General features: G+C 48.1%; 2 protein-coding genes across 3 annotated transcripts; one reads left to right on the top strand and one right to left on the bottom strand.

The window, feature by feature from the left end:
• Nucleotides 1-24,093: 24,093 nt before the first annotated feature.
• Pfdn4 (prefoldin subunit 4) lies at nt 24,094-32,189 on the bottom strand. Of its 2 annotated transcripts, none has more exons than NM_001399732.2 (4): nt 32,133-32,189; nt 26,853-26,960; nt 25,835-25,975; nt 24,094-24,488 (listed from the first exon to the last, which is right to left on the bottom strand). In NM_001399732.2, the coding sequence occupies exons 1-4, from the start codon at nt 32,169-32,171 to the stop codon at nt 24,357-24,359; spliced, it is 420 nt and encodes a 139-aa protein (NP_001386661.2). In that variant the 5' UTR covers nt 32,172-32,189; the 3' UTR covers nt 24,094-24,356. The 2 variants fall into 2 exon arrangements, with proteins under 2 accessions (NP_001386661.2, NP_001386662.2); NM_001399733.2 differs by having other exon boundaries at nt 25,835-25,963.
• Nucleotides 32,190-44,962: 12,773 nt separating this feature from the next.
• Nucleotides 44,963-59,414, top strand: Cyp24a1 (cytochrome P450, family 24, subfamily a, polypeptide 1). Its single transcript, NM_201635.3, is given in 12 exon segments — nt 44,963-45,571; nt 45,730-45,920; nt 46,674-46,767; nt 48,829-48,925; nt 50,449-50,540; nt 51,443-51,554; nt 52,769-52,914; nt 54,616-54,782; nt 55,820-55,898; nt 56,587-56,784; nt 56,885-57,004; nt 58,103-59,414. Coding segments are annotated over 11 exon segments (1,545 nt in total). The 5' UTR covers nt 44,963-45,313; the 3' UTR covers nt 56,996-57,004; nt 58,103-59,414.
• Nucleotides 59,415-71,187: the final 11,773 nt, after the last annotated feature.

The raw sequence follows: 71,187 nt of genomic DNA, 5'->3' as shown, positions 1-71,187 counted from the left end.
AACTTGGAGTGGCATCCCTTACCTGTGGTTCCATTACCAGGGAGGCACAGACAGGCAGAACCCTGGCGACCACTGGCCCACTGGCCCAGCAGCCCAGCCAACTTGGCAGGCTGTAGGTCAGTGAGAGATCTTGTCTCATAAAGCATGGTTAATGGCATCAGAGAAAGAATGTTACCCACCCAGACACTGTACCTGAACCACACACGCGAAAACACGATGTGCACAGCTAAATTATCTGAGTCTTTTAACTCCCGTCTTTGCTACTCCATCTCAGTCCTTCCTGCGCATTTCCAGGGTGGTTTCAGGACACCTTTCAAAGTGATGACTGGAAAGTCATGAACACCCAGCCCCACCTTACCTCCCGTCCTGGTTCCCGCTCAGTGGCCCCATTCTATAACTGTTTCAGAGTACCGCCTACCTCTGTTACTCCTGTCCCTTTCTTTTTTTAAATTCACAGTTTAACTGGAAATGACTGCATTTCTTAATATCTCTTTGGCATTTTAAGCTCAGTTAAGGATTTTCCTTAAACTTTAATGCGCTTCATCGGAAGGATAAAATGAAGCAATCTTGCCAGCTTTTATGAATAATTAGTGACTCAGAAAAGAGCCTCGAGTTAGTGGGAAATTTGGTGAAGTGACAAAAATACGCTGAACTATATACTTTGATGCTCTTTAAAGAATCCATCACAGACTAATAATAGGCTGTGTCAAAGGAACCCGTCAGACTGACGGGAAAATTGTTTTTTGGGAAACAAAGTCGGTATGGCATTTACAGCAACCCCTCTAGAGGTTTACAGGATGAGAAAAAGAGGAAATTTAATTCCATGGTTTCCCTGCGCCCAATAAGTAATGAAACCTAAAAGATCAGTGTGTTGGCATGTGCGGTCACGCATGCACGTATTCATTCTCTCTCTCTCTCTCTCTCTCTCTCTCTCTTTCTCTCTCTCTTTGAAAGTGGGACACATTTTCCCTCACTCTCTAGCATATAGAGGAACAAGTCTCTTTTGGCCACTCTTACCCTTTCCTAGAAAAGTCTGATTTTTGGATAAAGTAAAAAAAAAAAAATCACACTAAATGCCATAGTGGGAAATGGGGGGCGGGTTCTTATGCTGTCACGAGGATTTCAGACCTAGGTTGGGGATGGAAGGGGGTGGGGAACTAGTCAGTGCCTCAACCCTCTCTTCCTCAGGCCAAGTGACAAATCAAAGTCCTCTTCTGTGAAGCAGTTCCCTCTGGAGAAACGATGGGGCTTCCTTACAGCGCATGGGCGAGCGTTTTCAGGCCTGGGTGACCCCAAAGAACCCGCACTGGAAAGTCTATACCAAGCATGGAGAATGGCTGCTAAGCCAGCATGGAGAATGGCTTCCCCATGTCTTTTTAGGTGGGTCCTCTCCCTCTGATCACCCTCAGTCTATATACCCTAGCCCCTCCAGAGACATAAACGCCATGTGCAATTAGGGCAAAATTGGGAGGAATGGTTGTATACACTTAGGTCAGGGTCCAGTGACCTGCCACCCCCTTCCTCTTGGAGACAGGCCCAGGTGGGATGATGTGGGATGATGTCACAGGTGAGGCAGGTACAGGATAGAATGAGGCCTGTCATTGGACCAGAAGGAAGGATGGAAATTTGAAGGAAGAGGAGGAGACTGGAACGGAAGGAGACGGGAACAGAAGAGGGGAGGAGACAGCAGAGTAGCCAAGAGACAATATGGAGGCTGATGTTAAGATTCCTTGCTGTACCTTTACAGGTTGTTATGAATGTTCTTAAGGGATGGATGTGTACAGGATTTTATGTCTCTAGATGAGTAAACTGTATCTTATCTAGGTGGGAAATTATATCTTATCAATTGGATCAGAGGTTATTGTGTTGTGTGTTCTTTCATGTGGCGATTTAATTGAATTCAAGAGTGTGTGGTGGACACACTGGGTCACCATGGAATTGAGATGTGTGAGTCTGGCATGGTGCCAACCTGCCTTGGGAACTAGACGGGTAGAGAGATTGTTGCCGGGCTCAGAGAGTAGCCATTGCCAATGCGATATGGGATGGAGCTTAGCAAGGCGAGACTGAGATGAAAATATCCCACGGATGCCATGTGGCTCTACGGTGCTGGCTCTAGTGCGGGATAAAAGAAGCTTTAATTAATTTTACCGCAACAATCCTTGGTAACATAGGAAGTTTGACGGCTAGTCTGAGCTACAAGAGACCCCGTACCCTTCAGAGGAAAGGGTGTGGCTTGGGAGGTTAGTCAGCGAGGTGCTTGCAAGTACGAGGACCTGAGTTTGCATCCCCAGCACCCACATATAAAGCGGGGGCACAGTGCCTGCCGTCCCAGCACTGGGCAGCTGGAGACAGAATTCCTCGAGCTCACCAGTCCACCAGTCTAGCTGGGTGCCTCTGCCCTAAAATTTCCTGCAAAGATACAATCAAGGCACAGGCCTGAGCCATGGTGTCATCTGCAGGATCTAATTTTAGGTTCATCTTATTGACGGGATGGCTAGATGGAGCTCTCACTTCCTTCAGCATTGGGGGGGTCAATCTGGTGTTGCTGTGTGTTCCAATGCTAAATCCTGTACCCCAAGATTCCGTTGCTCTAAGATAGAGCAAGTTCCCACATACACTGGCTTTTGTTGTGCAAACTCTGCTGCCCAATTTAAAGCTATTGGTTAAATCAAAATGGCTACAGTCGATTACTGGGGAGAGAAGAGAGAGGTGGAGTTTGCGTTACCAGACTGGGAGTCGCAGATAGGGACAATGAGGAGAGAAAGAAAGGAAGAGGAAGAAGGAGAGGATGATGGTCTCCATTGCACATTGGAAGTGATGAACCCGGAGCATGTTGGCCAATCAAAACGGACCCTGGGGACAGGCTGATGGAGCAGAAATAACTCAGGAAGACTCAAACAGCGAGTAGCTGGGAATTCGCAATCTAGTGAATAGAAATATAGATTATATGTAGAAATGTAAAAATATAGATTATATATAGATAATTATAATTATATAATATATAGATAATATAATTATATATAATATAATAATTATAATTATATAATTATATAGATAATATAAATATAGAATATATGTAGAAATATAGATTGCACAAAGCTAAATAAATAAATCACAGTCTGGATCCCCTTCATTGGAAGCTAGATGGGGATAGTAATAATTTTTAATCTACACTTCATGACAAGTGGGTAGCCTCCCTCAGTGTTCTCTCTTTCTCTCTCCCTCTCTCTCTCTCTCTCTCTCTCTCTCTCTCTCTCTCTCTCTCTCTCTCTCTCTCTCACACACACACACACACACACACACACACACACACCAGCTAACAAGCTTCATCAGAGTCAAGAGGAAAAGGGAGTAAGGCAAACACAGCAGGGGTGAGAATCTGGCATGGGTTGTCAAGTGAGAGGCTTGTCTACCACTGGTATGAAACTGATTCCGTTTGACGCCCAGAGCCAGCCACTGTGAGCCTCGGTTCTCCTTTCTCTAAACGTTGTGTTATATAAAAGCTGCAAGGTCCCTGTTAGCCCCAGTGTGATTCTAAGAGACCCCGAACGTTACAGAGAGCACACCCGGAAGCCGCTCTGGATTCCAGAATGGATCAATCCCCACCTGCGCTTGTCAGTGCCACCTCCTGCGGCCTTCAGTGCTAATAAAAGTCACAATGAGGAAAGCAATAGGTTGCTGCATGGCTTCACCTCCTGGGACTCGAGGGACCATGAGATCCAGAGGGGCGGCTGTAGCCATATGCCGGTTTGCAGCGTTTGAGAAGGTGAGAACACAAGTCTCCAAAATTTAATTGAAATGGGAGGATTTTATTAGTTTACCCGCAAGTGTCAATAAACACGGTGACCAGCGGTCGGTTCCCTGCGAGCCAGCGGTGGCGCTGTCAGGAAGTTAATAACCTTCCCGCTTTATGGACTGACTGGCAGACCCTCTCTGACTGCCGAGAAGTTTGTTTAGATGTTTTCCTGACCATATTTTCAAAAACTCTATCCACCACTTTTTTTTTTTTGAACTGCTTTCCTTTTGAGCGTCTTTGTAATAATCTCTTTGAAGTCACCAGAGCATGGCAATTAAACGCCAGAGTTAACAACTCCCTGGTGGTGTTTTTTTTTTTTTCTTTAAAAAGCCTTGAAATGTTTATTTATTTAAAGGGGCCCTCCTTTAGACAGAAGATGGGAAACATTGTTGAATAATGCTGTTTGATCAAAGGTCTGAGATAGGCAAGGTTTGATTTATTTTGCAATTCGTTGAAAGGATTTTTTTTTTTTTTTTGTCAGTGCGTGTGGACTCCTACGGCTGGTCCCCTCTCCTTCGGATTCTGGTCGCAAGCTGTGTGTCACCTCTCCCTTGCTTCCCACTCCTTAATGCCTTAACGTTGAATGATTTGAGAACGTTTGGTGTGATGGTTAGTGTCAATTATGGATTCTGGAGTCACGTGGGAGATGGGTGGCTGCGCATGACTGTTTGGGATCATCTTGATTGAGTGAATTGAGGCGGAAGACCTGTCCCCAGTGCGTGGCGCCATTCCTAGCCTAGGATCATAGACTATGTGAATGCAGAGAGGGAGCTGAGCAGCAAGAACTCATCGCTTTCCGCTTCTTGACTGTGGGTGCCTGTGACCAGCCCCCTAAAGCTCTGGCCACTCCGATGTCTCTGTCAGAAACAACTGGGCCCTGGAACGGTGAACCAGAATAACCCCTCCTTTCATTTAAGCTTCTTTTGTCAGGGTATTTTATCACAGCAACAGAAAAGGAATGATGACGGAAATAAACGGAGATGTCAAGCTTCTCCCAACCAGTCAGAATTCTGGCGTATATCCCAACATGGCAACAGCTGCCCAAAGCCGAGAGGCTGTTTCCTCCTGGTGATGAGCTAGGTTATCTGGTTACAGCCATTTCGCCAAATGCCAAGAGTCTAAGCAAGGGTGCTTTTAGCATAAAACAAAAATCCCTCTTTTATAGGAGCCAGCAACTTGGTTACTAAGTCCACTGAGTAGGTATAAACTGTGGTAGCCTAGAAAATTCGGTCACCTACAAGTCTCACTTAACTGTAGGAACCGGATGGGGGAGGGAAGATGGAGTCGCGTGATGAATCCCAGGAATCAGACCTGGAAGACCAGCATAAGAGTGCAATTGTAAAACCCTTGCTCTAGTCTCAGGATGGCGCACCCCAGGTAACACGAGAGACCAGTCTTGATGTAAAAAACAAGAGGTCGTTTAATAATAACGAAGCTCCGGGCCAACACGTGTCTCACGCAGGAGACAGAGGAGTTGACCCCGAAACTCAAAAGTTAGAGGGTTATATAGAGAAAGCTAGGGGGTTTTGACGCGGTTACATACAATTGGCTCATTCAAACATAGCAGTGAGAACAAAGCAGAAAGGGTACGTGCTAGAAGTCAGGGGCTTACCAGGGGCCGGAGGACACCTAGTTGAAATATGGCCCTGAGTGTGCTAGGGGGAGGTGGACACCTAGTTGAGATATGGCCCTGAGTGTGCTAGGGGGAGATGTCTTCCTGCCAGATGTCCCATGAATCAGTCCCATTAACTCAGGCTGGTTCCTGCATTCCTTTTCCTTATCTTTATGGCTTGCCAGTCCTGGCTGCAAGGCTTAGCCCTGGGTCTGTGACCTTTTGGGGTTTATTCTTTTATGGCCTACTAGTGCTGCCTGGGCAGTGCTTCTTGCATTCCTCTATCTTTATGGCCTGCTAGTCTTGGCTGCAGGGGCTTACTCTTTTAATTTTGTATCTCAAAACCTAGAATTCGTATAATTCTCCTTTCATTTTCCCTTCTTCTCCTACTGAATAATTCTAATCCTAGAATTTAAATCCCAGTGTCTCTCAGTTCTGTCTCGAATCGAACTATAGGCTGGTATTGTCTCTGTATGACCATGAGTTTCACTGCGTCTATCCGATTTTGGATAAATGCTATGCCTTTGTTGACTATACAGGGACCGAAAATTAGAGCTAGGCAGACAAAAAGCACAGGTCCAGCCAGGGCTGAGAACAGTGTGGTCATCCATGGTGACTGGAAATACCAAGACTCGAACCACCCTTTTTGGGTCTCTCTCTCTCTCTTCCTTTTTTTCTAGTCTTTCTCTGACCTTTTGTAAGCTGTCCTCCACTAACCCCGTTTTGTCTGTATAAAAACAACATTCTTCTTTAAGGGCAGCACATAATCCTCCTTGTTGTAAGAAAAGGAGGTCTAGTCCCCTCCTGTTTTGTAGGACTACCTCAGAGAGAGAAGTAACTGAATCTTTAAGATTTTTTAGGCCCAATTGTAGTTCCTGGATGTCTTTATCAACTGCAGCGCTAAGCTGATTATATTGTTGGTTAGAAGTGATCAAGGAGGCAACCCCTGTCCCGGCTCCGGCAGCTCCTAATCCAATAATGACTGCTAAGGTAATTGCAGTTATGGGCTCTCTCTTAGTTCTGGACAGAGTTCCAGCCCCTTTTTCCCATAATCTTAAAAACTCTTCAACCTCATAGAAAATTAGGTGTGGAAGAAGAGCAACTTGTACACAATAATCACGTTTCAAAAGAAAAACTTGGGTAACTATAAAGGTGGTCAGTCCTGACGAGCAAGCAAGGTAGGTGTTGTTAGAAGTTGAAATATATTGAGAGGAACTATTTACCACTAGAGTTTGATTGCAGACTTTTGTCAGAGCTTTAGGAGGTAACATGTTGGGCCCAATGAGGCACAATCCTAGGCCTGAGACTTTGTTGAGAGTCAGGCCTTGTTTTTCTGGTGGGCTCCACCTTAAGCTAGAGGTATCATTAGTAAACAATAATCTTTTAAAATTAGCAATCCCCTCATAAAAGGGTGGGGTGGAGGAATAGCAGACCCAGCATTCTTCTAACAGCGTAAAGTTGGCCCCATGAATGGCTTGTACTGAGGTGTTAACTAAGGTCAAAATAAGATTAGCGGTAGAAGGCGGGCCTGCGGGGAGTGTAGGTTGAAAGACGGGGCGGGCAGGGGGAGGAGCCCGAAGGGTGTCAAGGCCAGCAGGTGTCTTCGGGTAAGGAGGAGGGGGAGCCCGAGGGGTGATAAGGCCGGCAATTATTTTTCTCGGACTTTGGGCTGGGTTATTGCGGTGTAACTCTGAATTAGGACCCACAGCAACGTTATTTTGCTGATTTGGAATGGATTTAAGTAATCTTATTTTAAAAGTTAGTCCAGGATTCTTTCCTTTTAAATATAGGCGCAGGCCCCACTCGTATCCTCGGCCTTCCCAGTGTTGTTCTCTCCCTGCCTCCGTGAACGATATAACCAAAGGATTGCACCAATTATGAACACAGTTTCGGTTAAGGGGTGTAGGTCCTGAATTAAGTTGTTGGGTCGGGGGGTTCTTCCTCTTAACTGTAATATAGTCCCATCTGGCGGATGGGTTCCAGTAAGTATCACCAGTCGTCTCACATCCCCAAGAGGCACAATAGTAATCTGGGGCATAGCCACATTTTGTGGTCAGGGAGCGATCTCTGTGTGGCCCTGGGCAGACATATATGGGTGCCATTGTCAAGTATGTCCTGGCAGCAGCATTATAGCATCCTGGGACAGTGCTATATCTCTGTTGGGTGTTTACAGGTTTAGGTTGCGGCAAATAGTGATCAGGGGTACCCCATGCAGTGTCTGCTCCTAGGGCCAGCCGACAGAGGTCTACTTCTAAATTAGGCCAAGGCGTGGTGGCAGAGACTATGGAGGAGGAATTTGCCATGTCCCCCGCTTGGTTAGTAATAACCCAGGTAAAATTAAAGATTCGATACGGGGAGGCGCTTACAACTGTAAAGCATAAAAACATCCATAGGGAAGGCATCCTTCCTTTCATCTGAAAATCAAACACAGTTAAATGACCTTCCCCGGGCGGATTGAGGTCTCAGATGAAAGGTCACCCCTACGACACAGGCGTAACTTAAGAGGATTAGTAGTCTTTTCTAGCACCCATCTATCTGGATCAGCTTCAGGAGGTGCTCTCTTAACGTGTGACGCGTGGACCCAGGTGGGAATTCCTTCAACTTTGACTGCAGTGGGCGTCGTCAGTCAGCAGTACCAGATATGGTCCTTTCCACCTCGGCTCTAAGTTTCCTGTTCGATGTCTTCTCACCAGGACCACGTCTCCCACTTCAAACTGGTGCGGCACCTGTGTATCACCAGCAATATAGGATTCTCTTAATTGTATCCATATCTCTTTTCTTATTGTTTCTAAGGCCTTGAGCCGAATCAGGAGATTGGAAGAGGGAGAGAAAGACACGTCTGGGCTAAATTTATCAGTTATAGACATATAAATGGGTGGCGGGGCTCCAAACATCAATTCAAAAGGGGTCAAGCCAAAAGGGCCAGGGGAGTTTCGCACTCTAAATAAAGCATAAGGGAGAAGGGCTGTCCAATCATTTCCGCCGGTCTCTAAGACTAATTTTGTCAAGGTCTCTTTTAATGTTCTATTCATTCTCTCTACCTGTCCTGAACTCTGGGGTCTATATGCACAATGTAATTTCCAATTGATCCCCAGCTGTCTGGCCACTCCCTGACTTACCTGGGAGACAAAAGCAGGCCCGTTGTCTGACCCGATTACCTTGGGTACCCCAAAACGGGGTAGGATTTCTTCTAGTATCTTCTTGGTCACCACATTTGCAGTTTCATTTTTTGTAGGGAATGCTTCAACCCAACCTGTAAAAGTGTCTATAAAAACTAGTAGATATTTATTTCCATACCGGGCAGGCTTTACCTCCGTAAAATCAGTTTCCCAATAGGTTCCAGGCCTATCCCCTCTCAAACGCCTTCCTCCTAGGAGCTTGTTAGACCCAGCATTAGTGAACGCACAGGCGTGGCAATTTTTGACTAGATTCTCGGCAGTTTTCTTTAATCCAGGAATATAGTAAGGGGACCTCTTAACCAATTCAATTAACTTTTTAACCCCCAGATGGGTAAGGCGATGTATATCAGCCAAATATTCTCGCCCTTCTTCTTCTTTAAGAGTCTTTTTGTCAGTTTTTTTGGTCTCTGGCTGAGATTGAATTTTTATTGTCAAAGTCATAGGTCCCTGGGCTGCCTTCTTTGCCTCTTGGTCTGCCATTTGGTTTCCTTTTTCTATGGGTCCGGTCCCTTTTTGGTGTCCTGGGCAATGTATTATTGCCACTTTATGGGGCAAGTGGACAGCCTCTAGCAGGCTAAGAATCTCTTCTTTATTTTTAATATCTTTTCCAGCAGATGTTAAGAGTCCACGCTGCCGGTATATTGCCCCATGGATATGTGCTGTAGCAAAGGCATATCGGCTGTCTGTATAAATATTAATAGTCTTCCCTTTTGCCAGCTTTAGGGCCTGGATCAGTGCGATGAGCTCCGCTCTTTGGGCTGATGTACCCTCAGGCAGGCTGCTGGCCCATATGACGGCCTTTCCATCCACCACCGCTGCCCCGGCCCTCCTCTTACCTTCCACCACGAAGCTGCTTCCATCAGTGTACCAAGTCATTGCCCCTGGCCATGGTTGGTCTGTGAGATCTGACCGGACTCCGGTTTCTTCTGCCAGCACCTCCTCACATTGGTGTATAGGGGCTTCATCAGCCTCAGGTAACAGGGTAGCCGGATTGAGGATAGCCGGGGGGGCGAAGTTTATGCGTTCAGTCAGCAATAGACTCTGGTAGTGAGTCATCCGGGCGTTGGTCATCCAGCGGTCTGGTGGCTGTCGGATAATGCTCTCAAGCGAGTGTGGGGCCACTATCGTAACATTCTGTCCCATTGTCAGCTTGTCAGCGTCTTTGACTAGTATAGCTGTTGCTGCTATGGCTCGTAAACAAGAAGGCCACCCACTAGCCACAGGGTCCAGTTTCTTTGATAGGTAGGCCACAGGTCGTTTCCAAGGCCCTAAGGCCTGGGTTAGGACTCCTCTTGCCACGCCACTTTTCTCATCAATATATAAGATAAAAGGTTTACTTAGATCTGGTAGGGCTAGTGCCGGGGCCTGTAGCAGTGCCCTCTTGAGAGTCTCAAAAGCCAATTGGTGGTCTCTAGTCCAGGTAAACTCTCCTTTTTCTTTAGTCAAAGGGTATAGGGGGGCTGCTACAGTCGCAAACCCTGGGATCCACAGTCTACAGAACCCCGCAGTGCCCAGAAATTCTCTCACCTGGCGAGGTGTTGTTGGGGTTGGAATCTGCATCACTGTCTGCTTTCTGGCCTCTGTGAGCCATCTCTGTCCATCTCTCAGGGTGTATCCCAAGTAAGTTACCTCTTTTTGGCATAACTGTGCCTTTTTGGCGGAGATCCGGTATCCCAGTTTGCTTAGCTCGATCAGGAGGTTTTGAGTCCCAATTTCACATTCTTTACGGGTTTTCCCAGCCACTAAAAGGTCATCAACATACTGCAAGAGAGTTACCTGTGTATTTTTGGCCCGAAAAGAGGCTAAGTCACGGTGTAGAGCCTCATCGAATAGTGTAGGTGAGTTTTTGAATCCTTGGGGCAGCCTCGTCCATGTCAGCTGTCCGACTTGTCCACTCTCAGGGTCGCGCCATTCAAAGGCAAACAAAGGTTGGCTGTTGGGATGTAATCTCAGACAAAAGAAAGCATCCTTAAGGTCTAAGACAGTATACCAGATCCGGTCAGGTGGTAGTGTGCTGAGTAAGTTGTAGGGATTTGGCACTGTCGGGTGAATGTCTTGGACTCGTCTATTAACTTCTCTGAGATCCTGTACAGGGCGATAGTCATTGGTCCCTGGTTTTTTTACCGGGAGGAGGGGGGTGTTCCATGGAGACTTGCATGGAACCAAAATTCCTTGTTGAATGAGTCGGGTAATATGAGGGCGTATGCCGTCCCTGGCTTCCCTACTCATGGGGTATTGTCGGACCCGTATAGGGGTGGCTCCGGACTTAAGCTCAATCACCACTGGGGGAACTTGTTCTGCCATTCCCATACCCCCCGTCTCAGCCCATGCACTAGGGAATTTGTCAAGCCAGTCTTGGATTCCCTCAGGAAGTCTTGGTTTATTTTGGTAGAGCCGGTATTCTTCTCCTAATTGTAGAGACAACGCTAGGGCCCGGGGCTCTCCTCCTGTCCAGGTTACTTCTGGATGGTGAGAGGCAAAAGATATGTTTGCTTTTAGTTTAGTTAGCAAGTCTCTTCCTAGCAGGGGCATAGGGCACTCCGGTATGACTAGGAACGAATGAGTCACTCTGTTCCGTCCTAGATCCACTGTTCGAGAGGTGGTCCATGGGTACGATTTTTGTCCAGTGGCCCCAATTACTACAGTCTTCTCACCCCTTTTTAACTTTCCCAAAGGCGTTCGCAGAACAGAAAACTCAGCTCCTGTGTCGACTAGGAAATGTATGGGAGTCCCCTCCACATCTAAAGTTACCCTAGGCTCGGGGAGGGGGACCGAGCCCCGTCTCCCCTAGTTTTCGTCATCTCCGAGGGACAATGCTTTCACCCCTTGCTTCTTCTTGGGACATTCAAATGCCCAATGGCCAATACCTTTGCAGGTCCTACACTGATTTCGTCCCAGACTCGGTCGATCTCCTCCGGGGCTCCTTGGCTCCTGCCTTTTTCTGTCTCCCAGGTTCCCTATCTGTCTAGTCCTGTCTCTCCTGTCTCTCTCTCCTACTGCGGCCAGAATCCTAGTTAAAACTTTCTCTTGTCTCTGATCCCTTCTATCTTCGTCTTCTCTCTTTTCTCTTCTTTCTCTCTCTAACTTCTCTTCCTCTGTCTCTCTCTTATGATACACTTTCTCTGCCTCTTTTACCACATCTCTCACGGTGTAATCCTGTAACCCCTCAATCCGTTGTAGCTTCCTTCTGATGTCTGGGGCTGACTGTCCAATAAAAGCCATAATCACTGAAGCCCGTTGTCCCTCAGACGTAGGGTCAAACGGGGTATACCTTCTATATGCCTCCATAAGCCTCTCTAGAAAAACTGAAGGAGGTTCTGTTGCCCCTTGCATGACCTCCCTTACCTTGGCCAGATTGGTGGGCCGACGTGCAGCACCTCTGAGACCCGCCACCAGAGCCCGGCGATAATTGGACAGCCGTTCCCTACCTTGTGCAGTGTTATAATCCCAATGGGGACGGATCAATGGGAATCCTTCTTCTATCTCAGCCGGGGTCTGGACTGGTCGTCCAGCCTCGTCTCGGACATTTTTTCGAGCCTCGAGGAGAATCCTCTCCCTCTCCTCGGTGTTGAAAAGGGTTTGTAAGATCTGTTGACAGTCGTCCCACGTCGGCTGGTGGGAGTACATCAGGGATTCAATTAGGCTCGTGAGCCCTGTGGGGTTCTCAGAGAAAGAGGGGTGGTTAGTTTTCCAATTATAAAGATCAGATGAGGAAAAAGGCCAATACTGTAATGTCTGTAATTCATTTTGGTCAGTAGGTGGAGCTCCGACCGCTCTGAGAGGGAGTGCTATGGTCGAATCTGCTGGTCCCTCCAAGAAGGTTCCTCGCCGACTCCTCGTTCCGGCTGAGGGCCCCCCACCCCCAATTCCCGGGGCTTGAGCTGTAGGGGGGGCAGAGGGCAAAGCCATGGGAGCGGCAGGGGGTTGGGGAGCTAGCGGGTAGGGAGGAGGCCAGGGGATATCTGGCCACGTAGGGGGCTCCTCAATCTCAGGGTAGATCTTAGGGGGGCGCGCAGGCTGTGGGCTGCGCTTGCTGTCCTCATCGGATTTTGGTGTTGTTTTCTCCTTTACTTCATCTTCCCGGATCGTCAGGACTTTAGTGCCGGGACGAAGGGGCGGGATGAATGGGCGGACCCATAGGGGTGGGGACCGTGCCAAATCTTCCCATACTGCGATGTATGGCTGTTGGTCTGGGTGAGACCCCGCTCCTTCCTGAAAAACAATAGCCTTCACGGCCCTGATAGTTGGTAAATCAAAAGTCCCCACAGATGGCCATCCCACACCAAACGTGGGCCATTCTGAGGAACAATACGTTAACCAAGGTTGTTTTTTAACTACTACTGATAGATTCCGTCCTCTCGCCCTAACGTCCGTCCAATGGTCCTGAGTCAAAGACAGAGGGGTCGTCACAGTCTGACCCATAACGAAAAACAAATACAGGAACAGTAGATAGACAACCACACTAATCACCAACGCGTTCACACACTCTCTCCCCCGTTTGGACTTATATAGCCAGCCAAACGCTACCTCAGATGGGGTGGGACCCTGCGTCCGCTCCCGCCTGGGTAGAAGGAGCCTTCCGTCTCCTTGGTTCCAGAAAACCACAGTCAGGTCCTCCTGACTGTCCACAGTCGGACTCTCCCGACTATTCTCCGCCCGTGGAACGTCTTCCAGGGCTGCAGCCTGCGGGGCCGGGACGTCTCCCCTTCCGCAGCCAGAGGGCTCTCACGAACCGCAGAGGCAGCTGCACGGAGAGCAGGAATACTCGTCCACTCTCTTAAAACAGGGCGGGGATACTCATCCACCCAGGTGGGAATACTCATCCACCTTCTTAATACTGACCGGTACCAAGACAGACACACGCGCACATACACACGGCGGCCGCCCTTTCACATTCAGCACTCACACTAACGTACCTCCAAGGGGGTCTTCGAGTCACCGGGGGCTACGCTTCCATCCCGGACGAGCCCCCATAAAATGTAAAACCCTTGCTCTAGTCTCAGGATGGCGCACCCCAGGTAACACGAGAGACCAGTCTTGATGTAAAAAACAAGAGGTCGTTTAATAATAACGAAGCTCCGGGCCAACACGTGTCTCACGCAGGAGACAGAGGAGTTGACCCCGAAACTCAAAAGTTAGAGGGTTATATAGAGAAAGCTAGGGGGTTTTGACGCGGTTACATACAATTGGCTCATTCAAACATAGCAGTGAGAACAAAGCAGAAAGGGTACGTGCTAGAAGTCAGGGGCTTACCAGGGGCCGGAGGACACCTAGTTGAAATATGGCCCTGAGTGTGCTAGGGGGAGGTGGACACCTAGTTGAGATATGGCCCTGAGTGTGCTAGGGGGAGATGTCTTCCTGCCAGATGTCCCATGAATCAGTCCCATTAACTCAGGCTGGTTCCTGCATTCCTTTTCCTTATCTTTATGGCTTGCCAGTCCTGGCTGCAAGGCTTAGCCCTGGGTCTGTGACCTTTTGGGGTTTATTCTTTTATGGCCTACTAGTGCTGCCTGGGCAGTGCTTCTTGCATTCCTCTATCTTTATGGCCTGCTAGTCTTGGCTGCAGGGGCTTACTCTTTTAATTTTGTATCTCAAAACCTAGAATTCGTATAATTCTCCTTTCACAATCTGAATTTATTACCCAGCACATAAACTCATATACAGTGTTTGAGCCAATCCCAAGCCTCTAAATCCTCAGCCAATCATATCTCACCACTCCGTCACTGTGCTCCAATGAAAGCCCTGACTGGTGAGGTAACTCAGAAGGAGCTGAGGAAGGGGAGTGGGAGGGGCATCGTCACCTGTTAGGACTTCCGTGAAGAAGAGGAAGTAGCCACAGCCCTGGCCTCAGTTCCTTTTTGCTGTCCCACCAGTGTTCCAGGAGCCATCTTTGATCTAATGCTGCGTACGGCAGATCAGGACACTTAGAGGCGTCGCAGGAGCCTGTGACGCCTCAACTCTCCATCCCACGTTTCCTTCCCAAGTTTGACCTCCACACCCCCCACAGCTTATCCAGTGTGCTTCATTCACTTAAATGTGCCCCATGGCTAACGGAAGTGTCTGAGGCAGACGAGCAAAGCAAGCCGTGATTTACTCCATTCATTGTGGTTAGTACCACAATCGTCCAACAATCACATGTGGGCTAACTCGGGCTCCTTGCATGGCAGTGGCTTTTCCGGGTATTGTGACCATCTCTTCTCACATTCCTTGTTCTGAGGAGCGGTGAAAACCCTCCACTCTTGACCAATCAGGAGGTGTGTATGAGTAGCAGCTGTAATGCGAAATTGAACCGCATTTTACACCGGCTGGCTGTCCTACACAGGACACACAGCTGTTGTCACACACACGGAATGAAGACAGGCGACTGTTGGCTTTGACTTTTCTCAGCCCTGATTTCAATAACGGCTCTTAAACGCTATAACCTCCCTTCTAGCCCACCACCCTCCAGAGGTAGTGGGAAAGAAAGGTTATTAGGATAAGGGGGAGGGGGACAGTTTAGAAATTGTTCTTCAGAACGAATCCCATCCACGTTGTCAGGAAATCAGCAGTTCAGTCTACAGGACTCATCAGTGGCAGTTCGATCCACTCGCAAACACTTCACACCAGCAGTCCAGTTTAGGAGTGTTGGGATAGCAATCAGGGATCACCAGCGGTGGCACGACCTAGCAGAGACAGCCAGGCCTCAGTCAAATCAGCATGAGTCAGCAGGAGGGACCAGGACCACCAAGGACACCAGGAGGAGTTCTTTGCAGTGCCTTTCTCGATGAAGTGAAGATTCGAGACCAAGAAGCATTGCAAAGCTAGCTATGCCAGCAAGTCCCCGTCACTGTCCATGGGGTCCTATTTATACTCCATTCAAGCATCTCGTGTCCTCTGTGGGTCTAGCCTCACCACATGGGTCTGCCTTAGCAAGGCCTGAGTCCGAGGAAGTGCCAAGAAGCCACGAGAGCGCCACCAGGAGTTTTTCGGTGTATTTCTCTCTATGAAGTCAGGGCAAACAGAGCTCAGGACGCAGTGAAAAGCAAGCCAATACACGTGTGTCATTCGCAAAGATTGTTTCATTAGGCCTTCTTTCACCCGTGACCACTTTTGAGACATCCCTTCGCCTGTTTGCTTTAGCAGAACACCACCCAACAAACTGACTTTAGGTTCCCACTAAATCGCCCGGGAGGATTGCCCGGGAGGATCCCATGCAGTGACTTTTCAAAGAACCCTTAGGTTCCCACTATAGGTGATCGCCCGGGAGGATCCCATGCAGCACCCGTATCACATTGACAGTTTCTCTGTGTGCCGTCTCCACTCGGTTCCGGTGTGTTGATTTGCCTTAAAAGACTTCCGTGAAAAGCTGCCAGCATCCTACTAGCAAAGAGCTATTTAAATCCCGTACACAAATCCGTATAAGGAGAGTGAGGGTTTCCTTCCCTCCCGCACTTTCTCTATGGCTTCCCGTAACCGTTCACGCGGTAAGCAAATAGGTAATTACTTTGGAGAGAACACGCATCCCGTGTCATGGTCTCCGCCTATTTAGATTGGCACCAATGAACTATTTAACCCGAGAGTAGACCTGGGCATTCTGCAGCCAGCCTGAAGGCGTGGCGTATTATTTACACAAGGACTTCGGGGGGGTCTAGAATTTTGTAATATTTCACTAATTATCCCTCTCTAATTCCGTTCTGTATCAGATCAAATCAGACAAAACACCAAAGCGTGGCTATGAGGCCAGCATCATCTGCACCATGGGGAGCTGTCTACAAACAATTTCCCACAGGACTCAACTCTGAAAGGAACGTCAGTTCACAGGGCAATGGCGTTCTTCGTGGTTTAACAGACCTTACAACTGTGTCGAGGAAACTTGGGGAAGGACCACCCGGTCTTTAGCAAGAGGCTGATTTTAGCGGCCTCACATGCTCAGTTCAAGTGTCGGAATGACCCTTGGTTTTTGTTTTGATTAAGAGCCTCGTGTAGCTCAGGCTAGCCTGGCGCTTCCAAGCCGTAAGGGAGTTCCTACCTTCGGAGGATGGGGAATACAGGTGCCACCGCATCCACTTTGTATTGTTTTAGCCCCAAATGCTACAGGATTGAGACATGAAGCAGGAGGTCTAAGTGGTTAGTGACAGGTGTGCTGGTGTGCAGTTATGTAACTCCAGCACTCAGGAGGCCGAGGCTTAGAGATAGGAAGTTTGAGTCCAGCCTGAGCTACATAATGAAATCCAAATCAGCCTAGGCTATGTAATGAGAGTCTGGAAAGATGCGTGCACACACACACACACACACACACACAAATCTGGAAAGATACACACACACAAGTGTACAAGAGAGAGAGAGAGAGAGAGAGAGAGAAGAGAGAAAGAGACAGACAGACAGATGGACAGATGGACAGCATTTTAACTTTTCCTGTTTTGATTTTTCATTAAATCCAAGACATTCCAGTATCTTCAAACCCAAAATGCCCCTTCATCCCGCTGATTGGACACTTTATCTCTAGCAAGTATTTAAAGGAACTGAAAAAAAAACAGATCCTTCTGTGTCAGAGTTCTGCCTTACAAGGTCCTTTTCAATCAGATCCCCTTCCTCCCCAAAGGACACCACTCCTCACCCGGCAATCCAGTGAGGACCCACTTCCCCACCAGCTAGCTACAGCCAGAAAAACATCTGGGACCATAGCCCTCACAACCCCAGGAAAGTGTTTTCCTTTTAAAAAATCAGAGGGTAGGGAAAAGTTAGCATAACAGAATCTGTTGTGTTTTATGCCCAGGGGTTCAGGCAGGTAAATTTACTTAGCACTCATGAATATCCCAGTGGAGGCGATGTGTTCAGAGTTCCTGCTGTAACCGACAGAAAATTCCTGAAAGCTATGCCTGCAAGCCCTGATCGACAGGTTAAATCTTCAGTCGTGTGGGGGAGGTTGGAATGTTGCAGGTTCAGAGTCTGATCATAGTTTCTCTTAGGCTAGCCTTAGCCCCAACTAGCCATTCCTTGCCTGTGTCCCTGTCTGCCCTAATGATCTGTGATTAACAGATTAAAAACCTCGGGGCTGTATTAACTTAACAAAAGCCCTATTTCCCACCAATCTAAGGGCTAAGAAAGCTCACAGGTATCATCTGAGGCTCACAGGTGAGGCTGTCTGCTTGGCTATATCATCTTTGATGCTTCCAATGCCTTGATTAATGCCTTTCTTTGTTCTGTTTCTGTACATGCTTCCCTGAACTACTGCCTTGTTGGATAATGGAGTCTGCAGTAGCCAAATGTGTGCTCCTTGGCTGCGGCCACTCACGCTTGGCTCCAGAATCAACTCTGATCACGTTGGGGGTGAGACTTGTGGTTCTGTGTTGGCACCACGGAAGTCACTTAAGAGTTGGTCCACACAGTATTAACTGTTGTGCACCCTGCACTCGTGTGAAGTCACCTAGTTGCATGGCTTTCAGTGGTCGCACAGAGCCTCTGGGCTTTCACAGGGCTAATCACAGTAGTCTCTCCAGCCCCCTTCCTTCCCTTCCCAGCATTTAATCCTCTAGAAAAAGCTCGTCTTAGTCAGGGTTTCTGTTGATTTGATGTAACACCATAACCAAAAGGCAAACTTGTAGCGGGAAATAGCAAAAAAGGAACACACCATCCCATGCTAGGGCCAGGTACTCTCTGGTCCCATCAGTCTTCTCCCCACCTCTATGTCTAGCCCCAACAGTGACTGCCCATCTTAAGTTCTCATGGTGGGTTGACGCCATGACAGCTCCATGCAGCGACTGCCCATCTCAAGGTTAGCTGTCACAAATCCCTGTCACCTGGCAAAAATCAAAACTCTAGAGGCTAGTAATTTATCGGTCAGATTTATATCAGTAAATTCTCACCCCACGGAATGTCCACACAATAAACTCAGAGCCAACTGATATTGATTAAAGATGCCCACTCAGATTGGACAAATCGTCCTGTATTAACCCATCCCTTCTATGATGTTCATAGCCACCTGAGGCTATTTAAAGCCACGCAGATCTGAGTTGTCCTTCTCTTCCTCCATCTTCCTTCCCTCTCCCCTCTCCGTACTCTGTCCCGTCTCTAAAGTTCTCAGCCCGCCTTTCTTTCATACAATTACAGGCTCTTGCCTTGTCTTGTGCGTCCCCTCTCCTGCATATAGACATCGACCCACACAAGCTGGGGAGGAAAGGGTTAATTTCAGCTTCTACTTCCAGGGAACAGCCCACCACTGAGGGAAGTCAGGACCCCAGAACTCCAACAGGGCAGGAACCTGGAGGCAGGAGCTGATGCAGAGGCCACGGAGGGGTGCTGCTTACTGGCTTGCTCCCCATGGCTTGCTCAGCCTGCTTCCTTATAGAACCCAGGATCACCAGCCCAGGGATGGCCCCACCCACAATGGGCTGACCCCGCCCACAACGGGCTGACCCCGCCCACAACGGGCTGACCCCGCCCACAACGGGCTGGGCCCTCCCACAATGTCACTAAGAAAATGCTGTTCAGACTTGCCTGCAGCCTGATCCTATGGAGGCATTTTCTTAATTGAGGCTCCCTCCTCTAACACTATCTTTAGCTTGTGCCAAGCTAGCCTAAAACTAGCCAGGACAAGCTTTGGCAGAAATTAAGAATATTCCTGATTTCCATATTGCCTAGGATAGCATTCATATAACCACTGTGTTGCCGTTTCCTTTTTAACTTTTATTTTATTTATTATTGTCTCGGAGGGTGGCTGTGAGGCAGCAGATGTGTTGACGGCAGAGGGCAGCTTTAGGGAATCCACCGACAGATCCATGTCAGATCTGTGTGGCAAGTGCTTACCCTGCTGAGCCTTTCCCCTGACCCATGGCATCCTTCTTACCTCTGGCTGTGCTCCCATATCTGTGCCTTCCCCAGCTGTGCTCCCATTCCCTGGCTGTGCTCCCATTCCCCTGGCCTTGTGCTCCCATTCCCTGGCTGTGCTCCCATTCCCCTGGCCTTGTGCTCCCATTCCCTGGCTGTGCTCCAATTCCCCGGCTGTTCTCCTATTCCCTGGACTTGCCCCTGCTGGCTCCCCTGGGTCTCCCACCTACTCCATATGTAACCTTCCTTTTAGGATCATGTTTGTGTATCTCTTCCACCCCCTTACTCTAATTCTGAAAAATAGACCCAAGAAATTAGAATTCTTGGCCAAGCCAGAGGACCTGAGTTCAACCCCCAGGATGTATGTGGTGGAATCAGAAAACTCCCACAGGTTGTCCTCGGCCCTCCACGCTGTGCACAGATCTCTCTCTCTCTCTCTCTCTCTCTCTCTCTCTCTCTCTCTCTCTCACACACACACACACACACACACACACACACACACACACACACGGGGGGAGGGGAGAGAGAGGGAGAGGGAGAGGGAGAGGGAGAGGGAGAGGGAGAGGGAGAGGGAGAGGGAGAGGGAGAGGGAGAGAGTAATTATGTTTTTGAAAAAGAAATTGTAATTTCCCAGGAGTCTCATGCTGGGGAAGGGAAAGGCTGAGGACCTGGTGCCAGCCAGAGGGAAGGCTCATCTCTGTGCTGCCTGCTCAGGGAGAGAGCTCCCATGTCCTGACAGTTCTTACACCACATTGCAGGGAAGACTGAACTGAAGGCAAGGACAGGTGGACACGAGATGGACAGGACGCTCAGTTGTGTATACCTCTTAGCCACAGGTGTGTATACCTCTTAGCTGCATTGGCTGCAGTCATGTATACCTCTTAGCTGCAGTCGTGCATACCTCTTAGCTACTGTTTAACACCAATCCCCGAGTCCGGATTCCAAAGACGGGGCTCATTGCTCCTCTTTCCGACATGGCTGCACGGAATGCATTTCCTTTCCCCGCTTTTGAGGATCACCTTTTGACTTGCATGAGCCAAGTTTCTCCGGGCCACCAGGATCCAGTCGTCTGTAGCCATGTTGGCAACAATGAAAACATTCCAAGGAGGCTCTTGTGCCCCTCATTTTGCTCATCGGTTTTGAGACAAATGTTCAAGAAATTGGCATTTCCCCAAGAGTAGCATGCTAAAAGAAGAAAGGGGGAAGAGGGGCAGCTGTAGCCTGTGCCCGTTTCCTGGACCAGCATCACAAAGCTGTGACAGTCTTCCTGACCACCACCATGCAGGAGGGACTGGAACAGAAGCAAAGATGGGTCTATGAAGACAACACTTAATTGGGGCTGGTTTACAGCTCAGAGGTTCAGTCCATTGTCATCATGGCGGCATCCAGGCAGACATGGTGCTAGAGAAGCTGAGAGCTCTACATCTTCATCTGCAGGCTGCAGAAGGGACTATGTGACACAGTGGGAGTTGCTTGAGCACAGGAGACCTCAAAACCATCCTCCACTGCAACACACTTCCTCCAACCAGGCCACACCTAATAGCACCACTCCCTATATGGCCAAGCATCCAAACTCGTGAGTCTATGGGGGCCGAACCTGTTCAAACCTCCACAGGCAGGAACGTACTGCCCTGAACCTCTTAGCTACGGGTGTCAGCACCCTCAAAGGCAGACTTAGGTTGGGGGAGGCCTGTTTGTCCCTCTTTCTGTTGCAGCCAGAGAGCAACACTGCTGGTCTCCCATTTCCCCAGTGACAGACCCGTTTCAGCCCAGCTCATCGGGGAGGTGGGGGCTGAGGATATGACCCTGGAAACACAGGTGACAGACACACTGTTCTCCCTGAGCCTTTTCTTTAAGGCCTTTCCTTCCAGCCAGCACCAGCTTTAAATCTGCATCCTGCCTCCTTCCCAGCCCTGCTCACCTCCTCGTAGGAATACGTTCACAGCATCCACAGTTTAATCTTTTACAGTCAGTAACAGCTGACCAGATGCCTCTAGCCACTCTGAACCCTAAGCCCTGAGGTCAAACAGCATGCCGCTCCTGTGTCTAGTTACCTGGTTCACTGACGGTCTGTGCCAGTCGGCCGGGGGTGGGGGGTGGGGGGAGAGCCCTCCAGTGGCGCTGCAGACTCCTTAAAGCACAGCATAGTTTGAACCAGGCCGGTTTTCCTGCTGTTTCAGAACTGCCCCAGGCTTGTGTTCAAGTTCACTTGTGTGGTTAAAACAGACTGCCTGGGGCAGGTCATTTTTCAAGAACAGTTTTCCTTCCTACAGCTCAGGAGGTTGGAGAGCAACAGGGCACGCAGCCAACATCCAGAAAGGCCTTCCTGCTGTGTCATCCAGGGAAGGTAGAAGACAGTCAAGGGGGACCACATGCATTCCATAGCCAATCATTAGTTAACAGGGACCTGTGTCTGAGGCAGAACCCTCAGGCCAGGTTGTTGTCTCTTGATTTGGAGAAGTTTTGATGAGGATTTTTTTTTTACATCTTATTTTTAATGATGTATGTGTTTCTGTTGGGGGGGGGTGGAGGGTATTTGCACGAGTGTAGAGTGTGTGTGCCCTCAGAGGCCAGAAGATGACGGATTCCCTGGAGCTCAAGTTACAGGTGGATGTGAGCCACGCAGCATGGGCACGAGTCCTCTGTGAGAGCAGTACTGGTTCTCAGCTGTTAACCACTGAGCTATCTTCCCAAACCCTGATTTTGGCTTTTGAGACAGTCTCGCTGAGTAGCCCAGGCTAATTTGGATCTCACTGTATGACCTATTTCCTGATCCCCTCATTTCTGTAACAGCACGTTAACAAAAAGCTTGAAAAAGAAAAATCTTTGTGAGAGTCATTTGTTAGAATCTCCCCCCACCCCCTATACACACACACACAATTTAATCTTGGCTTGGAATCCAGACCTGGTGGTGCATGCTTTCAACCCCAGCATTTAGGAGACAGAGGCCTGTGGATGGATCCCTGTGAGTTCAAGGCCAGCCAGATCGATATATGGAGTTCTAGAACAGCCGGAACTATGGAGACCACCATCTCAAAACTTAAAAAGTTTGCCTTGATGGAGGGTTGGCTCTGTGGTTAAGACTGCTTGCCTCTTTCACAGAGAACCTAGGTTTGCTTCCACACCCAGTGACTTACAACTGTCATTTACTCCCACTCTGAGGATCCAACCCCCTCTTCTGGCCTCGAGAGGCATTTGCACTTAGGTCAGCCTGTAAGCCAGGGAGGGTAGTACACGAATTAAACTCAAAATGTGTCTTGGTTAAGAATTTTAGACATTATATATTCATATCTCTTTGCAAACTCTTACCAAAAATATCACATTGAATCTCTTCTTAAATTATGTTAATACCGAAAGCAGCCTCATTCTGGTGACCCTTCCCTGGACAGTCTGGCCTACCAGCGCCATCTGCTGGGAAGTTAATGTGGCGGCCTCCCGAACTCCAGAACAGGCTAGTGGTGGTTTGGATGGGACCTGATCAGTGGCACTATTTGGGGAGGTTCTGAGGAGGTCCAGCCTTGCTGGAGGAAGTGTATCACTGTACGTGGGGGAGGGCTTTGAGAACGAGTGGCCTCCCCCCGACTTCCGGTTCAGTCTCCCTGCTGTAAGCTTGATAGGATCTCTCAGCTTCCCACTGTCTGTCAGGCTTCCGCGCCATGATAGACTAAGCTCTTCCTTCTGAAGCTGCCTTGGCCACGCTGTTTTCTCATAGCAATGGGAAATTTACTAATACACATGTCTTTCAGAGGAGGGAAGGAGAGCGTATACTCATCTCAAACGACAACAACAGAAAAAAAACCCACCAGTTGCCTGATTTCTACATCGTTATCAATTCAATGACAATGCACTAAAAATCTAAAACACAAATCGTTTGGTTTGAATGCTATCAATATCCGTAACACTGGGATACACACGTTCCACAGGTCTGAGACTCTGTGTTCTGTGTTTACCTGCATAGTGTTCGCAAGTGACCGCACTTCAGCTGAGAAGCACTGCAGGAGCTGTGGGCTGGACATCACTGCTCCCGCTTCACCAGTAGCCGCTCAAGTCGGGTGGCTAAGCAGCAGGACACATGGCTAAGTCTCCTTCCACTTTAAAAGGGGTGGGGGGTAGATATGATGGCATACACCTTCAGTCAGCAGATGGGTATCCTAAGTTCAAGGCCAGCCTGGTCTACATGTTGAGTTTCAGGCTAACCAGGGCTACATAGTGAGATTCTATCTTAAATAAAATAGCCTCGGAGGCTGGAGACCTAGCAGGCTATGCTCTTGCAGAAAACCTGGTTTCAGTTCCCAGCACCCAAACCCAGTGGCTCACCACCCCAGCTTGTGCCTCAGTCTGGCATCATGGTGCCAACGCAGAGCACACAGATTCACACACTCGTGCAAACACACACGCGCATGTACACACAGAGGAATAAAAATAATAAATCTTATTAAAAAAAAAGATATTTTCTCCTTGTGGGAAATAGCAGCAGCCACTTCACTATGTGTGTGTGTGTGTGTGTGTGTGTGTGTGTGTGTGTGTGTGTGTGTGTAGGGGTCGGAGGACAACCTTCAGGGGTTGGCTCTTTCCTTCTGGAGGTCCCAGAGATTAGGCTTACCAGTGAGCACTCTTCCCACCGAACCATCTGTCTGCTCCTGTGGTTCCTTAAAGATGAAAACTGAAAAAAGAACTCTAAAATAATAGATAGAAACGAAGACTGTTTAACCGATTTTAATAACATGACATAAAGCTCCTAAAATTGATACAATCATTATGCAAAATACATACGTGAATACTGTCTTCTTTTAAAAATATAAAATAAATAAGCAAGACATGTGAAAATAGGCGTTTCCATTAATTAAATGAAAATTTTTAAAAAAGAAAGTTTTCCTTTTGTTTCATTTGGAGAAGGGAAATTATCATTTAAGACAATATTCAAGTTTATTGAAACAAGGTAAAAAAAAGTGTTATAAAAGCTTTAGCTGTCGTCGGCCTCCAGGTTTATGTTGCTGCCGAACTTCGCGTACAACTGCACTTTCAGGTCGGCCAGCACCCGCTGGATGGACGCCACTCTGGACTCTAAGGCATTGATCTCTTCTTGCAAAGTTTTCTGGAAAAGAAAGTTTCAATTAACTAGCTTCAGCCGGATGACCCAGGAGCACACAGCCCGGAATAATGGCAAGAATTTGAGGTAAAAACTCCAAACCGGTCAGGAGCAAAATAACAATAATAATTCCATCAAAGCCATCAAAGCCCAAAGCTGGAAAATGCCACCTTTACCTCAGGCCAACACCAGCTCATGGCGCTGCTGCGGCTGCAACTTCAGTCTCTACTGAGATTTGAACTCGGGCCTCAAGAAGAGTGACCAGGGCTTTTAACCTCGGAGCCACACTTTTTATGTTCTTATTTATGTGTGTGTCTATGTGTGGGTGTTTGTACAAGAGTGTAATGCCCTGGAAGTCTCAAGAGGCTGTCCCTGGAGCCGGAGCTACGGCAGTTGTGAACCTCCTGGTGTGGGAGCTGGGAACGGAACCTGGGTCCTCTGGCAGAGCAGCCAGTGCTCTAACTACTGAGCCATCGCGCCAGCCCCTTCTCGGGGTTTATTAGATGTAATCAGTGGGAAGTTCTGTTTTGGAAGCCTGAGCAGAGACTAACATTTTAAGTAGCGTTCGGGCTAATGAAGCAGCAGTACTAGGGCAGCGGTCACTGACTTCTCTCACTGGGTGGCTGGAAGGGGTTAACGTCACACTCCTCTCTATGGCCAATGCAGCCTGACCCAGGCATGATCAAGCCTCTTCTCCAACACACGTTTCTAAACCCGAACCAAGACTTACATCTAAGATGGCTCACTGAAACACCCCACAGCATAGGATCAGAAACAGATCAATGCTACTCAGCCCACAGGAAGCAAGTCAATGCCCATCACAACATTGAGACGGCCTCAAATCCTCAGACGGTGGTGCGCTGGACACTGGTGTCGCTCCAGATCAGCGTGTGGGATAAATGAGCATTCGACAGAGAAAATGCTCCTCACGCAAAGTTAACTGGCCCATGTGGGGGGCAGTTACACAGACTGGGGGTGGGGGGCTAACAGAGAAACAGGTTCCCGGCTGACAGACACCAGACACCACAGCTCCAGGGTTCCTCTTTGCTTTGTAACACGCTAGAGCAGCTCGATGCTGTCATGGATGCAAAGCTCTGGGGGCCAGAAGACCTCGGTCGTGTGCCATTTTGGGAAGCCTTGGCCTCTCTGAGCTTCTGCTCCTCATTCTAAACTGTGCTGCTGAGGGACTGCTATGTGGGTTAAATGAAGCCACCCTGCAGAGTGCTCAGAGCCTTACCTGTCCGCAGAGCCTCGCCCGTTATCCCTCCACCTGTAATTATGCATTCTCTATGATGATGAACTTCCCAACTGGAGACTTGGATTTCCTTGCCCAGGGCAAGATTCCCACATACCTTTGCATCCTCTAACATTTCCTGGGTTTCTTCTTGAGAGTGGCTAATGAAAACGTCTCCGATCTGGTATGGAATCATCAAGCAGTCGTCGTCTGCCAGCATGACGTCGTCACAGGCATCCTCTAAATTCTGGAGGTGTTTCTATCAGGAGAGAGAACAGCCATGAAAACACGCTCAAGATTTCCTCACAGAACCAAGAGCAGACTCTCATGCAGGGACCTGGGCTCTCTGGGGACCAGTGTATAGCAGCTACCGTCAGACATGGAGACGTGTCACAGGGTCTCACTTGGGGCCAGCACAGCAACCTCTACCCTCTAGGGGTTTTAAAATGTACCAAGTCTCTTTTCTGTGAACAGCAGGGGTCCATGGCCAATCACTTCTCCTAACTTAACAGTTCCCCACACTGTGAATCCTGTCCCCCCAGAGAAAAAGCAAAGCACGGGAAAACGCACTTCCTCTCTCCACCTTGCTTGCTGAAGACGGTGCCAGCATCCCATACTCACGCCCAGTGCAGTGTCAGAGCCGGGTTCCCGCGAGAGCAGCATCGGCCCGTGTCCCTAAGTCTGTCTGCAGGGCTCCAGAGTCAGTAAGCACAAGTGCAGCTTTACCTGCAGCCTGATTCTCAGGCACGGCTACTCAGGCACGGCTACTCAGGCACAGCTACGGAACTGCACCGGGGAAACCTGCACTGGACCCAGCCTCACGCACGGCTACCCACCGTACCTCTCTAAGAGCTCAAAGGACTTCTTGAGCTGGGTTCAGCTTCCCACACCTAAGTCACCAACAACCATATAAGCCAGGAGCTGAGGCAGGAGAATTATGAGGCTGAGGACAGCCTGGACTACATGGCAGATTGTAGGACAGTTTGACAAAGCAGGACCCTGCCTTAAACCAATAAGCACAGGCTTTGTGTTACCTAACTAGCGTCACCAGAGGCAAGGAGCCCATGAGGAAGCTGCCACCTGCTGATGGTCAGGGCTAAGGGTGACAGGGTCAAGCAGACGTAAGCACCCAGTACCTTCTTCACTTCTATTTCCTCCTTTAGCTCTGTGATCCGACTCGTATTCCGAGCAAACTTGTTTATTTTTTGTTGATCTTCGAAAGTAACATTGACATCTTCTGCAGCCTGAAAAAGAGGTTGAACTTTTTGTAGAATGTCGATGGAGCAGTTACACGCTGGTACCTTACACTGTGACGAAATAACCAGCTACACACCCCATCCTAGGACAGCCGAGGGGCACGAGGCTGTCTGTAAGATGTCACAAATGTGTCAGGCTTACAATCTGCTCACGACTCCACGATCTTTACCTTTATTCTATGGGACCGTTCATGAGCAAATTTTTTTTTCTTTTTTCTTTTTTTCGGAGCTGGGGACCGAACCCAGGGCCTTGCACAGCAAGCGCTCTACCACTGAGCTAAATCCCCAACCCCTGAGCAAATGTTTAAAATACAAAGAGCCATTAACAATAATAACAATTAAAAAAAGCTGGTGTCGGTGTGCGCCTTTAATCCTAGCACTCGGGAGGCAGAGGCAGGTGGATCTCTGAGTTTGAGGCCAGCCTGGTCTACAGAGTGAGTTCCAGGACAGGAAGGGCTACACAGAGAAACCGTCTCAGAAAACCAAAAGAATAATCATAATGATAATGATAATAAAAGCCACTTTCCCAAAAGGCAGAGTTTCCCAAGCTTAGGACACTGTTTTCCCAAGATACCCTCAGATACCCTTAATGTCTGTCTTGCTGAGGCTGTTTCTGAGGTAAAATGTGTATGGGCGCACTGTGCTGATACGAATACGACCTCTTCTCCGACTTTCCTGCATACACTTGGATTCTGTATTTTACGGCTGGGAATCCACTATAGGGTGATGAAAGTGAGTTTCATATTTAATATCTGATGTGATTAAATCTGCAGACAAAGCTGAGTGTTTAGATAACAAAGCATCTATAAGATAACAAAAATGGCTAACACTACCTGAGGTCCTACTGCATGATAAGAACTCAACCCTGGAGTCTCGTGAGGACATCACCAATATCACCACTTCATAGATGACCAGAGGCCATAGAGGTTAGATAATCTGGCCAAACCACATGGCCAGCAAATGGACACACTTTGATTCTAATGCAAGCAGTCTGTCCCCAGAGTCAAGTATGCATCTGCCGGCAGGTCCAAGAGTTCCTGGTCAGTCAGAGGATAGGGCAGGAAGTTCTCAGACTGCTTTAACTCTTCCAGGGGGTCCAATACACTAGACAAGAAAATCAATACTAAGCACCCCTTCCAGTGTCTTAGTAAAATAGGAACACGTGTACTTGACAGTGCCTGAAAGGACTGAAGACAGGCCCCACTAGCTGACGTGATACACATCTCAGCAATGAGGCTGAGGCAGGAGGATTACCAGTTTGAAGCTAGCTTTGGAAGCATAGAGAGATCATGTCTCCAAAAGCTCATGGTGCTGGGGAGATGCCCCATGGTTAAGAGCACTTGCTGCTCTTCCAAAGGATGGGAGTCCAGTCCTCAGGGCCCATATCAGGTGGCTCATAACAGGCTGCAACTCCAGCTCCAGGGGATCTGAGGCCCTCTTCTGGCTTCTTCAGGCACATGTGCAAACACATGGCATATACACACACAGGAGCACACATACACATCAGCAAAAATAAAACTTTTAACAAAGAAAAGGCTTTCACTGAATCTACACTGATATATAATGACATTTATAGATGGCATATCATATTAGAATTAATAAATGCAGGGTAAGTTCACAAATCCACACTCCACCCATTCCTGGTCTCCTGTAAGCTATGACATACGGTGTGTATACACAAACTTCTCCAGAGGTTGAAAGGTAGCCTCAAGAGACAGCTCAGTGGTCCAGAGAAAGAGACAGTCATTGGAGTCTAGACTCCCCTTCACCAGGCTCTCGTCCCAACAAGCAATTGTGCATGCCCTAAGCCTGACAACTGTGCACACACTAGGTCTGCATCAGACCTACTGTGTGTGCTCAAAGAGCCCCTCCCATCATGAGTGCACAGTGGTCAACACTGTGGCTTCCATCAGCACAGGGAGGAGCACCAGAGACTCACAGACATCCTGGTTGCTTTGCCTATGGGAATTATCACTCTCCCAGACAGAGGACCTTGAAGACTCCCTGCTTACTTCTGTTTGCAGAGCCCCCAAGCCCTAGAATGCATTTCCAGGTGTGTCTGTCACCATGAGGACTTTATGGGCAACTCAAGTGAGGCTCTAGCAGGACCTGCCTGACTAGCAACAGTGGCAAGGAGGTTTCTGAATTAGAATCTAAATTATGATGATCAGACTCAAAAAATATTTGGGCATCAAAGAGCGCTGGAAGTTGGCTGTTTTCTATTTTCCCAAAGCAGGTACTTCTTGATACAGCCCTGCCAAACAGCAGCCACCAGTGGGCACTTGGCCCCTGGGACCCAGTTTCTTGAAGTTAGTTTTTCTCCCAGGGTTTTAAGACTGTAGTTGGGGCGGGGGTTTGGAGAGGGGTTGGTCCTCAGCAGTAGCTAAGAAACTGATACCCATGATCCCTTGGGGAAGAAGTTCCCAGAATACCTCGTTTCTTTCTAAGGTGCTAGGGACTGAACTGAGGGCCTTCTATGCTGGCCAAGCATGTCCATTCAGCTACACCTCAACCCCACTTCTACGCTCCTTGAACTGCATTTTGGCAGGAAGATAGTAACTTCTAGCTGGCGTGCAAGGTCATCAAGAAGTCGATTTAGTCCCCCAAACCATATGCAAAATAGGTAGACATTGCAGGGTGTCCAGTCTTTTGACATTGTGACATGATGCCATCTACAAATGGTTTGGGCTCCATTCACAGCTATCCTTGGGACCAAAGGGTGCAAGGTGAACATGCCTAGCCTTCGACTACATTCTCCGCAAGGGGTCGTAGCAGCTTTCGGATTTTCAAAGACACCTATAAGCTCAGAGGGCTAGCGACTCCTGTCTTAGGCAGGCGTGGGCGCAGTGACTACTGAAGAGGGTTATTTTCTACTCCAGACAGGAGTGAAGGGATGGCAGGAGGGGACTCCGAACCAGGCATGTGGAACTTCAGGTAATTTTCTCAATTCCCTGGAGCCACCCCCAATCTGTCTCCCTTGCAGGGATGGTACAATGAGCCCCAAGTGCACGGGGCCTGGGTATGCAGTCACCCTTCGATCAAGGATAGCCAAGTACTTTGCCTGCTCCATATTGCCTCTAAGGTTCAGTAGAAGGCTAGCTCAGTAGAATGCTTGCCCAGCACATGCAAAGGCCCGAGCTTCACCCCCAGCACTGCATAAAGCCAGGTGTGCGGAGACAAGCCTGCACCCCAGCAGTCAGGAGGTAGAGGCAGGAGGACTAACAGTACAAGTTCATCCCCGGCTGCATGGTGAGTTTGAGGCCAGCCTGGGCTACGTATGAGAGACTTCATTAAAAGAAATGAAGGAAGAATGGCAAAATGATCATTGCAGATTTAAGGGGACTCTGCTGGTTATAAGAGACATGACTTGCTCCAGAGTCAAGAAGAAAGTAAACTGCCCTGGGCCCTGACTACACCCTGGCCTTGGGAACATCTTATGGGATTGTAAGAGAAAACAAACTGTAACTATTCCAAGTTCAGGTACTGAGAGTTGAGTCCCCAGCCAAAAAGTTCTCCACTTCAGTTGACAGTCAGATCTCTGAGGATTCCAGACCAGCCAACGCTACAGAGTGAGACCTTCCCTCAAAAAAGCAAAACCAGAGACGGACAATGTCATGGAACTACACAGTATAACGGACAGCTGAGGGCCCAATCTCCCAAGAGAGGCAAATGAACTTGTTTCCTACTTGGCCAAATCACCATGGCCCCGGACTGCATGCTGCTACTGTATGATAATTTGTGAGTGACAGATCAGGGTGAAGGACTTATTCTAACTCTGAAGCCTCCCCAGGCTCGGCAGCCATTCGCTCTGCTCTTAACAAACTGGAATGGCTGACCGTCATCCCTCGGTGGTCGGAGGCACTGACTGTGTGGTGCCAATAGCAAGAACATAAACAGGGACATCTATTAGGAAGTGGAGTGAAAGCAGCTGCCTTCAGTCAGGCGCCTCTCATCAGAGACAGGCAGGCACATAGACAGACAGACACGACAAGGAGCCTGAGAGAGAGAGAGGCAGAGACAGAGAGAGACAAAGACAGGCAGGCAGGCAGGCAGGCAGGCAGGCAGGCAGACAGACAGAGTGGAGCCTAGAATGTGAGTGCTGTTTAAATCCCAGATCTTCTGCCCTTCCGTTCCTCTTCAGTTAAATATGAATAAGAACAGAATCTCCCAAAAGGTTTGCACAGGATAACATGCAAACGCTAAGAACTGTGCCCAACATACTTTGAAGCCCCAATAGTTATCAGCTGTTTGCTTGTGTGTTCTTTTTTTCCTCTCTGCAATTCTTCCCCTGTATTTAGACATACCTGCACATCTGGAAACACTCTGGGGTCATAAAACCCACATGGGAGTTTAGCTTAAGTTGGTGGCTCGAAGTATGACGGAGGGGTTGCAAAGCCGTGTAGATTAGTTGCCTATCGTGCACGAAGCCCTGGGTTCACCCCACCAGCACACCAAAAGCTGGGTGTGGTGACAAACCCGGGTAATCCCAACAAGTGGAAGGTGGGAGGTGGAGGCAGAAATTCAAAATCATCTTTGACCGCACAGGGGGCAGTGGGCCAGTCTGGTGTACACACACGTAAGTCCATGTCTTTAAAAAGTGTGATAAAACACCACACCAAGCCCCATGAAAAATCATCGGAGGGCGTTTTAAATTAATAAAGAGCTGTAATTTTGGGGAAACGAAATCACCAGACCCAACATCTTACCAGATGAGTCACCAGAGAATGGCTAACTGTAAAGAATGCGGGGCACAGTGTGGGGACCCGAGTCCTTCCTAAAGGCTAGGAAAAGCCGAGGTAGCCACCACACTGGCTCGGGCCGACTCCTCTCAGCGTCAATTAAACACTAGGTGCATGGAGCATGGACGGACATGGGCGGTTCCGGGCGGAGCACCGAGGTGCGGTACCAGACATCCCGGGATGCAGAAACCGATTCGGTGCCTGAGGAGATGCGCGACCCTGAGCAGGTTAGGCAGTTACCCTGACGTGAGCCAAGAGAACAGCAGCACCCCTGGACCTAGCACGGGCCCAGGCCCTGCGCATCCCGTGGCCCCGGCGCCTCAGATACCTCATCTCCTCAGACCTCCGACTCCCCAGCGTCCCGCGTCTCCCCAGATCCCCCAGCCCACGGATCCTCGGACCCCGGCTCGGCCGCACTCACCGCCTTCTTCATGGTGGCCGCCATCTTGGACTGAACCATAGGGCGCGGGGGAAGACCATCCAGGCGCGCGTCACCCCACGAGGTCCCTCTCGAGCCCTGCTGAGCCAAACTCCCCTAAAATACAGAAATATCTCCACATTACTGCCAACTATGTCTCTGACCTATGAATTCCCATGGCAAGGACGCAGAAAAAAACTATAGTCTGGAAAACACTTGGTACTTTCCAATTAAAGGGACAGGCAGCTTCCCTCTCGGCCGGCATAAATACCGAGTGAGGCCATTAGTCGGGCCTGGGATTCCAGTCACGGCCAGCAGGGGGAGCGCTTGGTAGGTACCGCCCAGCTGGGTGGGCTGGGAGGCTTAAATTCTTTTTCCCTTTCTTCAACAACCTAACACTGACGCTAGGGAGGCTGCGGGCGTGGCTTCGGCTCCTTTGGTAAAGTATTTGCACTCAAGATGAGATCCTGAGTTCTATCCACAGCCCCTACCACATAAAAGCCCAGTGCTGGCAAAGCTACAAGCTGAAGGGACTGGTATATAGGCCACCCTTGAAGTTGGCCTTAGCTTGTATGCCACTGACCACTGCAAGGGACACTAGGATGGGCTAAATGACACTAGCCAGGAGTAAATGAAACCAAACGTAAGTGACCCCAAAAGGATCTAGAGCAGTGGTTCTCAACCTTCCTAATGCTGAGACCCCTTAATACCGTTCCTTATGTTGTAGTGACCCCCCGCCCCACCCATAAAGGTATTTTTGTTGCTACTTCACTATGTAAATTTCCTATGGTTATAAGTCGTAATGTAAATAAATACCTATTTTCTGATAGCATTAGGCGACCTCTGTGAAGGGGTCGCGATCAATAGGTTGAGAACAGTTGATCTAGAGCGCTGTAACAGACTCAGACCCTTAGATGGAAGCTTACTGGATGGTTGGTTGGTTATTTATTTATTTATTTATTTATTTATTCATAGACAGAGTCTCTCTATGTAATCCTAGCTGTCCTGGAACTATACATGTAGACCAAGCTGGTCTCAAATTCACAGAGATCCTCCTGCCTCTGCCTCTGGAGTGCTGGGATCAAAGATATGTGCCATCATGCGTCACTGGAACGAATTATTTTACGTATTTAAAATTAGATTGGTTCAGCAATATGTGTTTCACTCACTCAAATATATTAGCCTGAGAAGGCTATCCACCCAGGGCCCAGTGGGCACCAGGCTTCCTCAGTAACCAGGGCCTTTGTTAACTTCGGGAAGCCATTTTCATTCTGCTACTTCGCAGTTGTAATACAGAATCGAATCTCAGTGGTACCTGGGGTCACGGTGGCACCGTTTTTGTTTTTGTTTTTTGTTTGTTTGGTTTGGTTTTTTGGGTTTTGTTGTTGTTGTTGTTGTTTATTTGTTTGTTTTTTAGGAACTCCTTTGTATATACGGAAAACCCCAGTCCTGAACTCTGTAACCCTTGGGCCAGACTCAGAAGGGAGAGCTAGTGTCTGGCTGCAGTGGTCAATGGCGATTCAGTAGTTGGTGGAATGTTGACTGGACCGAAAGGATACCAGACACTGGGGATGCTGCAGGTCAAACAGACAAAATACCCCGTCCTGGAGCAGCCTACTGACAGGAGACAGACCACAAACACACAGTTAAATAAGGATGGTGTGTCTAAAAGGGTGGTTAGTGTAAATGGGACTGACGGCCCCAGCAAGGAGGACACATGCAGCTTTCGTCAGGAGAGGCATGAAAAAGAAATAGAAAACATAAAATCAGTTGGAAGTGAATGTTGTCCAAGCCCTGGCTTTAGACTGTGTCACACAGGGATAATGAGTGTATTTGTCATCCCCCACCCACAAATCCTGTAGCATCAGTCTGTGCTTCCTGGGCTTGAGGAGAAAGAGTGAGCCACAGGAGCCCGCAAATCTCGCTAGCAGGAAGTAATTTGATCCTGTGCCTGCAGGAGGCGCCCAAGGACCACGACTGAATTCTCAGGCATTCAAGCCCATTTTCCCAATGTTTTGAACTTCTTTTCATCTTATCCTGGGAGTTTGCCCGTTTGTATTTGGCTCAAAATTTTTTGAAAGCTATTTTGTCCTGGCAGGGTTTGAAATTCTCCCGCCTTCCCACTGCACGTAGGGTCTAACTAAAACCCCAAAACCAAGGCCCTTCTCGCACTTTCCCTGCGGAGACCTGAACAAGCATCTATCTGTTCACCCCAGAAAGGAAAGCGATGGCGGAACAAAGTAAGGATGCCACAAGGGTCCAACTTAGTGAGCCAACGAGTTTATCTCACGCGGGACGCAATGGGCAAGGGGGATGGAGGGTTACGTACAGGAGTGTGAGGGGCTACTTGGAAGAACATGGAGAACCCAAAGATCCTCTTGGTCCAGTCAGCACGCCACCAAAATCTCCACTGACCACTGCAGCCAGACACTAGCTCTTGAATCTGAGTCCGGCCCAAGGGTAACAGCTCCCAGGATGGAGAGAACACACGACTCTTCCCTCCGGAAGATGCAGGAGCAGGACACCATCTTGGAGGAAGAGGCCAGACCCCTCTCCTCTCCAGTCATAGAACCTTCCATCGCCTTCACATCGGACTTGTTCATCTCCACAGCTGTGAGAAGTACATCTCTGTTGCTTCGGAGTTGCCAATAACCCAGTTATGGGGTTCCTTGTTATAGCAGCACAGACTTACTGATACACTTTCCTTAAACTTTTGCGCCCCCGCAAGCGTCTCTATAGCTCCCTGACCATTTCCTTGGGAGCTCTTTCTTTTCTGCTAAACCAGGGGCACCAGGGGAGGCGGACCCCGCCAGCTCATTATGGAGTAAATTAATGTATGAATGATTAAACGGAGGCATATTTGAGGATTAGAGAGCATTGTGAGATAGGAAATAGCTGCTGTTGCTTTTTTCTTTTCTTTCCTTTTCTTTTCTTTTCTTTTTCTTTCTTTTTTTTTTTTTTTTTAGTTACAATGTTTGAGAGTCCGTATTCGTGTTTGCGTTTCTTCTTCCGGTGCCTTGTACCCCACGCGCCTCACGTAAACTGCGTTGCTGTGGGCCCGTCCCCTGAATAACTACCTCTCATCACCAGATGGCGCCATGACTCCAAAATTTAACTTTTGTTCTGTGCAAAGTCTTAGGAACGGGCTGCAACGGACACGCAATCAAGCCACACTCTGGACCAAAATATAGTCTTGCTAGTTTCGACTTGTAATTTATTTTTTTTCTAGGAGAGGTACATCTTTTTTCAAAGATATCCTGAATCTGTGGATTTTTAGATCTCTATGGAATAGACCGTTCCGTTCACTGGCCTGAGCCATAAAGCTTAGTGGTAGAGTGTTTGACCCGCATCCACAATGCTTTGAATTCGGTCCCCAGAACCACAAAAAGATAAAAAAAGAAAGAGAGCGCGGGGACGGAGAGGGAGAGAGAGGGAGGCAAACCATTACTTAACCTGTTACCTTAGTGGTGCCTGGCCCTGAAACTGTAACATTGAGGAAAAAAAGTCGTCATTTAGAATTAGCAGCTGTTGCCTGATACCAATTCCCGGGTGTGATCCACCCAGTGGGGATTTGTTCAGAACTGTGTGTTCTCTCTCTGAGCTGGGCACTCCCCTCACAAAGCTCACAAATGATACAGACTGAAGTGGGCAGCTTAAGTATTTTTTGATCGTCTAAAGCACTTTGGCTGTTTTTCTAGGTCCCACTCTTACCTCCCCACCCCGAAAGTCAGACCTCAGCTTACCTTTAAAGAATACAAGTCCAGAGAATGCCAATCAGATCCCCCAACACAGTTCAAGCCCAGATCAAGCCAATCAGATTCAGCGGTGCAATGAAAGCACCCAGTAAAAAGTTGGGGGTGTGGATGCTGCAGAGAATGGGTTCCCAGAGGCCAGAGCACTGTGGGACCAGGCAGGACCAGGAGTTCAGTGCTGAAACCACAAAGAAAACATCCTGATTTTGATGAGTTGGGGGGGGGGGCTGTAGGAGCCATCTATCAAGGAAGGAGACCTCAGTGTCGTTCCCCGAGATTTGTGATCATTGCACGCCCCAACCCCAGAATCTGTGTACTTTCAGGCATTGTTTTCCTAGTTCTTCTGATGAATCCTGCTAGAGGGTGTCCTGCTGCTTGCCACAAAGCACCGTGGAGACATTTGTTTATATGTAGTAAAAAGTTACTCCTCGAAACTCCAGCCAAGGTTATCAAGAAGACTGGGGGGAGAAACGTGGCAATCTTATTGAGGTTACAGTGAAAGGTTAAACACAGCTCTGGGGGGGGGATTCTATCTAAAAGGAAAAAAGAGCCCCCTCTGAACGTTGCTACAGAGTGTGTGGACACTTTGCCGACACTCATGCTTCCTGCTTTATAAGCCCCACACTGGAGGAACGTGTGCGGTTTGTAAGTGTAAAGTGGACATGGGTCATGATGAGGAGTGACAGGCCGAGACAGTCCATCAAAGTCCCTCTGTGCTGTGGTTCCAGAACAGCAGCCAGCATCATGAAAAGAAGCAGCCAGCAGTGGTGACTTGTAGGCAGTGCTCACGCTAGGGGGAAGAGAAGACAAAGAGACAGAGAGATCTCAGCTTATCTGGGCTGCACCAAGTGAGATGGGCTGGGAATGTGGCTCAGTGGGTAGAGCGCTTGGCTAGCGTGCACAAAGCCCTGGGTTCCATCCCAAAGCAACACATGAACCGGACGTGGTGGTGCTCCTAACCCCAGCTCTGGGGAGGTGGAGGAAGAAGGGTCAGAAATAAATGTCATCCTTAGTTACATAGAACATTTGAGGACAGTAATGCATGAGACCCTGACTCTCTTAAAACAAATGAACAACAACAAAAAAACCCTCTGAATTCAAAACTGTTATTCAAATATATATTACTGATACGCATGTGAAACTGGCTGAATATCCCTTTGTTTGGGTTGCTTTTATAAGAACTTAATTACTGTTTGAGATTAATGTTAGATGGCAATATATCTCCTACCTCTCAGAGCCTCACTCAGCCTGTGTTTCTAGCGGTTTCTACCATGACGTATGCCGCACTCAAGTACTCAAGTAAGCCTTTCCCTCTCTTTACTCCACAGATGTCACTCAATCCTCTCTTGTCCCTGTCCATCACCACCACTTAGGTCTTATAACATGTTCTTTCTTAAACATCCTAGCCCACAGTCCCAAGTGACTCCCTAAAACATCAGAGGCTATGCTGTGCTGTTCTGGGAGTGAGAAAGGGGGAGAGGAGGGGAATCAGGGTCAAATGAACAGGCTTCCTGGCCTGCTGCTGTAGAGGGGCCAGTGTCATGACTACACCTAGAGCTCTACACCCAGCATCTCATTCTAAGGTGACCTGAAGACTCCTTGGAGACGTCTGCTTGTTTCAGAATCGGTTGCTCTGACAGAAGCCTGATATAGCTGACCCCTGAGACAGAGGATGACAAATACAGAAGCGGATGCTCAAAGCAAACCACTGAACTGAGAACAGGGTCCCCGTTGGAGGAGTTAGAGAAAGGATTGAAGGAGCTGAAGGGGTTTGCAAACCCATAAGAACAACAACACCAACCCACCAGAGCTTCCAGGGACTAAACCACCATCCAAAGAGTACACATGGACAGACCCAGGGCTCCAGCTGCATATGTAGCAGAGGATGGCCTTGTTGGGCACCAATGAGAGGAAAAGCCCCTGGTCCTGCCAAGGCTCTGATGCCCCAGTGCAGGAGAATGTCAGGGCAGGGAGGTGGGAAGGGGTGAGTGGGTGGGGGAGCACCCTCATAGAAGAAGGGGGAGGGAGGATGGGATAGGGGGGTTATGGACAGGAAACCAGGAAAGGGGATAACATTCGAAATATAAAATAAAAAATATTCAATAAAAACAATTGATCACTGGGACTTACTGAATCCTCCAGGGGAAACCCCATTGTCATCATCACTACATAGCTTCCTTCTGTGACCTTAAGTCAGTTATGCTGTAACAATATCTGCCATTTCCCCCAACGTGTTCTCATCCTGTTTTAATAAATATCACATAGAAGTTTGTATGTACATTTTTTTCGACCCTCTTCTTCCAAGAGCTCCGTGTCCCAGAGTTTGATGCTTCAGCCTGGGAGAGTGAAACAAGCTAGAACTACCTTAAACAATGAGGCTCCTGAGCCTCCAGCACCCAGCTGTCAAGGGCTGACAGACATAGGCGAGGTGCCTTCCAGAGGAATCCAGCTCCAGACATTAGCTGTCGGACCTTCAGTGAGGACAGTCCTAGCTGGTCCAGCAGCCCTGCCAGAGTGAGGAACAAAGAGAGATTGCTGTTTTCTGTCGACCAAGTGACAAATTACAAGCCTGTAGCGACTCAGAACTCACTCTCAACAACAGAAGTCAGGAGGACGGAAGGTGGTTGGCTCTTCCCTGTTTCCTTCAGATCCTGTGTGATTTGACTGACGTCATTGGCAGAGAGTGTGTTCTAACTAAACAGGCTTTCCCTGCCTGCTCCTCAGGGACCCAGGGCTGGGGATGGTGCCTGGCACGCAATAGGCACCGAGCCAGGTTTGCTGGTGACTCCTCCAAAAGATTCCATTCTAACTGAAGAGAACAAGAACAAGTCAAGAGATCCCTGGAGATACACATTGCATTATTTTTCAATGGAAAATGCATGTGTAGACACACGGGATTCTAATTGTGCTATTCAATTTGCCTTGAAGCTGTAGTCAGTCCCTCCTTGTTGCCCCCACACAGCCTAAGAACCAAAGCAGAAGGGATCACCTACCTGCTATCCCCGGGTGGAAGAACCAATAGTAAAATCCGTTAAGGAAATATCGATAACATCCACAAACCCTCGCCAGCCGGCATCGTCGAGCCGTATGGCATTATCGGGGTATGTTCATATTTACTGCAAAAAAAATCTGTTATGAGAACAGTTAGGCAAGTTGCTAGTGCACAAAGTGTGACCTTGTGCACATTCTCCACCGACTGAGCACTTCTGTTTTTAGGGGAAAGGGACTCTTCCCCAATTACCTGGAATCGTCTCGCTGGACCTCTGTCTGATCACTCACAAGCAGCAGTGGATTCTCGGTGCCCGCTCCACCAGGAGTTTACTTTCCCTAACAACAGAAGCGCTTTCTGCAGCAACCACCTGGCAAGGGTGTATTTGCTGGTTCACCTTAAAGCCCTGGAAAAGTATAGTCATGCCTCAGTAATGCCCAAATAAGCCAACAGGCCCTCGGTCGCCGTGGCGGGTTCCCAACAAACAAGAGCAAACCAAACCCTGCTTCAGACCCAAAGTATCTGGCACTAAAACGCCCATCACAAGACTTCCCTGTATTACACAGAGATGGGATTAGCCAAGTCAGACTGTGCAGGAAAAGACACAGAACAGGTATCTATGTGGTGATGTAATTTAAGCTTTTATTTATGAAACATATATGGTACCAGCGGAATGTCAGAAAACAGTCCATAGGTGGAGGCTGGGAAATCAATCGGGCAGGGTTTCAAATCACTCTCAATTGCATAGTGAGATCAAGGCCGACCTGGGCTAAATGAGACTCTGTCTCGCCAAAACTAAACAAACACACAAAATCCCCGGGTTTTTTCACTGTCTGGTTTAACTCACCTCAGACAGTTGCAATAGAATCTTCCAAAGTCACCGTTCCTAATAACAGCTACTGGCTGTGGTGGTCTCTAAATCCACACTAGAGAGGCTGAGGCAGGTGGCTTGCCGCCAGTTCTGGGCCAGTCTAGACTATCTAAAAACTACCAGGCCAACCTCAACTACAGAACAAGGGCCTGTATTATTTTTTAAAAAATCAGTAAGACCAATACTAACTGGGACTAGAGATGGCTCAGTGGTTAGGGGGTGTGCTGCTGCCTTGTGGAAATCAGTTCCCAGCACCCATACCAAGTGGGTCACAGTCACCAGGAACTCCACAGTCACCAGGAACTCCAACTTCCAGAGCTTGGATGCCTTCTTCCAGCTTGCATGAGAACCCACACACATGTGGCACATACATACATACATACATACATACATACATACATACGTATACCCAGGCTCACACCGAGGCACACATACATACACATGCAGGATCATACATACATACATACATACTTACATACATACACACACAGGCACATTCATACATACATACATACATACATACATACATACATACATACATACACAGGCACACACACACACATACACCCAGGCTCACATACAGGCGTGTACATACATATACAAGCACACACAATCACATAAACACAAGCACACACATACATATATCCAGGCACGCACACTCACACACACACAAAAATGCACACACACACAGGCACATATGTACATACACACATAAAATAAATCTTTAAAACACCGACTTGTTCACAGCCTGTTATTCCTGATTTAAAACAGAATAGTTCTTTTGACCAGGAACCTGTTCAAAAGCCCCTGCCCCCATCCCGTGTGACTGCGTTGGAAGTTTTCAGATACCTTTATCCACACTTGGAATAAAACAGTGACTGGTCAACATGGCCTAGTTCTGCTCAGAAACCAGAAAGCAAGTGTTTTCACCTGGGCCCTTTGCTTCAGCCCATGTAGGGAGGAGTGTATAGTGACCTCCAGTGTCGTGAATGAGGAAACTGGACTCAGAGAAACCATCTTCCCAAGCCCACACAGCCAGTAAAGAGTGGAGACACTGTTTCAACCCAGAGGCGCCCAGAAGAGCGTCTGCAGGCTTTACCAATAACTTCCTCAGAAAACAAAAGATGCGTTGTTACTAAACTCTCTGGGTTTTGCTGGGGAAGGAGGAAAGAATCAATAATCAATTGCCTATTATTTGCTCACTGGGCGCTTTTCAACATAAACAGTATGCATCGTGTGGTCTGGGAAAGATAGTCGCTTACAATTTCAAGGAGATTTAAGTAATTGGGAGGAAACACTGAGGGGAAGAAGCCATGAAGATTATGGCTTTAGGGGAGAGGGGATGGGAAGAGGGGCTGTGTGAGAGGGGGCCTTTTTTTTTTACTGGTTTTCTTTGTTTTAATTCACTGTAGAGTTTACTGAATCAAACTCTATGACTTCAGCTCTTTGCAAGGCCCGGGCAAGGTTGAGGGTTGCAAGGCTGAGCCCAGCCTAAGCAACTCGGTGAGACCCTGTCTCAAAATAAGTCTCTAGGGATTCCACGGGAGGGTGGTTCTCTGGTGATCACAGGGCTCTTGGTTAGCACCACAGACTCACAAACCGCACCTATTTAGTTGAGCACGGAGATCCTGACTGAAACACCCGCCTTGGGGTTGGGGATTTAGCTCAGTGGTAGAGCGCTTGCCTAGCAAGTGCAAGGCTCTGGGTTCGGTCCCCAGCTCTGGAAAAAAAAGAAAAGAAAAGAAAAGAAAAAAAGGAAAGAAAAGAAAAACACCTGCCTTCTGGGTAGCTTCATTGCTCATGCGTGCAATGCATGAGCGCTGCAAGGTAAGTTCTCTCGCATCTCACTCTGCTACAGACGTTCTGCGGCGTCCTCCCAGGAGCCTGTGTTGGTACTCTCCCCATTTCCGTGATGTGTTGAGTGTGGCTGTGAGGTTGGTTCCACCACCTTCTGCTCAAGAAATGAAAAGTCAGCCCTCCGATTTCCCACAATCGAAAAGCGGCTCTCACCCTAGGTCAGCCAAGGTTTGAGGCTCAAAATTATATTAGCAGTCCATATATTTGAAAGGGCTTTGTGTTTCCCAGTACAGAAGATCAAAATCAAGCACTTGCCCTCCAACAGGTTCCATTCTACACACACACACACACACACACACACACACACACACAGAGAGAGAGAGAGAGAGAGAGAGAGAGAAAGAGAGAGAGAGAGAGAGAGAGAGAGAGAGAGAGAGAGAGAGAGAGTCGTGTGTGGTTGCATAGTAGAAAGGCTAGGGTCTAATTAATCTTTGCAGGAGTTGGGTAGGATTTCCCAGAACAGCAGAGGTGGCCTGGGCTGGTCTTGGGAGTGGGATTGGCACTTAGGAGCCATGTCCAGACCTTTCATTAGGAATTCCTAAAGCTTCCTTGGATGCTCACAGAGGCTATGGAAGGAGGGGGGCACCAGGCCAAGGCAAGAAGGTTACGTTCCAAGTATGCTCAACATAGTCATTTTGGTGTTCTGAACTCTTCTAGGACTGATGAATGTTCTACCCAATGGACTTCCAATAAACTTCATGATGAGACTTGGGACTCTCTCCAGTGAACGCAAGACATGGACTTAGATGAAATGGGAGTTTTCTTATTTACTTCTATGTATACCTTAGCTAATAACATCCGTACTTCTGATTATCCATTTGTCATACACGATGAGATCTAGTGCTAGCATTCCGTGTGGCACATGAGTTTAATCCCAGCACTCAGGAGGCAGAGGCAGGCAGGTCTTTGAGAGTTCAAGACCAACCTGGCCAACATAGCAAGTTCCAGGACAGCCAGGGCTACATGGTGAGACCCTGTCTCAAAAACAAAGCAAACAAAAAAACGTTTAACGCTAAACTCCCAGGAAAATCCACTTCATCTGAAACCTGCCTCCTTCTTGATCACACAAAACAAAAAAGAAAAAGGAAAAGAAGTAGTAACCCCATGGCTGAAGTAACAAGACGGTTGTCACACACCAGGCTTCACAGCATGCAGGCACAAGTGAGAAGAGATGAGGACATAAATCCTCCCTCTAGGGGGTGCAGTTTTCCCACCACCCTCAGCAGCACCACACCACCCCACCCGCTGATCCCACCCTCTTCTGGGCACATCGTCATGGAAGGAATATTTCTAGTATTCTTACATCTTCATGTTTAAGAAAAAGCGATATGACGGACCAGGCGATGTTAGACGTGACATAAACCGTCATCCAGCACTCTAGAGGTGGAAACAGGGAGGATGAGGGGTTTGAGCTAGCCTGGTCTATGGGGCTCTCTCCGTCTCAAGAGAGCGATAGTCTATGGATGTCTATGCTAAAGAGTCAGGCTGGGTCAGAAACTGGGGGGTGGGGGGGTTGCAAATGCCATTGGGACCACTAATGTTTGCGACAATGGACTAAGCGTTTAATTCCTTAAGTATGTGTGTGGCGCGGGGTGGGGGGGTCTTTCACATGTTTTTGACGTTGAGCTGAGGTGAAATTTGCCCCGCCCTGCCCCCACGCATATACAACAGAGAGCTGCTTTGTCTGGCTTCAGTGGGAGAGGATGTGCCTGATCCTACAGAGACTTAATACACCAGGGTGAGGGGATATGGCGGGGGGGGGGGCACCCTCTCAGAAGGGAAGGGGAAATGGTAGGAGGAACCCTGTGAGGGCACACGGGGAGGCGGTAGCACTCGGGATGTAAACACATAAATAAATTATTAATAAATAAGAAGCATTGGCGTGAAATTCCTGGTTTATCACAGGCTCTCAGAAGCATAGCATGTGGTACCCTCATGCAGTTATAAGGCCTACACTGTATTACATAGAGAATAAAATGTATGCTCCACAGACACACAAAAGACTGTGTAAGCTTACAGTGTGTGTGCCGTACACACTGCAGTGCATATTGTAAAAGATCTGATGGATTTCAGCTAAATATTATTGCTTATGTGCAGCTCTTGTATTTTTTGTTTTTTGTTTTTTTTAATTAGCGCCGACCTCTTAGGGGATATTTGAAGTGACAGCGTTGGAGCACAATCACAAATCGGATTGCAGAAGCTTCTCCAGAAGCTGACAGATGTTTACGGAAGACTTTGCTATTGCTTGGGTCACGGTAACCTCAGGTAAGGTGACTGGAAAGCAGGGGAGGAAGACTCTGCCTCCTGCCAGGGTGCTGGTGGCTTTGCATTGGAAAAGCGGGAAACAATATGAATCACTTTGAGTCAGCCGAGACCAATTTCCTTTCCAGAATTGGGAAAGCGAGCTCTGTTCTATCCGGCCGCAAAAGCAGGAGTGCGACTGTGGATAACCCTGCCTGCTTTAGGTGGGCTTTAGGGAGAAAGTGGGGCTCTTGGGAACCTGTGGGTGCCTCTGCTCTGTGCAGGGTGGGCGGTGCGCAAGAAGGAAAGGCCCGAGGGACCTGTGGGAAACAGTCTAAAGGAAACTGAGCTATGCCCTGTAGGCATTGCACAGTCTCCGGAAGAACTAAGGCCACTAGTATCCTTTATTGAGGACACACACCTGTGTAGACCTTACATGCGTTCATTTATTCGATTCCCTAACAAGTCAACCCGAAGCATCGAGGAATCTGGTAAGGAAATTCTGCAAACCGCATTGGGCTTTCTTGCCTAATTTAAGACCCAAGGTAAGAAGATTATTTCCTCTCCCCCTCCCCTCTTTTTGGTATAGCCTAGTAAGTTTCAAGTCCTCTCTTCCTTCAGAAGCTCAAAAAGGCAACTTTCATCCAAGGGAAGTCTGGCTCAGGCTGCGAAAACCTGTCTCCCAGGATATTGGAAGGCGGACACTCTCCACTTGCTTGGCAAGCGCGGGCGGCCTTCCGCGCTGTCCTCAGGGACCTTGCCCGCCCTGCATGGCGATTGTGCAAGCGCAGCTTTGGGCTCCTGCAAGGCCAGCTGCAGCCTGCAGGAGGAGAGCGAGGAGGCGTGCTCGCAGCGCACCCGCTGAACCCTGGGCTCGACCCGCCTTTCTCAGGTTATCTCCGGGGTGGAGTCCACCGGTGCGTCTGCCGGGCCAGCAGCGTGTCGGTCACCGAGGCCCCGGCGCCCTCACTCACCTCGCTGACTCCATCCTCTTCCCACACCCGCCCCCCGCGTCCCTCCCAGCCGGTCCCCCTCCGCCCTGCTCAGCGTGCTCATTGGCCACTCCAGCATGCCCTGCTTCCATAAATACGAGGTCCCTATGCCTGGAATCTTGGGGAGGTACAACGAGGTACATCAAACCTGGCGGCATCCCTTCGACCCTCCTTGATTCCCCCGTGGCTTTAGGCCTTAGAAGTCTAATTTGCAGACTCTCCCCATAGCTGCCAACCCCGGCCTCTCTTCCCCAGCCCCTGTGGCCAGCTCAGGGCAGAAACCAGCGCCCTAAGCCGCTGCACCTTGCAGCATCCCGGGCATCTGCTTCTTCGAAGTCCCTCCTGTTGTACCCCATTTCGCCACACCCGGGGGTTCTGATTGCCTTTCTTCCCCAAACCGCCAAAACTTCAGAACCCAGCAACTCTTCCTAAACACCTTACCCGTTCCAGCCCCTGCTGAGTCCCACGGGTCGCCTGCTACTATGAGCTGCCCCATTGACAAACCGCGCACCCTGATCGCTTTTCTGCGCCGACTGCGCGACCTGGGACAGCCCCCAAGGTCGGTGACATCCAAGGCGAGCGCTTCCCGCGCTCCAAAAGAGGTGCCCCTCTGCCCGCTGATGACAGACGGTGAGACTCGAAACGTCACCTCCTTGCCTGGGCCCACCAACTGGCCACTGCTAGGGAGTCTACTGGAGATTTTTTGGAAAGGTGGCCTGAAGAAACAGCACGACACGCTGGTAAATAGTTTGTTTCCTATTCCCGTATTGTCCCCTGTTCCCTATTCCTTCCCATCGGGGCGGCAGGGCGAGCTTAGGTGATCCGTCAGCAGCGCAAGGCAGAGCGCCCTGGGCACCAGAGGATGCGCGCTGATGGCATTTGGCCCGCCCCGCTGCAGGCAGAGTACCACAAGAAGTATGGCCAGATTTTCCGGATGAAGCTGGGCTCCTTCGACTCCGTGCATCTGGGCTCGCCGAGCCTGCTGGAAGCTCTGTACCGCACAGAGAGCGCGCATCCCCAGCGACTGGAGATCAAACCTTGGAAAGCCTATCGCGACCACAGGAACGAAGCCTACGGGTTGATGATCCTGTGAGTCCCTTCTGCTGGGTGGAGGCGGTGGGGGGCTGGGCGTGCGGGACAATAGGAGAGGGGAGTGGTTAGAGTTCCTAGGAGTTTTCTTATGCAGAACGAACACAAAGCCCCTGCTCTACCTAGAGCCTGCACAATCCTGAAATTGTGCTGTAGAGAGTGGGTTCCTCTCACAAGTCATCCAGTGAAGGGATTGCACGCATGCCCGCCTCCCCCAACAGGACACATCAAAAGCACCAAGCCCTTTTTATTTGGGCTTCACCTTCTGGGTGTCATCCTGGGCAAGATTTAACCCTAACGTCAAACCAAATATCTTAACGTTGTTTGACAATTTCATACGCGTTTATAATGTATTTCCGGTCGCTTTCATCACCCCATGCCCTCTCTGATTCCCACTCCCACTCCCACTGAGAGTCTCCCTCATCCCAATAACTCTCCTATTATCATGCCGTTTTTATTTGTGTTTCTGACTCTCTGGAGTTGCTGTCATGACCTCGGGTGGGGGCTATTTAGAGCACAGGCAACTTGGGAGCCTACACTACTGGTGAAAATTGACTACCCCTTCCATTAACCGCCATAAGCCATCAATCAGCTCACAGAGAGACACTGTGAGCCTCTCTCCGGTCAGTGATGGCTGAGATCCGTGAGAATTCGTTGAGAGCTAAGATTCCTGAGACCTTTCTAGGCGATCTTCGGGGTTCGTTTTTTGCGCAGCTTCTTTTGCGAGGCTCTAAGCACAGCCCTTCTCTGCAGGGAAGGACAGGAGTGGCAAAGGGTCCGCAGCGCCTTCCAGAAGAAACTCATGAAGCCCGTGGAGATCATGAAGCTGGACAAGAAAATCAATGAGGTTTGCGCACTGGGGCCAGCTTTTCTGGGGCTCTCTGCGACGGAGAGCTGTTAACGGGGCGGGGGGTGGGACTTTAGGTCACAGCTCTAAAGTACAAAGGGAGAAGAATTGTGGATCGTGGGAGTTTCAAGCGGTTGCTGTGTCTCTCCGTCCGTCATTCCTTCCTTTTCTCCCAAACTCATCTGCTCCAAACCCTTCTAAAGTTCCCCCGGAGGGAACAGTTACAGGTTGCACTGGCGGTTCCATAGCCTCGCACCAGCTACCAGTGAGATCCAGCGGTGTTATTTACCTTTTCCAAGACGGTCTCCCAGGCTTTAGACCCCTTAGTCTACAATACTAATGAGATGATGCTTCTAAAGGACCTGGGCGGCAATATTTGAGGGGGAGGGGGCTTGGGGGGTTGCAGTCGGGATAGGAGAACAGAGGCAAAGAATCTGGGTGGGAGGGGTGGGAGAAGGAGCCGAGGGAGGGGCGGTTCCTGTAGAGAACGGTCTTCTGAAAACGGAGAGAAACGAAACGTCAGGATGCATCCAGAGATTTTGGATTCCATACTAATGAATGAATCTGAAAAGATTCCGGACAATGGGCAGACCTTACCCTTAAGAATGACTTTATGGGCTTGGGGATTTAGCTCAGTGGTAGAGCGCTTGCAAGGCCCTGGGTTCAGTCCTCAGCTGGGGGGCGGAGACAAAAAGATTGACTTTATACTTCGCCAAAGGACTTTAACAATGTCATTCCCACAACAGGGGACAGGATTAAGCCTTACAGTAATCTCTTTATATTGTTGTTCACATTGGACTTTATTTTGAATCGACTTGGACCCAGATGGGCTCCTACAGGATATAGAAACCCGGGCGATTAATATAACAGTAATGCAAGCCCCAGGTAGAGCGTTTAGCAAGCAGCATAGTTAGACAAGCAGGGGACAGCCGCTCCAGAGCAGCTAGCATGCTCTGTCATGCTGGGCACACACTCAGGGTCACCTTTCAGTAGCAATGGGGTTGATGTTAATAATCCACACTGTATCTGAAATCGCTAGCTTTTACTTTTTCTTTGAGACATGATCTTTCCGTGTAACTACAGTTCACTATGTAGACCAGGCTTCCTTCAAACTCATAGAAATCCACCTGCCTGCCTCCCTAGTGCTTGGGTTAAAGGGGAAACCCCGTGCTGATTTCTTTCATTCCTTTTTTTGTCTCTTCCTCCCTCCCGTGCCCCCGCTTTTCTAGTAAGGTAACAGAGTCAAAGTACGTTTAACCCGCATTACATATGCAAGCCAAACATGCTCTCCTCCATCAACTGCTGGCTCCAAGGCTGCTCATCCCTGGTCTCGGGTGTAGCTGGGCAGAGCCTTCATCAGACAGCTGGGCACGTGACCTAGCATCTCAAAGCTGCTTCTCAGCTGTGACATGAGATCCAGAGTGGAGGTGCTGCTCCAAACTCCGCCACAGTCCTTGAGCTGCCATTTTGTCTGGTTCCTCTCCACCCAGTGGTTTACCCACCCAGTCTTCCCAGAAAGGATATTTTTCTCTCAACGTATGAAAGCAGAGCTGGGGAGATGGTTCAGCTGGGAAAGTACTTGCACTGCAACCACTGAGACCCGAGTTCAAATCCCAGCACCGGGAGGTACAAAGAGGATTCCTGGAAGCTCACTGGCCTGCCAAGTCAGCCAAATGTCCCTGTTTTCTGTTCAATTAGAGACCCTGTCTCAAAAAAACTAGGATGGAGAGCAAATGAAGAAGACACTGAGTGTCAACATTGGCCTCCACACATGTGCATACGGACACATGCATGTCCACACACAAACATGAGACTTCATCACACACACACACACACACACACACACACACACACAGAGTACCAAACACATATAAACAACAACACAAACAAGCCTGACACTTCCATTTCAGCGGCTGCAGGAAATCCACAGACCTGGGGAAGACACTGTGTAATTAGTGCCCATTGCCACCAAAGCAGAAATACCCTTGAAGAACTTCCTGAACTCGAACCTTCTCTCTCCCTCCTGTGACCAAGATGTGCCCTTCCCATTGCTTCCTTTAGGTCTTGGCTGACTTTCTAGAGCGCATGGATGAGCTGTGCGATGAGCGAGGCCTCATCCCAGACCTGTACAGTGAGCTGAACAAGTGGTCCTTTGAAAGTAAGTTGGCCTTGTAACCTTAGTCACCTAACTCTATAAGAGAGCTCAGGTCTCCATGATGATGTAGATTATCACCAATCAGGACAAGACCAGACAAGCTAAGCGAGCTATGACTCGTACTATAGGTTATAGATGAAGTCATTTAGCAAACATTTACTGAGCAAATTCTGTGTGGACAGCCTCTGTGCCCTCACAAAACTATGATTCTAAAGTGCTAAATACCGGTAGGGACATTTGCAGGAGTAAGAAGGAGCAGAGGACAGGGGTGAGAGATTCCTCTCTGTTAAGGTGAGCATCTGATCGGAAGGTCAGGAAAAGAGAAACTTAGAAAGGCCTCTTTGATGAATGTTCCAGAAAACGGAGCCGGGAGTGAAGGCCCCTAGCCCGGGCAGAAGTGGAAACATGGGGACTCTGTTCTTAGTATGCTGGCTTGAAGCAAGATAATAGCAGCTGCCCCCAGTCTTACCTCTGTACTCTGTGTAAATCAGGGGGAAATGGGAAGAGGAAAACATTGCTCTGTTGCCTTCTTGTTAATAAAGCAAAGAGAGTATGGGACACACACCACACACACACACACACATATACACATTCACACACACATATACACACACATACACATGCACACATATACACATATAGACATTCACACACACATACATACACATAAACACACACATGCACACACACATACACACATGCACACACATACACACATACATGCACAAAACACACATGCTCACACACATATACACATACACACATACACACACATGTACACACACACACACACACACACAGGACACACTCAGTGGAGAAACAGCCTGCCTGCAAGCCAGAGGACCTGGGTTCAAACCTCACACAAAGCTAGACACGGTAACATAGGTCTGTAATCCCAGTTTTCCTATGGCAGACGGGAGGCAGAGAGGGGAGAATCCTGGGATGCTCACAGGCCAGCTAGTCTGGTGTATGACGACATCGCAATCCAGGTGGAAGCACATTCCACTAGCACATCTAGCACAGGGGACACGGGTATTATGTAATTCACACTTTCTCTGTGCAAAAAAAAAAAAAGTTTTCAAGACTAAGGGATCTTGTTTGAAAATAGGTTGATCCCAACAACATTATTAAATGGAAAACAGAACAGAGAAAAAGCCCTGTTGTGGGCTAGCCCAGTCCCTGGCTGCTACTAGAAACCCGTTCCATAGCTCATCCCTCCCCAGCCCTTCTTCTTCCTCACTGTGGCAGCACGGACCTCCAAGCCACTTGTACCTCTGTCCTCACCTGCTCAGGACTGACACAGTGTCAGTCTCACCAGGAGGTTTCAAAGCATGGGTCATGTGCTCCTGGAAATGACTTTGAGAAGAGAAGAGGGTATCTCTGTCCTCCTCTCTCACTCCTTGAGATTTTGTTTTCTAGAAGAGACCACAGTCCCATGAGACACAGAACTCAGTCTTTAATAGGCAGCTAATCATAGACTGGCATGGCTACGGTTGAATCACAGTAGTGATTATTTTCATTGACAGGCATCTGCCTTGTGTTATATGAGAAGCGATTCGGGCTCCTTCAAAAGGAGACAGAAGAAGAAGCACTGACCTTCATTACGGCCATCAAAACGGTAAGCAGGATCCTGGACAGCATGACCTCAGTGCTAGAATTCGGAACAGCAAAGGTTATCCCTGTGTCTCCCAGGGAAGAATGTGTTCACACTTACTTATTTTTAATATTTAATTTATCCCCTTTGATACCTATATTTTAATATATGCATGTGCACCAATCACATACACACACAAAACAAACAAACAAACAAAAAACCCATGCTAAGTCCATTGTTCATCAGTTTAGGCAAAGTTATTTTATGAAAAATACTATTTTAGATGTATTTAAGGTATCTTGATCAATGGTCAGTTGGTTAAAAAATAACTTTTGAAGTTTCTGAATGTTGCATGTTTTAAAGTTTTGAATGGTTTGAGTGATTTGAGGTATTATAGATGTGGTGAGATTGATTTGGGATTAAGGTTATACAATATCAGAACCTGGAGCGAATAGGCAAATTATTGTTTTCCGGTTTTTCCTTCTTTCTTTACAATCAGGTCATTAAAAGCTGGGTCTGGTGGTACAGGGGGACCATACCACCGGCTCGACAGGCTAGGTGCTGAGGCAAGAAAATTGCAAGTTTTAAGCGGGCTTTGGCTACAGAGTGAATGCAAGCACAAACAAGACAATTTATCGATACTTTGTCTCAAAATAACAGTGAAACAAGAAGGATACAGAATATATCTGTATTAGATGCTTCTTCTAAGCAACCAGGAAATCCTGGGTTTGATCCCCAGTACAACCAAACATGAGACAGATACATTTTTATTAAGGCCATCTTTGAGATGAGCAAGAGAGATGGTGGGCCTTTGACTCCCACCCTTGGGAGATGCAAAAGGGGTCTAAGTAAAGATCCTCCCCTTCTAAGGAGAATGCTGGCTTAGAGAGAAGATGGCCGGGTTCAAGTTCCTGTGTTTCTTACAGATGATGAGCACGTTTGGGAAGATGATGGTGACCCCCGTGGAGTTGCACAAGCGCCTCAACACCAAAGTGTGGCAGGCACATACGCTGGCTTGGGACACCATTTTCAAATCAGGTGAAAGGGACACCCTGCCCACTGCCCACTGCCATCCAGTGACCTTGACTCTGTGTCTAGGAGAGGTGTATGCAATCTATCTGACTGAACCATCACGATCGTCCCATGGTGTTGCTTCCCCTACTTTCTAGAGTTTTCTATGCTCACACGCACAGCTGGAGAAAGCAGGAGGAGGTAGCTCTCTTAGCCCACTCTGCAAGGGGCTCAAGGAAGAGCTTCCAAGGCAGACTCGAGTTCCTGCATGGTGCTTTGGCCCTGTGTGTCACCTCCTTCACATCCTCAATTGCTCCATCTCTAAAGTAACGAATGACACTAACGCCCACGTTAGTACAATTATTAATATGCCCAGCACAGCATAAACATGGAGTGTATTATGATATTTTGGTGGTTAGAGCTATTTCTGCTCCATGACTCAGGGTGTTCCATTGTATGCATGTAGAGGTTTAACCTTACACAAACCCACATAGCCAACTCTTCTACGGGTCCCCAAGCAGGCTAGGCCATGCTTCAAGACTAAAGATGCCACACCCTGCCCACTATCTCCATGGTGTCTTAGTTTGGTGTCTGCCTGCATAAAGAATTGAAGTGAGACAGTTGTCTGAATGTGTTTCATAAATGCCAAAGGCTAAGTGTTACCAGTATGTCCAGACACCGTACTTGCGTATGTGCCTAGTGATATCTGTGCCCGAGTTTGGAATATGCACATAAACGCAGCTCTCATTCCCCCTCATGCTGAGCCCCTCTGAGCTCTGAGCTTTTGTTCATCAAAATGTGATTACAGACCAGGAGCTTGATGGAAATGAAGCCTTCAAGGCCATACTTACATGGTGGTGCGTGCCTTTAGTACCAGCACTCTAGAGGCAGAGACAGACATACATCTGTGAGTCTGAGGCTAGCCTAGTCTACATAGTTCCAGACTAGCTAGGACTACATAGTGAGTCCCAATGGAGATGGGGATGGGGATGGGGGGAGAACTTCAGGCTCCCTAATCACTGATTCTGAATCAACACTTTTGGAAGATGCCCAGTGGATGCTGAGAAGCAGATCCAAATCAGACTTGACCAATCCTTTCCAGTGTGGGGAGAGTATTAACTAGATACTTGCTGATCTAGCAAATCGTCAGTGTCCCTGTCATGACTCGGTGTTGCCAGATTTTCTCGGGTTTTTTTTCCTCATCTGAATTTTCAAGCCATCTCCTTTCTCTCCTCTGGCAGTCAAACCCTGCATCGACAACCGCCTACAGAGATATTCCCAGCAGCCCGGGGCAGATTTCCTCTGTGATATTTATCAGCAAGATCACCTTTCCAAGAAGGAACTGTACGCCGCTGTCACGGAGCTGCAGCTCGCTGCAGTGGAGACAGTAAGGGTGGGCTGGGAACATCTGTTGGGTGATTCGGTTTCCATGATGAGTTCTTTAGCAGCAGCTGGAATCATTCGCTCCACCAGAGTTACCAAGCATCAAACGCCTCGCAAAACCTCACAGGAGGGTGTGGTCGTCCTGTAAGCTCCAGCCAGCACAGGGCAGAACTGAGACAGGAGTTTGGAAATAGGTGCCCATGCTCTGACAAGACACTTTAACTATTTCAAACGGAAGGGCTGGAGAAACTCAGCTGGTGAAGCACTTGCTGTCTGTGTATCTGTGAGGACCTGAGTTTGGTGCTCACAGCTTAAATTTTAGAGCCAAGTGTGGTGGCTCATGCGTGAGATCCCAGGGCTGGGAATGTGGAGAGAGAACCCTGAGGTCAAGCAGACTAGCTAGTCCAGGGGAAGACCCTGCCTCAGAAAATGAGGTAGAGTCAACCTCCAGAGCTGGCCAATTTATGCTTTGACAAGTGGACTGGCGGAGAATGAACTTAGCAGAAAGAGCCAGTTAAAGATGTGCATGCCCATCCCCCAACCCCCAGCCGAGGTCATGGCGGGACAGCCTGAGCCCTTGAGGTTTCCTGACCGACTTTCCCTGGAATTAAGCTCCACAGACTGATTACCCTGGATGTGGTGAAGCGGCAGTCACCAAGCTCCATGGTGCGCTGTTTGGCTCTTGTGGTGAGGCGCTACCTGATATGGTCGTACACCTGGACTATTTCTTTTTCAGTCCTGTTTTTTCCGAAAGTCACATTGGGTGGACAGGAGGGATTTGATTGCCTTTAATTTGGAGGCCGCGCCCTCTTCCTGTTCTGTAGTAATGACATCCAGGGTGTATTTCAGCCGAGACCACTGGCCCTCTGACATGAAGAAGCCTGCCCGGGAGGCATGGTCTTCCAAAAATAATAAATGCCAGTTGGCTCTGAGCCACCCTGCTCTCTGCTCCTTAGTGGGAGTGGGCCATGGCACTCAGTCACCGCGCCTTGGTGTCTGCAGGGAGAGGACGTGACCCTTAAAAAAAAAAGACCATTGGCCCTGTCAAAACCTGCCGGCTTCTTGGCATAGTCAATCTGATGTTAGAACTCATTTCCTCTTCTATTCTTTTTTGGCAAGGGCGTCACATTCTCCTGCGAGGGCATTTTAACGTGTGGCTAAAGCCCTGGTAGGGCCTTTTCGTGTTCATGGTTAATTTAGGGTGTAGCCAAAAGACCGTTTAGAACATTCCAGAAGGGCGGGGTCTTGCAAATTTAATTACATAGAGAACCTCTCACAAGCGCCACCAGAGTTTCCTGTCCTCTCTTCACTCCATTTTACATAAGCTTTGCCCATTAAACAGGTTCAAGCCCAATTTTTATTTTGAGGCCGTGATGGATTCACACCTAGGTCTGAGGGTGGCACACAGAGAGGACGTCTTTGTACGTTGCTCCGGTCTCCCCCTAGTGGTAGCCTTTCACATAGCAGTAAATGTGGCACAATCGGTATAGAAAGGAATCTGGGTCGACCCCAGATTTACCCACCTCCCCTGGCCAATTGTATGCAAATTTGTTTGTGCTCAAGCAATTACACCCGACTGTAGCTTAGGCAGGGCCTTTCGTTCGCCTGACTGACGGCGGTTTGAGGCCGGTCATGCACAGACCCTAGCTCACTGGTTTGAGACCAGTCATGAGCAGACTCTCATCCGTGGCCCGTTGCCTTTCAGACCGCGAACAGCTTGATGTGGATTCTCTACAATCTATCCCGGAATCCTCAAGCGCAACGGAGACTCCTTCAGGAAGTTCAGAGCGTGCTGCCTGACAATCAGACGCCACGGGCGGAAGACCTGAGGAATATGCCCTATTTAAAGGCCTGTCTGAAAGAATCCATGAGGTACGTACGGGCGCACCTCTGGGCCAGCACACGAGAACAGGTTCTCTTTGGCTATGGCGACATTCTGTCACTAGAAAAGGATTCTCTTGGAGGCACAGCAAGGATTCCTTAAGGTGCCCCTCCTGGTTTATTATACACATCTATCAAACTAGAGAGAAGGGTCTTGGCGTGTAATGATGTTTTTCTCACTCGCTTTCCAAATCCTGTGGGCCAATCCTATCAAATCCTAGAAAGTGAGTTTCTTCCTCTTCAGAGCAATAGCAGCCCGCCTGTTATGGACGCTGTCAGTCATAAGGGGGTCAGGTGTGATTGTCGGGTTCCAGATGAAGGCCTAGCAAGAGGACAGGGAGATACATCTTTGTCTGTGAAGACTCTTCCTGGGAAGTGACCCTCCTCCCACCCTTTGCTTAGGAGGAAGCAGCACTGCCTCAGTGGGCAGCAGCAGAATTGAAAAAGAACGCCAGACCTCAGGCGAGGCATGAGATGCGTACAGATCGAATGGATCGGAATAATCGATGAGCCACTTATTAGCCTTAGAAGGAAATCAGTGTGGTGAGCCACTAGCCAGCCTTATAGAAGGCCTTATAGCCAGCCTTATAGAAACAAGAGATACATACTAAGAAGATGGGATTTCTTAAAAACAAAACAGAACAGACCTCGGTTCTTCCATGATTGCATACAGAGTATTTGATTACACCCACCCCCTTTCCCAGCCCCGCCCAGATCCACTCCCTTCCTCTGTCACCCAATTCTCTGTCTACCTTTTTCACCATCAAGTCTAATTTATGTTGCCCATATATATTCTTGAGAGCGGAGGGAGTATTGGGAGCTACACCCCTAGGAAAACCTGAGTTTCCACCTCACAAAGCCTGTCGGTTCCCAGAGCTCCTTGTGAAAGAGACAGGGTATTGTTCTTGTCCTGACTGTGACATCTGACAGAACTCCCGATTCTCATTGTGTCTGTATTCCTAATGCCACGTCAGACAGAGTGAGGTTGGTGGCCACATTTACAATTCCGATTTTGATTTTTTTTTCAGGCTTACCCCAAGTGTGCCATTTACAACTCGGACCCTTGACAAACCAACGGTTCTGGGTGAATACGCTCTACCCAAAGGAGTAAGTAGGCTCTGCCTATCTGTTCCCTATCGAAACTTGGGAAGATTACACTTCTCAAGTGTCTGTCGCATCTCCTGGAGGCTTTTTGCTGGGAGAGCATTTGTTCTGGAAACCCATAGAAGACAGAGAAAGCATCCTTGTGGCTACTAAGTACAGAATTAGGGAGGGTGACTCCTGAGATGCAAACATGGTGGTCTGTGAGTGGTCCTGAGTGACTTACAGGGAATCTGTCAGCTTCATCCTTCCTCATCTCAAAATGGGAAGAAGAGAGGTAGTTGTGAAAATGGAACACAAGAAATGCAGAGTTCTGGGGTTGGTGAGGGGTCTCAGGGCAGGCAGAGCACTTGCTACACAAGGATAGGGTCTGGGCTTGGATTTCCAACATCCTTTTGAAAAGCTGGATGGGGCTGTTTGGACCAGCATGGGGGAAGGGGCGGGGACATGAGGAGAATCAGTGGTCCTCCTGGCTGCCAGTTTAAATCCAAGTTTAGTGAGAGAACCCGTGGCAAGGGAATAAGGCAGAGAGGGGACCCCAGATGTCTTCCTCTGGCCTTCGAATATGCATGCAGGGACATGTACCACCCACATGTATGCACATATGTTATACCGTCCCTAACGTATGTCAAGCAATAAATCATTGTATTTTTTCTACTGATTAAACAAATCATCTTTTTCTGTGTGTTCTTAGACAGTGTTAACCCTCAATACCCAAGTGCTGGGTTCTAGTGAAGACAATTTTGAAGATTCTCATAAGTTCAGACCCGAACGCTGGCTTCAAAAGGAGAAAAAGATCAACCCCTTCGCTCATCTCCCATTCGGCATCGGGAAGAGAATGTGCATCGGGCGCCGGCTGGCTGAGTTACAGCTCCACCTGGCTCTCTGCTGGGTAAAAGTCCTCACTGGGCTCCTACAACCCCATCATGGGCCATTCCACAAAGCGGGAGGCAAGGGGGCTGACTCTCCTTTTATCTCAATGTGTGTTACAGATAATCCAAAAATACGACATTGTGGCCACAGACAATGAACCTGTGGAGATGCTGCACCTTGGCATCCTGGTACCCAGCCGGGAGCTGCCAATTGCGTTCCGTCCACGGTAGGATGCTGAGGTGAGCGTCTGGGACCCTGTAGCCTTTGGGCTCCTTACCCGACCAGGACTGAGCAAAGTTCGGAAGTGTCTGGTCTCAACCTTATTTATTTTCCTCTTCCTCTTCCTCTTCTTCCTCTTCTTCTAAAGATTTTAATTTGAATGTGTGTGTATATATGTGCCACAGGAGTGTGGGTCCCCACCGAAGTTAGAAGAGAGCATCAGATCCTCTCTATCTAGAGTTACAGACAACTGTGAGATGCCCAAATGGCAGGTTGCTGGGACCCAAACTCAGGTCTTCTGCACAAGCAGCAAGTGCTCTTAACCATGGGGCCATTTCTCCAGCCCCACCTAATTTCTCTATCTCTCTCTTTTTAAAATTATTGAATTATGTTTCTTTTTTCTTTTAACATGGGCCCAAGTATGTCACTCAAGCCCTGTGCTAAGAAATTACTTCTGTAGTGAAACACGATCTTGTTATTTTGTCTTTTTTTTTTTTTTTTTTTCGGAGCTGAGGACCGAACCAGGGCCTTGCGCTTGCTAGGCAAGTGCTCTATCACTGAGCTAAATCCCCAACCCCGAAACACGATCTTTGTACGTCTGCTTGGTGTCTCCTAATGCACATTGCAACGGAATCAAAACCATCGATGTGACCCAAAAGTAGGGTGGAGAAACTTTATTGTGTGATGTGGAAGGTGACCCACCCAACCCGTGGCTTGACAGTCACATGTTTGTGCTTGAAGCCAGCTCTCTCACTCACCCTTTCCAACAGTATGACCAGGGTTTGCGCAGGGTCAAGAGGAGGGGCCACTGAGGCCAGTGGATCATTTAGAGAAGCACAGTAAGGAAGTTTCTGAAGGAGGTCCCAAGAAATACAGACATTCCATAGTGTCCGTAGTATGTCAAATTCTGAGGCCACATGAAGTGGCTTTCGTAGGAGACCGGCGTAAAAATCGTTAATGACAAGCCCCCAGCCTCAGCAAGGCCAAAGTGCACACGTCGTCACTCAGTAAGCTACGCTTTTGGCTGATGCCCTTGATAATTTTAATTTTAGCCTTTTGTTTTCCGACGGCTGAAATACCCTTTGTGACATAGGATGGGTGTCTAATTGATTTTACAGGTTTATTTTCACCCCAATCAAGACCAGCAATCTTCCCCTTTCTGCAAGAAAGCTGCTTATGGCTTCAGTATTCCTAAGACGGCGAACTTCAAGGACCAGAGCATGGGACAACCTGCGAAACACGGCGCACACAGCCTTCTGCAGAATGATTCTGACAATGATGTTTACTAAGCCCATTACTCAGGGAAGCACATGGGGGGCGGAAATGCCAGGCACCGCCCACTACACTTTACCACGTGTTTACATTAGCCAATCAGAGCCCCTAAGAGCCTGCGATCGCTCCATCTTTGTGACGTCAATGGAGGCTGCTGGTCAGCCACTTTAGTAAAGGTTATTAAGTGTTTCTGATGCAAAACCCAAAGCGGCAGCGTTAATTCCCGTTTACATTTCATGAAGAAAGACCTACTATGCTTTAATTGTCTCAGTGGGACTGACAAAACGTTTATTATACTCGGTTTCGTTCAATATTTGAGGAAACGCCTGCTGTAAACCGAGCTAAACATTAGGCTCTCGTAAAGCTATTTTTCCTGCTTACAAGGGGAAACATTGTTGGAAATTAGAGAGTGTCTATTTTAAGAAGTTCTACAGTGAAGCCAGCTCCTTGCTTATGAATGCCTCGTTGGTGCGGTCAGTGGACTCTAATCTCTTATTTCATTGGTACCTTTCTCTGTGGTTTCAGGGTGTGGGGATAGACGAATCAAAAGTTTCTAAGTTGTGCGTGTGTCGGCGCGTGCATGGGAATGGCTGTGGGCCTGAGGGTACTTTGCTTCAGTCATGTTTTTATATAAAGACATGAGGTACCCAATTTAGTATGGAACTTGTCCTGAAATGTAATCATAGGGCTTTCTGTGCCTTAACTTCATCTATTCAAATCGAGGACTGTAATGTATGCGCTCTACCCATGCTGCCTGTAATGTACAGTGGGACTTGAACCCCTTGGAAAAGCACAGTTTCGTAAGCGCAAAACAGTTATGCACTACTGACAAAATTTTAAAATGTTTACATATAACGTGCATTTTTTTCAACCAGTACTGTTTTTCTATAGAGGTTTACTGATTATTTCTATATATTTGATAAAGATTTCCTTTTAGGTTATGGTTTTAGAATAGTCTGAAATATATGTACATTTGAATGAATATGTGTGTGTGGATGACAGGTATATACTTCGTCTTTCTTATAAAATTATATTTAGAGTTATAAATCCAGAAACTAAAGATGTAGTTTTGTGGTAAAGAGTTTTGGCCTGGTCTATGTTGGCTCCTGGGTTCAATCCTCAGCACTACTAAACAATAAAAAATAAAATAAAGAATTACACCTGTATCGTCAGATCTCATTTTTCTAAATATTTGCCCTTTTTAAAACTTGTGTCACCTCTATTTGGGGGAGCACGCCTGCCACATCACACCTGGGGGAGGTGGAGGGGGGAGACACCTCAGAGTCAGTTCTCGCGTCCAGCCTTTCACGCATGCCCAGATGCCCAGGATCAAGCACCTTTAACCGCTGACCCCGATAGCCAGCCCTTGTATTTTACATCTTCGAATTTTTTGAAAGTAAGAATGATTTTTTTTAAATGTAAATACCCGAAAGATCTTTTTACTCTTTTCTGTGCTTCACGTGACCATTTTTGAAAACTTGAACTTCGTTTGTAGGAAATGTTGTGTGGCCATTTTGTAAGCCTTCAGCACTCTCGGGAGAGTTTAGATTTTTGACAGTCCCTTTGCTGAAACAGAGTCGATCCCTCAATAACAAAATAAAGTCTCGTGCCCATATCCCCACCACAATGTCAGTGTTTATACGATCGCGAGCCCGTGGAGGATATTTTGTATTCAAATCATTGTAACCAGCAAACCCAGTCATGGCTGGCCTCCTAGACACATTATCAATTCTTCTCTGCATTCTCTATCTATTCTCTCTCTCTCTCTCTCTCTCTCTCTCTCTCTCTCTCTCTCTCTCTCTCTCCCTCCCTCCCTCCCTCCCTCCTCTGTCTTTCGCCCTCTCCCTCACTCTCTCTCTGATTTTCTGTCTCTCTTGCTCTTGCTCTGTTTTGTTCTTACGGAATGCAGACTGGCTTCAAATGTGCTATGAAGTCAAGCTTGATTTTTCAACTTTTAATCCCGCCTCCATCTCCTGGGTGCTGAGATCACAGCCATGTGCCACCTTACCCAACTCTTTTCACATACCAACCTTGACCCCATCTCACTACTATGTAGCTGGCCCTCCAGTCCTCCACCACAAAGATCCAGTTCTATAAACTGCTCTTTCCTGCACCATGAAGTGTAAATCCACCGACTGGGTAGCTCGGCCCACATCCGCTTTCCCGGACCCTCTGCTCTCTTCCATTCTTTCGGCATCACTCCCTCCAAATCATGCACACCTATGCACCCTTGCCTCCCTCCCGGCAATTCTCTGTCCCCTCCTGTAAACCACAGAGCTCTGTTCTAGCTTCCTCCAGGTGACCCAGATTCTGTCCACAGACTCTGACCCTGGGAACAGGACTCATTAAAGCTATGATTCCTCGGGAGTCCTAAAGACATCTAGAGTCCTGAAAGTTAGGCTGTGTCGTGTGAATTTCCTCCTAGGCCTGCCTGCCTCTCCCTGTATTCGGGGACGGTGGCAAGGCCAGCTCAAGGATTGTCTTTAAGGAGGACTACAGATGTCAGCCACCAGGAGCAGAGTACATAGAGACCAGAGAAGATCCACGGGTAGGAAAAGAAGTAGCAGAGGGTCAAGCTGGGGCAAGGACAGTGCCAGCCACCCCTTGCTTGTTCAGGAGAAGGTCACCTGGCATTGACCCCGATCTCGCAGGTTAGAATCATCCTAACAACTAGTGTTTAGGAAATATTCTTCCGGGTACAAGAGAGCGGTTGATAGAGAAACTTCCAAGAGACAGAGTTAGGTAGGCTGCAATGGCCGTTTAATCAGCTTTAATCAGTCATTCCTGTTGGGAGCACAGAGCTGACTGGGAGAAGTTCATTTGGATCCCAGTGCAGGCACAGCGGTAGACAGGAGATGGACTCTACCCCAGCCTCATTTCTGGTGCATCTCTCAAACGGGATGGTGTGATGGTTTGTATGTGCTCTGCCTGGGAAATGGCACTATTAGAAGGTATGGCCCTGTTGGAGTAGGGGTGTCACTGTGGGCCTGGGCTTAAGACCCTCACCCTACCTGCCTGGAAGCCAGTCTTCTGCTAGCAGCCTTCAGATGAAGATGTAGAACTCTCAGCTCCTCCTGCACCATGCCTGCCTGGATGCTGCCATGCTCCTGCCTTGATGATAATGGACTGACCCTCTGAACCCGTAAGCCACCCCAGTAAAATGTTGTCCTTCATAAGACTTGCCTTGGTCATGGTGTCTGTTCACAGCAGTAAAACCCTAACTTAGACAGATGCTGATGACAGAGCAAAGAGAAAAATTGGTGTTCTGCTGTGTGGTTGTAGGATGTAGGAGTGGGACATGGGTGGCCCCTCCCCCTAACCCAATCACATGCTTTTCTTTCACGGGTGGAGAATCCCTCTGAGCCAATCACATATTCTGTTTTCACCGGTGGGCCCCTCCCCCTGACCCAAAGGCATGCTTTGTTTTCAAAGCAAAAAAGCCCAACCCTCGTGCACTCAGAGCTACAGTCTAAGGGTATGAGGGCTACTGTAACCCTTAGAAACCGTGCCTCTGCTTTCTGATTTCCAAACCCAAAATCCCCAATGTCCTTCTGCTCTGTAGAAACACCCTCTACCTCCGAGACCTTCAAAGTCCAAGCCGTGTAGTGAGGAAAACCTGACTTCCAGAAGAGATGGCCTCACTGGGGCTTCTGCCACAGAGAAGCCAATTTTCTGTTATATGGTGGGAGGTGCCCGCTATTAAGTGGAGGCTGATATACTTAGTGCCCTTGTCTTCTCACGAGGCTTAGGAGAAACTGGGATGTATTTTGCTGAGGGCTTGACTCAGAGAAAGAATGGTGTCAGACCTCATACGTTCTGGATCAAAGACATGAAAATGAAGTGCACACATTTATTGGGCAAGGCATCAGATGAGGTGCCTCAGGCCCTGGAGGCAACGGGAATTCAGGCACAATCAGGTGTCTCTAAAGTAGATGAGATCTAAGAGGGTTGGGAGCAATGAAAACTGTAATTCTCCTGGAAAATTAACAATCACTGTTTTTAGTCCCGGAATTTTATGCTATATACTAAGAACTAAAAGTCCACATATCAAATTTGACATAGAGTATGTGGTTCAGTCACAGATGCCCACGTGCAGTTTTTCTGAGTCCCTCCGTTTGTTCCTCCAGTATCAGCTGGCATTCTGTCAGGAGCTTCCTTCAGTGCTAACTTGCTGGAGGTATTTGTGACTAAGCGGGCTGTAGTCTGTCGCTGTCCTTCAGTTTAATGCTCAGATGGTCCTGATTTAGTCAGGATGATCTCTTCAAATAGATCCCAGTGAGCACTCGGTTGTAGGGAGCAGCGAGGCGAAGTAAAGATGGCGCTGACAGCCAGCCCCGTCTGAATGTGAATAACTTACCGTGCATGCGCAGGCTTGTCCCCTGTCAGGGCAGCTGTATGATAATGAGGTGAATCTGGCGCCCTCCTGTGGTGAACAACAGTACTGCGCATGCGTGGGGTTTTTGCACCTGATGTCAGTCTGGCTGGGGCGGTACTACGCTAATAAGGTTCATGCCGCACCAATCCCTGGAGGACAAGTAGTGGGGTGACTCGTGCCCCACCAATCCCTGAAAGAATATTAGCATACTGTTGTGTATATAAGGCGAGCGGCTTTGCGGCTCGGCGCGGTAACATTTGGAGCGGTAACACTTGGAGCTGTAACACTTGGAGCTGTAACACTTAGGGCTGGCTGCCGCCGCTGCCGCCGCCGCCGCCGCCTCCCTGTATCAAGAATGAAGGTGTCCTGCAGTAAAGGCTGTTGAGAAGAATCCAACCGTGTCTCGTCTTCCTTGCCGGCCAAGGTGGGCGCGACACTTGGTATTGATACCACGACCCATTCTTCTACACCTGCCCCAGCCCAGGAAGCCTCTTCCCTTTTAAAAAGTCAGTGGAAAATGGCTTTCAGAAGTCCTGGGTGTGGCAGTCTAGATACTGTGAGCATGGCTAAGGAAGTGGAGGGGACTGGGGGAGGAAGAGACAGACAGACACTCAGAAAGCCTGGGAGAATGGTATATCTGAATTCTTTGCTTTGTCCTTGGAGCTTCTCTGAGATTGTGTCAATAAAATAAATCTCAAACACAATGAAGATCAGGCCGGCAGTTCTGTTAGGAGTCAGGGAATGAGTGCAGACTCAGTAGCTTTGCTCTGAGCCCCAGGTTCCCCACTGTGGGCTGCTGGGCGGGTGATTTTGATCTCTCTGTGTTTGCATTTTCTTACTTTCATAGACATCGCAGTGTTCTTGATAACGTTATTGAGAGAATGAATTAAAGAACAACATGCCCGCACCCCTGAAGCCTACCTCTCTCTTCTAAGGGCCTTAAGTGTCCGTCTGTCGGTTGAGTTGACTGATTTATTCCTGCATTAAAATTTAACACGTGAAAGACAGAATGAACCGGTGCCTGTCCCTCAAGGAAAACAGATCCAGTCTGTATGACTCAAAAGCCCAGAGGCAAACCACAAGTGGGTGAGTGCCTGTAATACCAGGACTCAGGCGGTAACAGTGAGAGGATCAAGAGTTCAATGTCATCCTCAACTACCTAGGGAGTTCAAGGCTAGCCTGGCTACAAGAGACCCTGTCTCAACAAAACACAAAACAAAGTGAACAAACAAAAACAAAACAAACAAACAAACAACAACAACAAAAACCAGAAAAGCCTGCAGTCAGTGAATGATCCCAGATCCAGTTCCTCACTCAGACAGGACGTGAGCTTCTGGCTTCTGGCCTTGACCAGGCTTCCCTCGTTAGGTCTCTTGCCACGCCAGACTCCTAACACCTGCTGACTTTTTTCCTTTGATGTTTCAATTCTTGGTGTATTCACCAGCAAACCCAAATGTACTAATATCCAGTGTGTTGTTTGGTGTTACCAACCTGACAGAGTCTAGAATCTCCTGAGAGATGGGCCTCCAGGTAGGCCTGTTGGGGAATGAGACCTTGACTGTAGTCATTGAGGTGAGAAGACCCACCTAGTTTGGGTGGCACCATTGCCTAGGCAGGATCCTGTTGTACCAGATGCATCATCAAGCCCATGGCACCTTTACTTCCCCACCACGGCAGGCTATATCTTGTCAGAGTTGTCTATGAAGTGGGAAAAAGAAAGAAAAACAACTGGTTAACATGACCAATATTTATTAAGCATTTTCTAAGCATCCTAGGCCCTTCCCACACCTTGTCTCAACTCTGCCTGTTGTATGAATAGCTTGGACAAGTTAAGCATCTTGCCCAGCGAACTGCCATAAGCAGGAACCTTGTGCTTGCACCCAGTGCTCCATAGTACCTCTTGATTTTCCCACACTCCGTGGCACTTGAAGTTCCCAAGTGGGTCAAGAGCCTGTCAGCAAGTGTCGAGGATAAGCTGGCTGGCTGGAAGCCAAGACTCCTATTCTGATTCAGGTTAATGTGTTGACTTGTCTCTAATCTCCTGACTGGGACCTTGACCTCAGTGGCAGAACCACTTTGTGCCAGCCCACTTCACTGCTGTCAAACCTCTTTTATCAGTGACACTTGATGCTTGTAGACCTCTCAGTCATCCTGATGTCTCAGCACTGGACCGTCTACATAGCAGCCGGGCCAAGTACCAGTACCGTCAAATGACTTAGATTTGCTCAGCAGAACCCTTATCCTGATGTATTCATTTTTCCCCCGGTAAAAACAACATAAGATGATATTAAGTAAGCCTGGAACAAAATGGTGAGGTGCCCGGGGTTGTCCTAGACTGTGGGAGCTAAGATGCCAGGACATAAAAATTGATATAGAGTGACATCTGTCTCTACATACTCAGAAAGAGAATGACTTATTTAGTCTTCCGTATCATTTCCTCTTTTTTTTTAATTTTTTTAACCATTTTCATTGTGTATTCATATTGCGTTTGTTTCCCTTTTAATAAGTAAAATGTATTTTTCAGTTCATTTATTGTTAAGACTTCTTCGCTTATTTGCTGGGATCTCTTCACCCAGGTGTGGTTCACAGGGGGCTGTAGACATCTTCCGGCTTGTAGCATGTGCTGGTTGATGGTCGCTGTCATCTTGACAGGACATAGACTAACCATGGAAAGGCACCTTGGGTGTATCTTTTAGTAGGTTTTCAGTTGGGTTCGATTGAGTAGGGGGGGACATGTGTGGCGCCACCTTGTGGACTAGAGTCCTGGGCTGGATAAAGAGGCGACATGCTGAGAACTGCTTCCCCCGCTGTGGACACAGTGTGTCCCGCCCCATCACATTCCTGCTGTCCTGCCCTGCCTGCAGTGATGGACTACACCCTCAAATCATGACTCCGAATGAACCCTTCCTTCCTCAAGGTTTTTGGTTTTTTTGTTTTTTGTTTGTTTGTTTGTTTGTTTGTCTCAGGAGTGAGAGAAGTCACAAACACACACCAACACCAACTGGTCGGTGACAACTTCTTGAAACAGCCCTGGGAAGCCTCTGAAATTGAGGTGGGAAGGCAGGACAGAGGTCCCCAAATAGTGGGTAATGTTTGTCAACAGTACCAGAAGAGGAAGTCAGCCTGCTTTTCTGTTTTCTCACCCAGAACAAAAATATTCTTCATAGCAAAGATAGAGCTACAAAGTATCAACTTACCTTTATCAAGAACCCACTGAGTCTCTCCATGTAACTGAGGCTGGCTTCAAACTTGGGATTCCTACCTAACCTTTCAAGTGCTAATGTGTGGTACCTCCCTTGGCTTCCAAACATAGTGGATTCCAGGCTGGCCAGAGCTACACAGTGAGACCCTGTCTCAGAAAAACGAAGCAAAACACAGCAAACCAAAAAGACAAAAGAGTGACAACAACAACAAAATAAAATCCATCTACAAACCCTCTTATTTCTCACGGAAATGGAAAAAATTAAAGCAAGAAACCCAGAAACGGATAAAAGGAGAAACACTTGAGTTCTGAGGTCGTGGTGATGAAGGTTCTTATTACAAAACAGAAGCAGGTTATTAATTCAAACGAACAACCGGAACCCTAAACACAAAGGTACATGGGGTCCATGTTCCCGAGGACCAGCACCGACTGGACCACAGCTGGGGGAAAAAGCTCTCCGTGAGATTCCTAACCCTGCTATTCAATCTGCTCTGTCTTCTTAAGAGTTTCCGGAAAAATCCTGCTGAATCCTCCTTTGGACAAGCATCGTGTCAACTTGCCAAAGCGTTCCAAGGTTCACTAGCAAGTGACCTGGAAAAAAATTCATATTAAGACTTTAAAAGTCTCCAAGTGCCGGAAAGGCTTAAAATAGTTAACTCATCAACCGACCTAGAGTGAACTGCAGAAAGCATGTCCAGCACACTCCTTGTACGGACCAGAGAAAGAAAATCAAAAACACCCCAGGAAGAGGGGACAGTTCCGCTGTGTAGGTCAAAACTCCCCGGGCAATGAGTAACTCCAGCAGTGACTCCTACCCTGGCGATTCTAACTAAATCGCATTTTACCCACAAATCTCTGGATGACTTTTATCAAGAGACCTTGGAAGTTTGCAAAGAACACTGAACTTGTCAAAAACAAAATGGATGAACTTCTTAACGCTTTATCTGTGCCTTAAAACATGACTTGAATCTCACTCGTAAAACTGCACAGGTAAGGATGGGGGCTCATTATATAATCTGCAGTGCCCAGAACAAAGTAAACATGAGAGATTCTAAATTTTTAAACAATTGAGAATTTCAGTATGGTAACAACTACGCAGCGAACGCGGTCTGAGGTCTCTGTAAACGCATGTGCTTACGAGCTAGCCTGCTCCAGAGCGCATGCGCCCACGAGCCAGCCTGCTCCAGAGCGCATGTGCCCACGAGCCAGCCTGCTTCAGAGCGCATGTGCCCACAAGCCAGCCTGCTTCAGAGCGCATGTGCCCACGAGCCAGCCTGCTTCAGAGCGCATGTGCCCACGAGCCAGCCCTGTTCTTGTCCCTGTGGACACTAAACCATCTCTTCAATCCTCTCATGGCCACTGCTTTGATCAGATCTTCTTTTGGAGTCATTTCAATAAGTTGTTTTATTTTATGGGAAATTGTCAGCCTCAGATTTACAAACATGTCACACAGTTGCCTGGTGTATTCTTTCATTGTTCCTGTAAACATTATTTGGGGGTTTCTACACCACCTTAGATCACTTAGTTCCCAAATAAAAGACACGAAATCTTTACATTTATAATAAGCCTTAATGCACTAGAACTGGGCAGACATCGACCCTCTATGCTATTTTCTCAATTTTCCTGTTTACCGTGGGAGAAGGGGGAAGGCTATGATGTAAAAGCTCACAGGTAAAGGTAAACCAAATGGACACTGGAAATGTGTAGCGATTGCCATGGCAACAGATGCATGGGTCCCTGCCGCCTATGGGCGACATCACTGTCATCGCTGGGTTTGAAGGTGATCTGCAACCAACCTTAAAGCCGGTACCTGATACCAACACCTGCCTCAGAGCATCTTTGCGACTTACAGGCCGTAGACATCTTTATTAAACAATCAGAAATAATCTTGGGGACAAGGTTTACACAACAGAAGCAGGTATATTTGAGGATCTGCTTGTCTTGGAGCAACCAGATCTTGGGGCACAGAACTTAACATTTGAATATACAGCAGCCACAAACGGAAGACACCGTTTTAAAGCAACCCTCCACAAGCTCCTGCTGTTTTAATTTTTCACTCAATGAGGTTTCCCCGCCATATCGGAAATGTCAAAGTACTTTCCCAGTTCCCACACACCTGCGTGCTCAAAAGACCTGAGTTCTTTTTTTTTTTTAAAGGCTTATTTTTTTTTTATTTTATTTTATGTGAGTGCACCGTAGCTGTCCTCAGACACACCAGAAGAGGGTGTCGGATCTCATTACAGATGGTCATGAGTCACCATGGGGTTGCTGGGGGTTTGAACTCATGACTTCTGGAAGAGGACCCAGTACTCTTAATCACTGAGCCATCTCTCCAGCCCCTGAGTTCCTAATAATAGCAATTACAGTGGTTTTAACCTCTTCCCGTAGGCTTTCCAAAAGGATCACGAGAAGAAATGATGTGAAAGGAGACCCGTGTCTCAGTCAACTCAACCCCACCAATATGTCACCCGCCTCATAAAAATGCATGACCACTTTAAAATCCACAGTGAGAAACCTACTGAGGTCCTACTTCCTCTTGTTAAGCCGGCCCTCTCCAAACCCTCTCTCTTGGCAGTGCACGCTTTACTTTGCTCGGTTTGAATTTGCTTAATAAGTTTGTACTTAAGCCGTCTGTACTTTTTGGTTAAATCCTTCAAGAAGATAAGAACCTCTACTGGGAATAAAAAAAAAATTGCAAGACTTTACGTTTTCTGGGGGCCTAGAGAGGTGACCCAGAGGTTTCGAGTGCTTTCAGTCCTTCCCAAGGACCCAAATTATGCTCCCAGAACCTATGTCTAGCAGGTTACAACCTCCCGTAACTCCAGCTCCAGTAGCTCTGGTGCCCTCTTCTGGCCGCAAGCAGGCACTGCACTCACAGACACATAACCCTCATGCACACACCCCATAGATGGATACGCGAAATACAAACTAAAATAAAATAAATCTTAAGAATAGAAGCTGCACGTTCAATGAAGAATGCCGCATGGAAGTCGCTCTTGTTGATCCCACAAGCAGGGGGACGCCACACAAGAGCTGTAATACCTGCTGAGAGTCACTGAAGGCTGCCCCATTATGCTGTCCATGAAGAAGTTAGTCTAGCAATACCGAACAGCCATTAGCATTCCCCGAAGGGGTTGGGGATTTAGCTCAGTGCTAGAGCGCTTACCTAGCAAGCACAAGGCCCTGGATTCGGTCCTCAGCTCCGGGAAAAAAAAAAAAAGACAAAATAGCATTCCCCGAAGCACTCAGCATGCATTCCTGAACTTTAAATGTCCAGTACCAACAGGTCAGTACTGCTACCAACACCAGGACTAAAGCGAATAAGAGATTCGCAAAAGTAAAAACAAACAAACCAACAACAACAAAGACTGAAGCCATCTGTCTGGCACAAAAGGCACTAGACACTGTTCTCGAGTTTTCAGTGTAAAGCCCAATGTCTTAAGCATTATTGTTTCATGGGTTCCTTTCTTAGGATTCTGTATTTGTGTCCATGTGTGCACATATATGTGCTCGTGTACGGTGGAGAGAGACTAGCATCAGGTATCCGCCTCAGTCCGTCTCCATGTTCCTTTTGGAAACAGGGTCTCTCACTGAACATGGGACTCTCTGATTGCTCCTGTGCTATCTCTGAGGTTACAAAAGCAAGCCACTGTACCAAGACCTTTTATGGGTGTGTAATGGTTATCAAACTCAGGTTCTGATGCTTGTACCGACAGGACTTTATACACTTAGCCATTGAGCCAGCCCCTCATAAGAGATTTTATATATATATATATATATACATATACACAATATAATATAGCGCAGCCACTTGGCCTTAGCCACACTAGAAGCCAAGGGCACCCTCTTTGTTATGTCACTAGTGATTGTCACATGTCTTCTGGGAGGTGGCATCCCTCTGGCTGGGAGGTATGATCTAGAGCTCTGGGATTAGCATTTTCCTGTCTTTAAATGCCTTTGAAGCTTACTAGAAATCTCAGGAACCAGACACAAACTCTACCCATGAAGAGGAGAGTATTAAAAAGAACGTGCGTTCTTTCCGAACACATGTATTATCTCCCCTGAGACCAATGTGCCAGTCTTTAAAACTGTTCACAGTGGAAGCCAAGAACTCAAAGATATGTAGGAATAAGTCACCAATTGTTGGGGGTTAAATTTCTTAGTGTGGCTTGGCAATGGAATAAAGAATTGGCTTTCTGGCCAATGTAGGCTGACCAAACTGAGACCCGTTGAGGTAATCAAGTTTATGCTGACCCAAGTACAGTTTGCCTTGACTCCATCCAGAAGGAATCTTCCCAGGTGTCTTAGGCAAAGATTGCAGAATGCACAGGCTCTCCTGCCAATGCTCAGATTCCTCCGGAGATGTATTGATTAGTAAATAGTGCCTTCCAATACAAGCCGTCTCTGTGGATCTTAGGTCAGCGCTCTGAGTCAATGGAGAGAAACGATTTGTGAACTGAATGTTGTGGATGACTCGATTCAGACAGTGGCTTTTAGAGACACGCTTATTTCAATAAGTTAATACATTTTATTTTGTTTTTTTAAAGATGTATTTATTTACTTTATGTATGTGAGTACACTGCAGCTGTCTTCAGACACACCAGAAGAGGGCATCGGATCCCATTACAGATGGTTGCGAGCCACCATGTGGTTGGTGGGAATTGAACTCAGAGTCTCTGGAAGAGCAGCCAGTGCTCTTAACCCTGAGCCATCTCTCCAGACCCATTTTATTTCTTATTAACGAAGTAGGAATATTTGGTTAATGGGATCTAAATGCTATTTTGAGGGGGAAAAGATTCACCTCTTCCACCCACCATGACTACAATCCCCCTGTCTACTGTGACTGCAGTGCAATTTTTGGGGCCAGTGAGATACGCCTTAAATTTCCAACAAGCTCTGATGATCTGTAGAAAGCTGAAGCACCAAGCTGAATAGTTGTCTGCTTGCTTGGTCTGATTGCTGGCCCAATCTCTTTTTTAGCCATGAAAACTGGAGCTCAGGTAGACTTCCGAGCTGCTGCACCATAACTGACCCTCCAAGCTAGCATGCGTATGATAGACTACTTTTTAGTGAGTGACAAAGATTCTCGAGCTTCGGCTGTCTGGGTGGCTCCTAAAATCCTCACATTCGGAAATCTGAGACGGAGGGTTCGTGCCTTCAAAACCAGCTTGAGCTGAATTCCAAATCCCAGGCCATCAAGTCCCCGCCTCAAGCAGACAGGTGAGCAAACATGGGTCTTACTTTCCAGAAGATCCAGAAGAACTTGAAACCCCACTTCTCACTGTCCACTTTCCGACACGAATCCCGGGATCCTCATCTCTTGACTTTGAACCCAATTGCGAGTTTTTGGCGCC

The sequence above is a fragment of the Rattus norvegicus genome, chromosome 3 (assembly GCF_021556685.1).
Source record: "Rattus norvegicus strain SHRSP/BbbUtx chromosome 3, alternate assembly SHRSP_T2T, whole genome shotgun sequence".
Classification (NCBI taxonomy): domain Eukaryota; kingdom Metazoa; phylum Chordata; class Mammalia; order Rodentia; family Muridae; genus Rattus; species Rattus norvegicus.
This window is presented reverse-complemented; position numbering and strand designations above follow the sequence as displayed.

Excerpts from the sequence above, each read along its gene's own strand:
- Pfdn4 (NM_001399732.2), bottom strand. The coding sequence starts at position 32,171 with ATGGTTCAGTCCAAGATGGCGGCCACCATGAAGAAGGCG. Across the intron at positions 25,976-26,852 it reads AGGAAATAGAAGTGAAGAAG|AAACACCTCCAGAATTTAGA; the intron begins GTACTGGGTGCT and ends CTCTCCTGATAG. Across the intron at positions 24,489-25,834 it reads AAATGTTAGAGGATGCAAAG|AAAACTTTGCAAGAAGAGAT; the intron begins GTATGTGGGAAT and ends TTTCTTTTCCAG.